The sequence below is a fragment of the Mesoplodon densirostris genome, unplaced genomic scaffold (genome assembly GCF_025265405.1).
Source record: "Mesoplodon densirostris isolate mMesDen1 unplaced genomic scaffold, mMesDen1 primary haplotype scaffold_46, whole genome shotgun sequence".
Classification (NCBI taxonomy): Eukaryota; Metazoa; Chordata; class Mammalia; order Artiodactyla; family Ziphiidae; genus Mesoplodon; species Mesoplodon densirostris.
The window spans coordinates 473,677-545,765 of record NW_026778200.1 but is presented as its reverse complement, the minus strand read 5'-3'; positions in this window follow the sequence as shown (position 1 = coordinate 545,765).

Below are 72,089 nucleotides of genomic sequence, written 5' to 3'. Positions count from 1 at the left end.
CATCTGTGAGTAAACGTGAGCTGAGCCCCAGGCCAGCTGCTGCTGAACTGTTCCCACCCTTCTCAGGTAAAACACCTGAATATGTACAAGGGCTTGAAAGCCTAGAGGAAGGGCCGTGGAGCCACACCAGCGACAGCACGCAGGCCAACTTGGTGCCTGCAGGCCAGCCAGGATGGTCCTGGCCCCGGGCGCTCTTCTGGAAGCTTTCTATCGCCCTGCCTGAGATACCCCTCCTGTCCCGACCCCCACTGCTTTTTTCCTTCCTCACCTCTGTCCGGAGAGAAATTCCATCGGAAGGTATGGGTGACACATCCTCTTCTTTACAGGTGGCAGCCTGGCAACTCCTGCAGAAAGGCCAGCAGAGCCCCACTCACACCGGGCCACCAACAAAGCCTTGGCCCCTCACTCCCTCCCACCAGCACAGCCCCGAGACTGCTGACGGGGCAGAGAATATGGAGTCAGGCACAACTTCAGGGGCTATTGCTGCCTGGAGCGCTGTTTATATTGACCTCAACCAGGCACACCTGGGGAGGGCCGGCCGGCAGGGTAAGGCTGCCCAGGTTAGCTAATCCACAACCCTCAGGGAATCACATTGTTGAAAATGGACCTCGATAAGGCAGAATAGAAGCCAAGGAAAAAAAGGACACAATGCCATTTGCAGCCCCGTAGATGAGTCTAGAGGTAATCACGTGGCTTGGAGTAAGTCAGAAAGTGAAAGACACATATCGTATCATATCACTTATAGGTGTTACCTAAAAATGGATACCAGGGCAGATATTTCCACGGAGAAGGGCAATCACAGATTCATTAAACAAACTTATGGTTCACCAATGGAAAGGTGTGAGGATTGGTTTCATTATGATATCGGGGTTAACAGACATAATCAAACACAGGTGACATATATAATCACCAAAAACCTACGGAATACCAAGAGAAGACTACTCAACATTCTGTCCTAACGTACACCTGAAAAGGATCCCAGGAAGAACAGACATCTGTATATGTGTAAAAGAACCACATCTTCCACACCTACAACAAGCCAAACATTGTAATCAAACTTGCTGTAGTAGAAAATAAAATAAAAAAATTAAAAACACGAACAAGAAGTAGTGAGACAAACTTGAGGTGCTTTCTCCTGGCACATTCCATTCTAAATTCCAATCTAGAACACGACTTCCATTGAGGCTCTGTTGCTCTAGTAACCAGATTTGGCAAGGAAGGACTGCTGCCACCTTGTGGCCGTTTCACGCAACAGCAGCTTTAATCCCAGCGCTAATGGTCAGTTGATATTCAAAATCATTGCAGGCCTGTAAATGACACCTGCCCTGAAAACAAATCCTGGGGTCACATATCGACCAAAAAATTCAAAGGACGTCCATATTTCAAAACGACCATTTCAAAAGGCATATTTTACGCACATTAGTGTTCTGCTTCTTTTTCTTTCTTTCCTTTTTTGTTAAAAAACCGGGAATGGAAAAAGGCATCCCTCAGAATGGGCGAAAATCGTTGCAAACAAATCAATGGACAAAGGTTTAATCTCCAATATATATAAACAGCACATGCAGCTTAATATTAAAAAAACAAACAACCCAATACAAAAATGGGCAGATGATCTAAAGAGACGTTTCTTCACAGAAGACACAGAGATGGCCAAAACGCACATGAAAAGCTGCTCAACAGCACTAATTATTAGAGAAATGCAAATCAAAACTACAATGAGGTATCACCTCACACCTGTTAGAATCGGCATCATCAGAAAATCTACAAACAACAAATTCTGGGGAGGGTGTGGACAAAAGGAGCCCTCTTCCACTATTGGTGGGGATGTAAATTGATACAGTCACTATGGAGAAGAGTATGGCGTTTCCTTAAAAAAACTAGAAATAGAATTACCATCTGATCCAGCAATCCCACTTCTGGGCATATACCCAGAGCAAACCATAAATCAAAAAGGCACATTCACCACAATGTTCATTGCAGCACTATTTACAATAGCCAGGTAATGCAAGCAACCTAAATGCCCACAGACAGATGAATGGATAAAGATGTGGTACATATATAAAATGGAATATTACTCAGCCATAAAAAGGAATGAAACTGGGTCATTTGTAGAGACATCGATGGATCTAGAGACTATCATACAGAATGAAGTAAGTCAGAAAGAGGAAAACAAATATTGTATATTAATGCATATATGTGGAACCTAAAAAATGGTACAGATGAACTGGTTTTCAGGGAAGAAATAGAGACACAGAGGTAGAGAACAAACGTATGGACACCAAGTGTGGGAAGCCATGGGGTGGTGGTGGTGGGATGATTTGGGAGATTGGGATTGACCTGTATACATATATATGCATAAAATACATAACTAATAATAACCTGCTGTATAAAAAAATAAATAAAATTAAATTTCAAAATTTTAAAAAATAAAATTTTAAAATAAAACAGAAAAACGTTCTTCCCTTCACACAGATGTATTTATAGGAATGAATTATTTCCATGCTTATATCTATAAATACATAAAAGAGGAATCAAATCTAACTTGAACCATAAAAGAAAAAAAAACTGAACCCACCAGTTATACAGAGGGAAACCCTATCAGGGCACTTGCTCCAGCGGTAAACAATTCTGAAATTGGTCAGAGGTGGGGAATCACCTCCCATACAGCCAGCAACCCACGCCCCATGCAAGGAGCGTCCTCATTGCAAAGCTGGTGGACCGTGCTGAGGCATCTGTGAGTAAACGTGAGCTGAGCCCCAGGCCAGCTGCTGCTGAACTGTTCCCACCCTTCCCAGGTAAAACACCTGAATATGTACAAGGGCTTGAAAGCCTAGAGGAAGGGCCGTGGAGCCACACCAGCGACAGCACGCAGGCCAACTTGGTGCCTGCAGGCCAGCCAGGATGGTCCTGGCCCCGGGCGCTCTTCTGGAAGCTTTCTATCGCCCTGCCTGAGATACCCCTCCTGTCCCGGCCCCCACTGCTTTTTTCCTTCCTCACCTCTGTCCGGAGAGAAATTCCATCGGAAGGTATGGGTGACACATCCTCTTCTTTACAGGTGGCAGCCTGGCAACTCCTGCAGAAAGGCCAGCAGAGCCCCACTCACACCGGGCCACCAACAAAGCCTTGGCCCCTCACTCCCTCCCACCAGCACAGCCCCGAGACTGCTGACGCGGCAGAGAATATGGAGTCAGGCACAACTTCAGGGGCTATTGCTGCCTGGAGCGCTGTTTATATTGACCTCAACCAGGCACACCTGGGGAGGGCCGGCCGGCAGGGTAAGGCTGCCCAGGTTAGCTAATCCACAACCCTCAGGGAATCACATTGTTGAAAATGGACCTCGCTAAGGCAGAATAGAAGCCAAGGAAAAAAAGGACACAATGCCATTTGCAGCCCCGTAGATGAGTCTAGAGGTAATCACGTGGCTTGGAGTAAGTCAGAAAGTGAAAGACACATATCGTATCATATCACTTATAGGTGTTACCTAAAAATGGATACCAGGGCAGATATTTCCACGGAGAAGGGCAATCACAGATTCATTAAACAAACTTATGGTTCACCAATGGAAAGGTGTGAGGATTGGTTTCATTACGATATCGGGGTTAACAGACATAATCAAACACAGGTGACATATATAATCACCAAAAACCTACGGAATACCAAGAGAAGACTACTCAACATTCTGTCCTAACGTACACGGGAAAAGGATCCCAGGAAGAAAAGACATCTGTATATGTGTAAAAGAACCACATCTTCCACACCTACAACAAGCCAAACATTGTAATCAAACTTGCTGTAGTAGAAAATAAAATAAAAAAATTAAAAACACGAACAAGAAGTAGTGAGACAAACTTGAGGTGCTTTCTCCTGGCACATTCCATTCTAAATTCCAATCTAGAACACGACTTCCATTGAGGCTCTGTTGCTCTAGTAACCAGATTTGGTAAGGAAGGACTGCTGCCACCTTGTGGCCGTTTCACGCAACAGCAGCTTTAATCCCAGCGCTAATGGTCAGTTGATATTCAAAATCATTGCAGGCCTGTAAATGACACCTGCCCTGAAAACAAATCCTGGGGTCACATATCGACCAAAAAATTCAAAGGACGTCCATATTTCAAAACGACCATTTCCAAAGGCATATTTTACGCACATTAGTGTTCTGCTTCTTTTTCTTTCTTTCCTTTTTTGTTAAAAAACCAGGAATGGAAAAAGGCATCCCTCAGAATGGGCGAAAATCGTTGCAAACAAATCAATGGACAAAGGTTTAATCTCCAATATATATAAACAGCACATGCAGCTTAATATTAAAAAAACAAACAACCCAATACAAAAATGGGCAGATGATCTAAAGAGACGTTTCTTCAAAGAAGACACAGAGATGGCCAAGACGCACATGAAAAGCTGCTCAACAGCACTAATTATTAGAGAAATGCAAATCAAAACTACAATGAGGTATCACCTCACACCTGTTAGAATCGGCATCCTCAGAAAATCTACAAACAACAAATTCTGGGGAGGGTGTGGACAAAAGGAGCCCTCTTCCACTATTGGTGGGGATGTAAATTGATACAGTCACTATGGAGAAGAGTATGGCGTTTCCTTAAAAAAACTAGAAATAGAATTACCATCTGATCCAGCAATCCCACTTCTGGGCATATACCCAGAGCAAACCATAAATCAAAAAGGCACATTCACCACAATGTTCATTGCAACATTATTTACAATAGCCAGGTAATGCAAGCAACATAAATGCCCACAGACAGATGAATGGATAAAGATGTGGTACATATATAAAATGGAATAGTACTCAGCCATAAAAAGGAATGAAACTGGGTCATTTGTAGAGACATCGATGGATCTAGAGACTGTCATACAGAATGAAGTAAGTCAGAAAGAGGAAAACAAATATTGTATATTAATGCATATATGTGAAACCTAAAAAATGGTACAGATGAACTGGTTTGCAGGGAAGAAATAGAGACACAGAGGTAGAGAACAAACGTATGGACACCAAGTGTGGGAACCCATGGGGTGGTGGTGGTGGGATGAGTTGGGAGATTGGGATTGACCTGTATACATGTATATGCATAAAATACATAACTAATAATAACCTGCTGTATAAAATAATAAATAAAATTAAATTTCAAAATTTTAAAAACTAAAATTTTAAAATAAAACAGAAAAACGTTCTTCCCTTCACACAGATGTATTTATAGGAATGAATTATTTCCATGCTTATATCTATAAATACATAAAAGAGGAATCAAATCTAACTTGAACCATAAAAGAAAAAAAAAATGAACCCACCAGTTATACAGAGGGAAACCCTATCAGGGCACTTGCTCCAGCGGTAAATAATTCTGAAATTGGTCAGAGGTGGGGAATCACCTCCCATACAGCCAGCAACCCACCCCCCATGCAAGGAGCGTCCTCATTGCAAAGCTGGGGGACCGTGCTGAGGCATCTGTGAGTAAAGGTGAGCTGAGCCCCAGGCCAGCTGCTGCTGAACTGTTCCCACCCTTCCCAGGTAAAACACCTGAATATGTACAAGGGCTTGAAAGCCTAGAGGAAGGGCCGTGGAGCCACACCAGCGACAGCACGCAGGCCAACTTGGTGCCTGCAGGCCAGCCAGGATGGTCCTGGCCCCGGGCACTCTTCTGGAAGCTTTCTATCGCCCTGCCTGAGATACCCCTCCTGTCCCGGCCCCCACTGCTGTTTTCCTTCCTCACCTCTGTCCGGAGAGAAATTCCATCGGAAGGTATGGGTGACACATCCTCTTCTTTACAGGTGGCAGCCTGGCAACTCCTGCAGAAAGGCCAGCAGAGCCCCACTCACACCGGGCAACCAACAAAGCCTTGGCCCCTCACTCCCTCCCACCAGCACAGCCCCGAGACTGCTGACGCGGCAGAGAATATGGAGTCAGGCACAACTTCAGGGGCTATTGCTGCCTGGAGCGCTGTTTATATTGACCTCAACCAGGCACACCTGGGGAGGGCCGGCTGGTAGGGTAAGGCTGCCCAGATCAGCTAATCCACAACCCTCAGGGAATCACATTGTTCAAAATGGAGCTCACTAAGGCAGAATAGAAGCCAAGGAAAAAAAGGACAGAATTCCATTTGCAGCCCCGTAGATGAGTCTAGAGGTAATCACGTGACTTGGAGTAAGTCAGAAATTGAAAGACACATATCGTATCATATCACTTATAGGTGTTACCTAAAAATGGATACCAGGGCAGATATTTCCACGGAGAAGGGCAATCACAGATTCATTAAACAAACTTATGGTTCACCAATGGAAAGGTGTGAGGATTGGTTTCATTACGATATCGGGGTTAACAGACATAATCAAACACAGGTGACATATATAATCACCAAAGACCTACGGAATACCAAGAGAAGACGACTCAACATTCTGTCCTAACGTACATGGGAAAAGGATCCCAGGAAGAACAGACATCTGTATATGTGTAAAAGAACCACATCTTCCACACCTACAACAACCCAAACATTGTAATCAAACTTGCTGTACTAGAAAATAAAAAAAAAATTAAAAACACGAACAAGAAGTAGTGAGTCAAACTTGAGGTGCTTTCTCCTGGCAAATTCCATTCTAAATTCCAATCTAGAACACGACTTCCATTGAGGCTCTGTTGTTCTACTAACCAGATTTGGTAAGGGAGAACTGCTGCCACCTTGTGGCCGTTTCACGCAACAGCAGCTTTAATCCCAGCGCTAATGGTCTGTTGATATTCAAAATCATTGCAGGCCTGTAAATGACACCTGCCCTGAAAACAAATCCTGGGGTCACATATCGAACAAAAAATTCAAAGGACGTCCATATTTCAAAAGGACCATTTCAAAAGGCATATTTTACGCACATTAGTGTTCTGCTTCTTTTTCTTTCTTTCCTTTTTTGTTAAAAAAACGGGAATGGAAAAAGGCATCCCTCAGAATGGGCGAAAATCGTTGCAAATGAATCAATGGACAAAGGTTTAATCTCCAATATATAAATAAACAGCTCATGCAGCTTAATATTAAAAAAACAAACAACCCAATACAAAAATGGGCAGAAGATCTAAAGAGACGTTTCTTCACAGAAGACACAGAGATGGCCAAGACGCACATGAAAAGCTGCTCAACAGCACTAATTATTAGAGAAATGCAAATCAAAACTACAATGAGGTATCACCTCACACCTGTTAGAATCGGCATCATCAGAAACTCTACAAACAACAAATTCTGGGGAGGGTGTGGACAAAAGGAGCCCTCTTCCACTATTGGTGGGGATGTAAATTGATACAGTCACTATGGAGAACAGTATGGAGTTTCCTTAAAAAAAACTAGAAATAGAATTACCATCTGATCCAGCAATCCCACTTCTGGGCATATACCCAGAGCAAACCATAAATCAAAAAGGCACATTCACCACAATGTTCATTGCAGCACTATTTACAATAGCCAGGTAATGCAAGCAACCTAAATGCCCACAGACAGATGAATGGATAAAGATGTGGTACATATATAAAATGGAATATTACTCAGCCATAAAAAGGAATGAAACTGGTTCATTTGTAGAGACATCGATGGATCTAGAGACTATCATACAGAATGAAGTAAGTCAGAAAGAGGAAAACAAATATTGTATATTAATGCATATATGTGGAACCTAAAAAATGGTACAGATGAACTGGTTTGCAGGGAAGAAATAGAGACACAGAGGTAGAGAACAAATGTATGGACACGAAGTGTGGGAAGTCATGGGGGGGTGGTGGTGGGATGAGTAGGGAGATTGGGATTGACCTGTATACATATATATGCATAAAATACATAACTAATAATAACCTGCTGTATAAAAAAATAAATAAAATTAAAATTCAAAATTTTAAAAAATAAAATTTAAAAATAAAACAGAAAAAAGTTCTTCCCTTCACACAGATGTATTTATAGGAATGAATTATTTCCATGCTTATATCTATAAATACATAAAAGAGGAATCAAATCTAACTTGAACCATAAAAGAAAAAAAAAACTGAACCCACCAGTTATACAGAGGGAAACCCTATCAGGGCACTTGCTCCAGCGGTAAACAATTCTGAAATTGGTCAGAGGTGGGGAATCACCTCCCATACAGCCAGCAACCCACGCCCCATGCAAGGAGCGTCCTCATTGCAAAGCTCGGGGACCGTGCTGAGGCATCTGTGAGTAAATGTGAGCTGAGCCCCAGGCCAGCTGCTGCTGAACTGTTCCCACCCTTCCCAGGTAAAACACCTGAATATGTACAAGGGCTTGAAAGCCTAGAGGAAGGGCCGTGGTGCCACACCAGCGACAGCACGCAGGCCAACTTGGTGCCTGCAGGCCAGCCAGGATGGTCCTGGCCCCGGGCGCTCTTCTGGAAGCTTTCTATCGCCCTGCCTGAGATACCCCTCCTGTCCCGGCCCCCACTGCTTTTTTCCTTCCTCACCTCTGTCCGGAGAGAAATTCCATCGGAAGGTATGGGTGACACATCCTCTTCTTTACAGGTGGCAGCCTGGCAACTCCTGCAGAAAGGCCAGAAGAGCCCCACTCACACCGGGCCACCAACAAAGCCTTGGCCCCTCACTCCCTCCCACCAGCACAGCCCCGAGACTGCTGACGCGGCAGAGAATATGGAGTCAGGCACAACTTCAGGGGCTATTGCTGCCTGGAGCGCTGTTTATATTGACCTCAACCAGGCACACCTGGGGAGGGCCGGCCGGCAGGGTAAGGCTGCCCAGATCAGCTAATCCACAACCCTCAGGGAATCACATTGTTGAAAATGGACCTCGCTAAGGCAGAATAGAAGCCAAGGAAAAAAAGGACACAATGCCATTTGCAGCCCCGTAGATGAGTCTAGAGGTAATCACGTGGCTTGGAGTAAGTCAGAAAGTGAAAGACACATATCGTATCATATCACTTATAGGTGTTACCTAAAAATGGATACCAGGGCAGATATTTCCACGGAGAAGGGCAATCACAGATTCATTAAACAAACTTATGGTTCACCAATGGAAAGGTGTGAGGATTGGTTTCATTACGATATCGGGGTTAACAGACATAATCAAACACAGGTGACATATATAATCACCAAAAACCTACGGAATACCAAGAGAAGACTACTCAACATTCTGTCCTAACGTACACGGGAAAAGGATCCCAGGAAGAAAAGACATCTGTATATGTGTAAAAGAACCACATCTTCCACACCTACAACAAGCCAAACATTGTAATCAAACTTGCTGTAGTAGAAAATAAAATAAAAAAATTAAAAACACGAACAAGAAGTAGTGAGACAAACTTGAGGAGCTTTCTCCTGGCACATTCCATTCTAAATTCCAATCTAGAACACGACTTCCATTGAGGCTCTGTTGCTCTAGTAACCAGATTTGGTAAGGAAGGACTGCTGCCACCTTGTGGCCGTTTCACGCAACAGCAGCTTTAATCCCAGCGCTAATGGTCAGTTGATATTCAAAATCATTGCAGGCCTGTAAATGACACCTGCCCTGAAAACAAATCCTGGGGTCACATATCGACCAAAAAATTCAAAGGACGTCCATATTTCAAAACGACCATTTCCAAAGGCATATTTTACGCACATTAGTGTTCTGCTTCTTTTTCTTTCTTTCCTTTTTTGTTAAAAAACCGGGAATGGAAAAAGGCATCCCTCAGAATGGGCGAAAATCGTTGCAAACAAATCAATGGACAAAGGTTTAATCTCCAATATATATAAACAGCACATGCAGCTTAATATTAAAAAAACAAACAACCCAATACAAAAATGGGCAGATGATCTAAAGAGACGTTTCTTCAAAGAAGACACAGAGATGGCCAAGACGCACATGAAAAGCTGCTCAACAGCACTAATTATTAGAGAAATGCAAATCAAAACTACAATGAGGTATCACCTCACACCTGTTAGAATCGGCTTCCTCAGAAAATCTACAAACAACAAATTCTGGGGAGGGTGTGGACAAAAGGAGCCCTCTTCCACTATTGGTGGGGATGTAAATTGATACAGTCACTATGGAGAAGAGTATGGCGTTTCCTTAAAAAAACTAGAAATAGAATTACCATCTGATCCAGCAATCCCACTTCTGGGCATATACCCAGAGCAAACCATAAATCAAAAAGGCACATTCACCACAATGTTCATTGCAACACTATTTACAATAGCCAGGTAATGCAAGCAACCTAAATGCCCACAGACAGATGAATGGATAAAGATGTGGTACATATATAAAATGGAATATTACTCAGCCATAAAAAGGAATGAAACTGGGTCATTTGTAGAGACATCGATGGATCTAGAGACTGTCATACAGAATGAAGTAAGTCAGAAAGAGGAAAACAAATATTGTATATTAATGCATATATGTGGAACCTAAAAAATGGTACAGATGAACTGGTTTGCAGGGAAGAAATAGAGACACAGAGGTAGAGAACAAACGTATGGACACCAAGTGTGGGAACCCATGGGGTGGTGGTGGTGGGATGAGTTGGGAGATTGGGATTGACCTGTATACATGTATATGCATAAAATACATAACTAATAATAACCTGCTGTATAAAATAATAAATAAAATTAAATTTCAAAATTTTAAAAACTAAAATTTTAAAATAAAACAGAAAAACGTTCTTCCCTTCACACAGATGTATTTATAGGAATGAATTATTTCCATGCTTATATCTATAAATACATAAAAGAGGAATCAAATCTAACTTGAACCATAAAAGAAAAAAAAAATGAACCCACCAGTTATACAGAGGGAAACCCTATCAGGGCACTTGCTCCAACGGTAAATAATTCTGAACTTGGTCAGAGGTGGGGAATCACCTCCCATACAGCCAGCAACCCACCCCCCATGCAAGGAGCGTCCTCATTGCAAAGCTGGGGGACCGTGCTGAGGCATCTGTGAGTAAAGGTGAGCTGAGCCCCAGGCCAGCTGCTGCTGAACTGTTCCCACCCTTCCCAGGTAAAACACCTGAATATGTACAAGGGCTTGAAAGCCTAGAGGAAGGGCCGTGGAGCCACACCAGCGACAGCACGCAGGCCAACTTGGTGCCTGCAGGCCAGCCAGGATGGTCCTGGCCCCGGGCACTCTTCTGGAAGCTTTCTATCGCCCTGCCTGAGATACCCCTCCTGTCCCGGCCCCCACTGCTTTTTTCCTTCCTCACCTCTGTCCGGAGAGAAATTCCATCGGAAGGTATGGGTGACACATCCTCTTCTTTACAGGTGGCAGCCTGGCAACTCCTGCAGAAAGGCCAGCAGAGCCCCACTCACACCGGGCAACCAACAAAGCCTTGGCCCCTCACTCCCTCCCACCAGCACAGCCCCGAGACTGCTGACGGGGCAGAGAATATGGAGTCATGCACAACTTCAGGGGCTATTGCTGCCTGGAGCGCTGTTTATATTGACCTCAACCAGGCACACCTGGGGAGGGCCGGCCGGCAGGGTAAGGCTGCCCAGGTTAGCTAATCCACAACCCTCAGGGAATCACATTGTTGAAAATGGACCTCGCTAAGGCAGAATAGAAGCCAAGGAAAAAAAGGACACAATGCCATTTGCAGCCCCGTAGATGAGTCTAGAGGTAATCACGTGGCTTGGAGTAAGTCAGAAAGTGAAAGACACATATCGTATCATATCACTTATAGGTGTTACCTAAAAATGGATACCAGGGCAGATATTTCCACGGAGAAGGGCAATCACAGATTCATTAAACAAACTTATGGTTCACCAATGGAAAGGTGTGAGGATTGGTTTCATTACGATATCGGGGTTAAGAGACATAATCAAACACAGGTGACATATATAATCACCAAAAACCTACGGAATACCAAGAGAAGACTACTCAACATTCTGTCCTAACGTACACGGGAAAAGGATCCCAGGAAGAACAGACATCTGTATATGTGTAAAAGAACCACATCTTCCACACCTACAACAAGCCAAACATTGTAATCAAACTTGCTGTAGTAGAAAATAAAATAAAAAAATTAAAAACACGAACAAGAAGCAGTGAGACAAACTTGAGGTGCTTTCTCCTGGCACATTCCATTCTAAATTCCAATCTAGAACACGACTTCCATTGAGGCTCTGTTGCTCTACTAACCAGATTTGGTAAGGAAGGACTGCTGCCACCTTGTGGCCGTTTCACGCAACAGCAGCTTTAATCCCAGCGCTAATGGTCAGTTGATATTCAAAATCATTGCAGGCCTGTAAATGACACCTGCCCTGCAAACAAATCCTGGGGTCACATATCGACCAAAAAATTCAAAGGACGTCCATATTTCAAAAGGACCATTTCAAAAGGCATATTTTACGCACATTAGTGTTCTGCTTCTTTTTCTTTCTTTCCTTTTTTGTTAAAAAAATGGGAATGGAAAAAGGCATCCCTCAGAATGGGCGAAAATCGTTGCAAATGAATCAATGGACAAAGGTTTAATCTCCAATATATATATAAACAGCTCATGCAGCTTAATATTAAAAATACAAACAACCCAATACAAAAATGGGCAGAAGATCTACAGAGACGTTTCTTCAAAGAAGACACAGAGATGGCCAAGACGCACATGAAAAGCTGCTCAACAGCACTAATTATTAGAGAAATGCAAATCAAAACTACAATGAGGTATCACCTCACACCTCTTAGAATAGGCATCATCAGAAACTCTACAAACAACAAATTCTGGGGAGAGTGTGGACAAAAGGAGCCCTCTTCCACTATTGGTGGGGATGTAAATTGATACAGTCACTATGGAGAACAGTATGGAGTTTCCTTAAAAAAACTAGAAATAGAATTACCATCTGATCCAGCAATCCCACTTCTGGGCATATACCCAGAGAAAACCATAAATCAAAAAGGCACATTCACCACAATGTTCATTGCAGCACTATTTACAATAGCCAGGTAATGCAAGCAACCTAAATGCCCACAGACAGATGAATGGATAAAGATGTGGTACATATATAAAATGGAATTTTACTCAGCCATAAAAAGGAATGAAACTGGGTCATTTGTAGAGACATCGATGGATCTAGAGACTGTCATACAGAATGAAGTAAGTCAGAAAGAGGAAAACAAATATTGTATATTAATGCATATATGTGGAACCTAAAAAATGGTACAGATGAACTGGTTTGCAGGGAAGAAATAGAGACACAGAGGTAGAGAACAAACGTATGGACACCAAGTGTGGGAAGCCATGGGGTGGTGGTGGTGGGATGAGTTGGGAGATTGGGATTGACCTGTATACATGTACATGCATAAAATACATAACTAATAATAACCTGCTGTATAAAAAAAATAAATAAAATTAAATTTCAAAATTTTAAAAAATAAAATTTTAAAATAAAACAGAAAAACGTTCTTCCCTTCACACCGATGTATTTATAGGAATGAATTATTTCCATGCTTATATCTATAAATACATAAAAGAGGAATCAAATCTAACTTGAACCATAAAAGAAAAAAAAACCTGAACCCACCAGTTATACAGAGGGAAACCCTATCAGGGCACTTGCTCCAGCGGTAAACAATTCTGAAATTGGTCAGAGGTGGGGAATCACCTCCCATACAGCCAGCAACCCACCCCCCATGCAAGGAGCGTCCTCATTGCAAAGCTGGGGGACCGTGCTGAGGCATCTGTGAGTAAACGTGAGCTGAGCCCCAGGCCAGCTGCTGCTGAACTGTTGCCACCCTTCCCAGGTAAAACACCTGAATATGTACAAGGGCTTGAAAGCCTAGAGGAAGGGCCGTGGAGCCACACCAGCGACAGCACGCAGGCCAACTTGGTGCCTGCAGGCCAGCCAGGATGGTCCTGGCCCCGGGCGCTCTTCTGGAAGCTTTCTATCGCCCTGCCTGAGATACCCCTCCTGTCCCGGCCCCCACTGCTTTTTTCCTTCCTCACCTCTGTCCGGAGAGAAATTCCATCGGAAGGTATGGGTGACACATCCTCTTCTTTACAGGTGGCAGCCTGGCAACTCCTGCAGAAAGGCCAGCATAGCCCCACCCACACCGGGCAACCAACAAAGCCTTGGCCCCTCACTCCCTCCCACCAGCACAGCCCCGAGACTGCTGACGGGGCAGAGAATATGGAGTCAGGCACAACTTCAGGGGCTATTGCTGCCTGGAGCGCTGTTTATATTGACCTCAACCAGGCACACCTGGGGAGGGCCTGCCGGCAGGGTAAGGCTGCCCAGGTCAGCTAATCCACAACCCTCAGGGAATCACATTGTTGAAAATGGACCTCGCTAAGGCAGAATAGAAGCCAAGGAAAAAAAGGACACAATGCCATTTGCAGCCCCGTAGATGAGTCTAGAGGTAATCACGTGACTTGGAGTAAGTCAGAAAGTGAAAGACACATATCGTATCATATCACTTATAGGTGTTACCTAAAAATGGATACCAGGGCAGATATTTCCACGGAGAAGGGCAATCACAGATTCATTAAACAAACTTATGGTTCACCAATGGAAAGGTGTGAGGATTGGTTTCATTACGATATCGGGGTTAACAGACATAATCAAACACAGGTGACATATATAATCACCAAAGACCTACGGAATACCAAGAGAAGACTACTCAACATTCTGTCCTAACGTACATGGGAAAAGGATCCCAGGAAGAACAGACATCTGTATATGTGTAAAAGAACCACATCTTCCACACCTACAACAAGCCAAACATTGTAATCAAACTTGCTGTAATGGAAAATAAAAAAAAAAAATTAAAAGCACGAACAAGAAGTAGTGAGACAAACTTGAGGGGCTTTCTCCTGGCACATTCCATTCTAAATTCCAATCTAGAACAGGACTTCCATTGAGGCTCTGTTGCTCTACTAACCAGATTTGGTAAGGGAGAACTGCTGCCACCTTGTGGCCGTTTCACGCAACAGCAGCTTTAATCCCAGCGCTAATGGTCAGTTGATATTCAAAATCATTGCAGGCCTGTAAATGACACCTGCCCTGAAAACAAATCCTGGGGTCACATATCGACCAAAAAATTCAACGGACGTCCATATTTCAAAAGGACCATTTCAAAAGGCATATTTTACGCACATTAGTGTTCTGCTTCTTTTTCTTTCTTTCCTTTTTTGTTAAAAAAATGGGAATGGAAAAAGGCATCCCTCAGAATGGGCGAAAATCGTTGCAAATGAATCAATGGACAAAGGTTTAATCTCCAATATATATATAAACAGCTCATGCAGCTTAATATTAAAAAAACAAACAACCCAATACAAAAATGGGCAGAAGATCTAAAGAGACGTTTCTTCAAAGAAGACACAGAGATGGCCAAGACGCACATGAAAAGCTGCTCAACAGCACTAATATTAGAGAAATGCAAATCAAAACTACAATGAGGTATCACCTCACACCTGTTAGAATCGGCATCATCAGAAACTCTACAAACAACAAATTCTGTGGAGGGTGTGGACAAAAGGAGCCCTCTTCCACTATAGGTGGGGATGTAAATTGATACAGTCACTATGGAGAACAGTATGGAGTTTCCTTAAAAAAACGAGAAATAGAATTACCATCTGATCCAGCAATCCCACTTCTGGGCATATACCCAGAGAAAACCATAAATCAAAAAGGCACATTCACCACAATGTTCATTGCAGCACTATTTACAATAGCCAGGTAATGCAAGCAACCTAAATGCCCACAGACAGATGAATGGATAAAGATGTGGTACATATATAAAATGGAATTTTACTCAGCCATAAAAAGGAATGAAACTGGGTCATTTGTAGAGACATCGATGGATCTAGAGACTGTCATACAGAATGAAGTAAGTCAGAAAGAGGAAAAAAAATATTGTATATTAATGCATATATGTGGAACCTAAAAAATGGTACAGATGAACTGGTTTGCAGGGAAGAAATAGAGACACAGAGGTAGAGAACAAACGTATGGACACCAAGTGTGGGAAGCCATGGGGTGGTGGTGGTGGGATGAGTTGGGAGATTGGGATTGACCTGTATACATGTACATGCATAAAATACATAACTAATAATAACCTGCTGTATAAAAAAAATAAATAAAATTAAATTTCAAAATTTTAAAAAATAAAATTTTAAAATAAAACAGAAAAACGTTCTTCCCTTCACACAGATGTATTTATAGGAATGAATTATTTCCATGCTTATATCTATAAATACATAAAAGAGGAATCAAATCTAACTTGAACCATAAAAGAAAAAAAACCTGAACCCACCAGTTATACAGAGGGAAACCCTATCAGGGCACTTGCTCCAGCGGTAAACAATTCTGAAATTGGTCAGAGGTGGGGAATCACCTCCCATACAGCCAGCAACCCACCCCCCATGCAAGGAGCGTCCTCATTGCAAAGCTGGGGGACCGTGCTGAGGCATCTGTGAGTAAACGTGAGCTGAGCCCCAGGCCAGCTGCTGCTGAACTGTTGCCACCCTTCCCAGGTAAAACACCTGAATATGTACAAGGGCTTGAAAGCCTAGAGGAAGGGCCGTGGAGCCACACCAGCGACAGCACGCAGGCCAACTTGGTGCCTGCAGGCCAGCCAGGATGGCCCTGGCCCCGGGCGCTCTTCTGGAAGCTTTCTATCACCCTGCCTGAGATACCCCTCCTGTCCCGGCCCCCACTGCTTTTTTCCTTCCTCACCTCTGTCCGGAGAGAAATTCCATCGGAAGGTATGGGTGACACATCCTCTTCTTTACAGGTGGCAGCCTGGCAACTCCTGCAGAAAGGCCAGCAGAGCCCCACTCACACCGGGCAACCAACAAAGCCTTGGCCCCTCACTCCCTCCCACAAGCACAGCCCCGAGACTGCTGACGGGGCAGAGAATATGGAGTCAGGCACAACTTCAGGGGCTATTGCTGCCTGGAGCGCTGTTTATATTGACCTCAACCAGGCACACCTGGGGAGGGCCGGCCGGCAGGGTAAGGCTGCCCAGGTCAGCTAATCCACAACCCTCAGGGAATCACATTGTTGAAAATGGACCTCGCTAAGGCAGAATAGAAGCCAAGGAAAAAAAGGACACAATGCCATTTGCAGCCCCGTAGATGAGTCTAGAGGTAATCACGTGACTTGGAGTAAGTCAGAAAGTGAAAGACACATATCGTATCATATCACTTATAGGTGTTACCTAAAAATGGATACCAGGGCAGATATTTCCACGGAGAAGGGCAATCACAGATTCATTAAACAAACTTATGGTTCACCAATGGAAAGGTGTGAGGATTGGTTTCATTACGATATCGGGGTTAACAGACATAATCAAACACAGGTGACATATATAATCACCAAAGACCTACGGAATACCAAGAGAAGACGACTCAACATTCTGTCCTAACGTACATGGGAAAAGGATCCCAGGAAGAACAGACATCTGTATATGTGTAAAAGAACCACATCTTCCACACCTACAACAAGCCAAACATTGTAATCAAACTTGCTGTAATGGAAAATAAAAAAAAAAATTAAAAGCACGAACAAGAAGTAGTGAGACAAACTTGAGGGGCTTTCTCCTGGCACATTCCATTCTAAATTCCAATCTAGAACAGGACTTCCATTGAGGCTCTGTTGCTCTACTAACCAGATTTGGTAAGGGAGAACTGCTGCCACCTTGTGGCCGTTTCACGCAACAGCAGCTTTAATCCCAGCGCCAATGGTCAGTTGATATTCAAAATCATTGCAGGCCTGTAAATGACACCTGCCCTGAAAACAAATCCTGGGGTCACATATCGACCAAAAAATTCAACGGACGTCCATATTTCAAAAGGACCATTTCAAAAGGCATATTTTACGCACATTAGTGTTCTGCTTCTTTTTCTTTCTTTCCTTTTTTGTTAAAAAAATGGGAATGGAAAAAGGCATCCCTCAGAATGCGCGAAAATCGTTGCAAATGAATCAATGGACAAAGGTTTAATCTCCAATATATATATAAACAGCTCATGCAGCTTAATATTAAAAAAACAAACAACCCAATACAAAAATGGGCAGAAGATCTAAAAAGACGTTTCTTCAAAGAAGACACAGAGATGGCCAAGACGCACATGAAAAGCTGCTCAACAGCACTAATATTAGAGAAATGCAAATCAAAACTACAATGAGGTATCACCTCACACCTGTTAGAATCGGCATCATCAGAAACTCTACAAACAACAAATTCTGTGGAGGTTGTGGACAAAGGAGCCCTCTTCCACTATAGGTGGGGATGTAAATTGATACAGTCACTATGGAGAACAGTATGGAGTTTCCTTAAAAAAACGAGAAATAGAATTACCATCTGATCCAGCAATCCCACTTCTGGGCATATACCCAGAGAAAACCATAAATCAAAAAGGCACATTCACCACAATGTTCATTGCAGCACTATTTACAATAGCCAGGTAATGCAAGCAACCTAAATGCCCACAGACAGATGAATGGATAAAGATGTGGTACATATATAAAATGAAATTTTACTCAGCCATAAAAAGGAATGAAACTGGGTCATTTGTAGAGACATCGATGGATCTAGAGACTGTCATACAGAATGAAGTAAGTCAGAAAGAGGAAAACAAATATTGTATATTAATGCATATATGTGGAACCTAAAAAATGGTACAGATGAACTGGTTTGCAGGGAAGAAATAGAGACACAGAGGTAGAGAACAAACGTATGGACACCAAGTGTGGGAAGCCATGGGGTGGTGGTGGTGGGATGAGTTGGGAGATTGGGATTGACCTGTATACATGTACATGCATAAAATACATAACTAATAATAATCTGCTGTATAAAAAAAATAAATAAAATTAAATTTCAAAATTTTTAAATAAAACAGAAAAACGTTCTTCCCTTCACACAGATGTATTTATAGGAATGAATTATTTCCATGCTTATATCTATAAATACATAAAAGAGGAATCAAATCTAACTTGAACCATAAAAGAAAAAAAACCTGAACCCACCAGTTATACAGAGGGAAACCCTATCAGGGCACTTGCTCCAGCGGTAAACAATTCTGAAATTGGTCAGAGGTGGGGAATCACCTCCCATACAGCCAGCAACCCACCCCCCATGCAAGGAGCGTCCTCATTGCAAAGCTGGGGGACCGTGCTGAGGCATCTGTGAGTAAACGTGAGCTGAGCCCCAGGCCAGCTGCTGCTGAACTGTTGCCACCCTTCCCAGGTAAAACACCTGAATATGTACAAGGGCTTGAAAGCCTAGAGGAAGGGCCGTGGAGCCACACCAGCGACAGCACGCAGGCCAACTTGGTGCCTGCAGGCCAGCCAGGATGGTCCTGGCCCCGGGCGCTCTTCTGGAAGCTTTCTATCACCCTGCCTGAGATACCCCTCCTGTCCCGGCCCCCACTGCTTTTTTCCTTCCTCACCTCTGTCCGGAGAGAAATTCCATCGGAAGGTATGGGTGACACATCCTCTTCTTTACAGGTGGCAGCCTGGCAACTCCTGCAGAAAGGCCAGCAGAGCCCCACTCACACCGGGCAACCAACAAAGCCTTGGCCCCTCACTCCCTCCCACCAGCACAGCCCCGAGACTGCTGACGGGGCAGAGAATATGGAGTCAGGCACAACTTCAGGGGCTATTGCTGCCTGGAGCGCTGTTTATATTGACCTCAACCAGGCACACCTGGGGAGGGCCGGCCGGCAGGGTAAGGCTGCCCATATCGGCTAATCCACAACCCTCAGGGTATCACATTGTTGAAAATGGACCTTGCTAAGGCAGAATAGAAGCCAAGGGAAAAAAGGACACAATGCCATTTGCAGCCCCGCAGATGAGTCTAGAGGTAATCACGTGACTTGGAGTAAGTCAGAAAGTGAAAGACACATATCGTATCATATCACTTATAGGTGTTACCTAAAAATGGATACCAGGGCAGATATTTCCACGGAGAAGGGCAATCACAGATTCATTAAACAAACTTATGGTTCACCAATGGAAAGGTGTGAGGATTGGTTTCATTACGATATCGAGGTTAACAGACATAATCAAACACAGGTGACATATATAATCACCAAAGACCTACGGAATACCAAGAGAAGACGACTCAACATTCTGTCCTAACGTACATGGGAAAAGGATCCCAGGAAGAACAGACATCTGTATATGTGTAAAAGAACCACATCTTCCACACCTACAACAAGCCAAACATTGTAATCAAACTTGCTGTAATGGAAAATAAAAAAAAAATTAAAAACACGAACAAGAAGTCGTGAGACAAACTTGAGGGGCTTTCTCCTGGCACATTCCATTCTAAATTCCAATCTAGAACACGACTTCCATTGAGGCTCTGTTGCTCTACTAACCAGATTTGGTAAGGGAGAACTGCTGCCACCTTGTGGCCATTTCACGCAACAGCAGCTTTAATCCCAGCGCTAATGGTCAGTTGATATTCAAAATCATTGCAGGCCTGTAAATGACACCTGCCCTGAAAACAAATCCTGGGGTCACATATCGACCAAAAAATTCAAAGGACGTCCATATTTCAAAAGGACCATTTCAAAAGGCATATTTTACGCACATTAGTGTTCTGCTTCTTTTTCTTTCTTTCCTTTTTTGTTAAAAAAATGGGAATGGAAAAAGGCATCCCTCAGAATGGGCGAAAATCGTTGCAAATGAATCAATGGACAAAGGTTTAATCTCCAATATATATATAAACAGCTCATGCAGCTTAATATTAAGAAAACAAACAACCCAATACAAAAATGGGCAGAAGATCTAAAGAGACGTTTCTTCAAAGAAGACACAGAGATGGCCAAGACGCACATGAAAAGCTGCTCAACAGCACTAATTATTAGAGAAATGCAAATCAAAACTACAATGAGGTATCACCTCACACCTCTTAGAATAGGCATCATCAGAAACTCTACGAACAACAAATTCTGGGGAGGGTGTGGACAAAAGGAGCCCTCTTCCACTATTGGTGGGGATGTAAATTGATACAGTCACTATGGAGAAGAGTATGGAGTTTCCTTAAAAAAACTAGAAATAGAATTACCATCTGATCCAGCAATCCCACTTCTGGGCATATACCCAGAGCAAACCATAAATCAAAAAGGCACATTCACCACAATGTTCATTGCAGCACTATTTACAATAGCCAGGTAATGCAAGCAACCTAAATGCCCACAGACAGATGAATGGATAAAGATGTGGTACATATATAAAATGGAATATTACTCAGCCATAAAAAGGAATGAAACTGGGTCATTTGTAGAGACATCGATGGATCTAGAGACTGTCATACAGAATGAAGTAAGTCAGAAAGAGGAAAACAAATATTGTATATTAATGCATATATGTGGAACCTAAAAAATGGTACAGATGAACTGGTTTGCAGGGAAGAAATAGAGACACAGAGGTAGAGAACAAACGTATGGACACCAAGTGTGGGAAGCCATGGGGTGGTGGTGGTGGGATGAGTTGGGAGATTGGGATTGACCTGTATACATGTATATGCATAAAATACATAACTAATAATAACCTGCTGTATAAAAAAAAATAAATAAAATTAAATTTCAAAATTTTAAAAAATAAAATTTTAAAATAAAACAGAAAAACGTTCTTCCCTTGACACAGATGTATTTATAGGAATGAATTATTTCCATGCTTATATCTATAAATACATAAAAGAGGAATCAAATCTAACTTGAACCATAAAAGAAAAAAAAACCTGAACCCACCAGTTATACAGAGGGAAACCCTATCAGGGCACTTGCTCCAGCGGTAAACAATTCTGAAATTGGTCAGAGGTGGGGAATCCCCTCCCATACAGCCAGCAACCCACCCCCCATGCAAGGAGCGTCCTCATTGCAAAGCTGGGGGACCGTGCTGAGGCATCTGTGAGTAAACGTGAGCTGAGCCCCAGGCCAGCTGCTGCTGAACTGTTCCCACCCTTCCCAGGTAAAACACCTGAATATGTACAAGGGCTTGAAAGCCTAGAGGAAGGGCCGTGGAGCCACACCAGCGACACCATGCAGGCCAACTTGGTGCCTGCAGGCCAGCCAGGATGGTCCTGGCCCCGGGCGCTCTTCTGGAAGCTTTCTATCGCCCTGCCTGAGATACCCCTCCTGTCCCGGCCCCCACTGCTTTTTTCCTTCCTCACCTCTGTCCGGAGAGAAATTCCATCGGAAGGTATGGGTGACACATCCTCTTCTTTACAGGTGGCAGCCTGGCAACTCCTGCAGAAAGGCCAGCAGAGCCCCACTCACACCGGGCCACCAAGAAAGCCTTGGCCCCTCACTCCCTCCCACCAGCACAGCCCCGAGACTGCTGACGGGGCAGAGAATATGGAGTCAGGCACAACTTCAGGGGCTATTGCTGCCTGGAGCGCTGTTTATATTGACCTCAACCAGGCACACCTGGGGAGGGCCGGCCGGCAGGGTAAGGCTGCCCAGATCAGCTAATCCACAACCCTCAGAAAATCACATTGTTGAAAATGGACCTCGCTAAGGCAGAATACAAGCCAAGGAAAAAAAGGACACAATGCCAGTTGCAGCCCCGTAGATGAGTCTAGAGGTAATCACGTGACTTGGAGTAAGTCAGAAAGTGAAAGACACATATCGTATCATATCACTTATAGGTGTTACCTAAAAATGGATACCAGGGCAGATATTTCCATGGAGAAGGGCAATCACAGATTCATTAAACAAACTTATGGTTCACCAATGGAAAGGTGTGAGGATTGGTTTCATTACGATATCGGGGTTAACAGACATAATCAAACACAGGTGACATACATAATCACCAAAGACCTACGGAATACCAAGAGAAGACTACTCAACATTCTGTCCTAACGTACATGGGAAAAGGATCCCAGGAAGAACAGACATCTGTATATGTGTAAAAGAACCACATCTTCCACACCTACAACAAGCCAAACATTGTAATCAAACTTGCTGTAATGGAAAATAAAAAAAAAAATTAAAAACACGAACAAGAAGTAGAGAGACAAACTTGAGGGGCTTTCTCCTGGCACATTCCATTCTAAATTCCAATCTAGAACAGGACTTCCATTGAGGCTCTGTTGCTCTACTAACCAGATTTGGTAAGGGAGAACTGCTGCCACCTTGTGGCCGTTTCACGCAACAGCAGCTTTAATCCCAGCGCTAATGGTCAGTTGATATTCAAAATCATTGCAGGCCTGTAAATGACACCTGCCCTGAAAACAAATCCTGGGGTCACATATCGACCAAAAAATTCAACGGACGTCCATATTTCAAAAGGACCATTAAAAAAGGCATATTTTACGCACATTAGTGTTCTGCTTCTTTTTCTTTCTTTCCTTTTTTGTTAAAAAAATGGGAATGGAAAAAGGCATCCCTCAGAATGGGCGAAAATCGTTGCAAATGAATCAATGGACAAAGGTTTAATCTCCAATATATATATAAACAGCTCATGCAGCTTAATATTAAAAAAACAAACAATCCAATAGAAAAATGGGCAGAAGATCTAAAGAGACGTTTCTTCAAAGAAGACACAGAGATGGCCAAGACGCACATGAAAAGCTGCTCAACAGCACTAATTATTAGAGAAATGCAAATCAAAACTACAATGAGGTATCACCTCACACCTGTTAGAATCGGCATCATCAGAAACTCTACAAACAACAAATTCTGGGGAGGGTGTGGACAAAAGGAGCCCTCTTCCACTATTGGTGGGGATTTAAATTGATACAGTCACTATGGGGAACAGTATGGAGTTTCCTTAAAAAAACTAGAAATAGAATTACCATCTGATCCAGCAATCCCACTTCTGGGCATATACCCAGAGCAAACCATAAATCAAAAAGGCACATTCACCACAATTTTCATTGCAGCACTATTTACAATAGCCAGGTAATGCAAGCAACCTAAATGCCCACAGACAGATGAATGGATAAAGATGTGGTACATATATAAAATGGAATTTTACTCAGCCATAAAAAGGAATGAAACTGGGTCATTTGTAGAGACATCGATGGATCTAGAGACTGTCATACAGAATGAAGTAAGTCAGAAAGAGGAAAACAAATATTGTCTATTAATGCATATATGTGGAACCTAAAAAATGGTACAGATGAACTGGTTTGCAGGGAAGAAATAGAGACACAGAGGTAGAGAACAAACGTATGGACACCAAGTGTGGGAAGCCATGGGGTGCTGGTGGTGGGATGAGTTGGGAGATTGGGATTGACCTGTATACATGTATATGCATAAAATGCATAACTAATAATAACCTGCTGTATAAAAAAAATAAATAAAATTAAATTTCAAAATTTTAAAAAATAAAATTTTAAAATAAAACAGAAAAACGTTCTTCCCTTCACACAGATGTATTTATAGGAATGAATTATTTCCATGCTTATATCTATAAATACATAAAAGAGGAATCAAATCTAACTTGAACCCTAAAAGAAAAAAAAACCTGAACCCACCAGTTATACAGAGGGAAACCCTATCAGGGCACTTGCTCCAGCGGTAAACAATTCTGAAATTGGTCAGATGTGGGGAATCACCTCCCATACAGCCAGCAACCCACCCCCCATGCAAGGAGCGTCCTCATTGCAAAGCTGGGGGACCGTGCTGAGGCATCTGTGAGTAAACGTGAGCTGAGCCCCAGGCCAGCTGCTGCTGAACTGTTGCCACCCTTCCCAGGTAAAACACCTGAATATGTACAAGGGCTTGAAAGCCTAGAGGAAGGGCCGTGGAGCCACACCAGCGACAGCACGCAGGCCAACTTGGTGCCTGCAGGCCAGCCAGGATGGTCCTGGCCCCGGGCGCTCTTCTGGAAGCTTTCTATCGCCCTGCCTGAGATACCCCTCCTGTCCCGGCCCCCACTGCTTTTTTCCTTCCTCACCTCTGTCCGGAGAGAAATTCCATCGGAAGGTATGGGTGACACATCCTCTTCTTTACAGGTGGCAGCCTGGCAACTCCTGCAGAAAGGCCAGCAGAGCCCCACTCACACCGGGCAACCAACAAAGCCTTGGCCCCTCACTCCCTCCCACCAGCACAGCCCCGAGACTGCTGACGGGGCAGAGAATATGGAGTCAGGCACAACTTCAGGGGCTATTGCTGCCTGGAGCGCTGTTTATATTGACCTCAACCAGGCACACCTGGGGAGGGCCGGCCGGCAGGGTAAGGCTGCCCAGATCAGCTAATCCACAACCCTCAGGGAATCACATTGTTGAAAATGGACCTTGCTAAGGCAGAATAGAAGCCAAGGAAAAAAAGGACACAATGCCATTTGCAGCCCCGTAGATGAGTCTAGAGGTAATCACGTGACTTGGAGTAAGTCAGAAAGTGAAAGACACATATCGTATCATATCACTTATAGGTGTTACCTAAAAATGGATACCAGGGCAGATATTTCCACGGAGAAGGGCAATCACAGATTCATTAAACAAACTTATGGTTCACCAATGGAAAGGTGTGAGGATTGGTTTCATTACGATATCGGGGTTAACAGACATAATCAAACACAGGTGACATATATAATCACCAAAGACCTACGGAATACCAAGAGAAGACGACTCAACATTCTGTCCTAACGTACATGGGAAAAGGATCCCAGGAAGAACAGACATCTGTATATGTGTAAAAGAACCACATCTTCCACACCTACAACAAGCCAAACATTGTAATCAAACTTGCTGTAATGGAAAATAAAAAAAAAAATTAAAAGCACGAACAAGAAGTAGTGAGACAAACTTGAGGGGCTTTCTCCTGGCACATTCCATTCTAAATTCCAATCTAGAACACGACTTCCATTGAGGCTCTGTTGCTCTACTAACCAGATTTGGTAAGGGAGAACTGCTGCCACCTTGTGGCCGTTTCACGCAACAGCAGCTTTAATCCCAGCGCTAATGGTCAGTTGATATTCAAAATCATTGCAGGCCTGTAAATGACACCTGCCCTGAAAACAAATCCTGGGGTCACATATCGACCAAAAAATTCAACGGACGTCCATATTTCAAAAGGACCATTTCAAAAGGCATATTTTACGCACATTAGTGTTCTGCTTCTTTTTCTTTCTTTCCTTTTTTGTTAAAAAAATGGGAATGGAAAAAGGCATCCCTCAGAATGGGCGAAAATCGTTGCAAATGAATCAATGGACAAAGGTTTAATCTCCAATATATATATAAACAGCTCATGCAGCTTAATATTAAAAAAACAAACAACCCAATACAAAAATGGGCAGAAGATCTAAAGAGACGTTTCTTCAAAGAAGACACAGAGATGGCCAAGACGCACATGAAAAGCTGCTCAACAGCACTAATTATTAGAGAAATGCAAATCAAAACTACAATGAGGTATCACCTCACACCTCTTAGAATAGGCATCATCAGAAACTCTACAAACAACAAATTCTGGGGAGGGTGTGGACAAAAGGAGCCCTCTTCCACTATTGGTGGGGATGTAAATTGATACAGTCACTATGGAGAAGAGTATGGAGTTTCCTTAAAAAAACTAGAAATAGAATTACCATCTGATCCAGCAATCCCACTTCTGGGCATATACCCAGAGCAAACCATAAATCAAAAAGGCACATTCACCACAATGTTCATTGCAGCACTATTTACAATAGCCAGGTAATGCAAGCAACCTAAATGCCCACAGACAGATGAATGGATAAAGATGTGGTACATATATAAAATGGAATATTACTCAGCCATAAAAAGGAATGAAACTGGGTCATTTGTAGAGACATCGATGGATCTAGAGACTGTCATACAGAATGAAGTAAGTCAGAAAGAGGAAAACAAATATTGTATATTAATGCATATATGTGGAACCTAAAAAATGGTACAGATGAACTGGTTTGCAGGGAAGAAATAGAGACACAGAGGTAGAGAACAAACGTATGGACACCAAGTGTGGGAAGCCATGGGGTGCTGGTGGTGGGATGAGTTGGGAGATTGGGATTGACCTGTATACATGTATATGCATAAAATACATAACTAATAATAACCTGCTGTATAAAAAAAATAAATAAAATTAAATTTCAAAATTTTAAAAAATAAAATTTTAAAATAAAACAGAAAAACGTTCTTCCCTTCACACAGATGTATTTATAGGAATGAATTATTTCCATGCTTATATCTATAAATACATAAAAGAGGAATCAAATCTAACTTGAACCATAAAAGAAAAAAAAAACCTGAACCCACCAGTTATACAGAGGGAAACCCTATCAGGGCACTTGCTCCAGCGGTAAACAATTCTGAAATTGGTCAGAGGTGGGGAATCACCTCCCATACAGCCAGCAACCCACCCCCCATGCAAGGAGCGTCCTCATTGCAAAGCTGGGGGACCGTGCTGAGGCATCTGTGAGTAAACGTGAGCTGAGCCCCAGGCCAGCTGCTGCTGAACTGTTGCCACCCTTCCCAGGTAAAACACCTGAATATGTACAAGGGCTTGAAAGCCTAGAGGAAGGGCCGTGGAGCCACACCAGTGACAGCACGCAGGCCAACTTGGTGCCTGCAAGCCAGCCAGGATGGTCCTGGCCCCGGGCGCTCTTCTGGAAGCTTTCTATCGCCCTGCCTGAGATACCCCTCCTGTCCCGGCCCCCACTGCTTTTTTCCTTCCTCACCTCTGTCCGGAGAGAAATTCCATCGGAAGGTATGGGTGACACATCCTCTTCTTTACAGGTGGCAGCCTGGCAACTCCTGCAGAAAGGCCAGCAGAGCCCCACTCACACCGGGCCACCAACAAAGCCTTGGCCCCTCACTCCCTCCCACCAGCACAGCCCCGAGACTGCTGACGGGGCAGAGAATATGGAGTCAAGCACAACTTCACGTGCTATTGCTGCCTGGAGCGCTGTTTATATTGACCTCAACCAGGCACACCTGGGGAGGGCCGGCCGGCAGGGTAAGGCTGCCCAGATCAGCTAATCCACAACCCTCAGGGAATCACATTGTTGAAAATGGACCTTGCTAAGGCAGAAGAGAAGCCAAGGAAAAAAAGGACACAATGCCATTTGCAGCCCCGTAGATGAGTCTAGAGGTAATCACGTGAATTGGAGTAAGTCAGAAAGTGAAAGACACATATCGTATCATATCACTTATAGGTGTTACCTAAAAATGGATACCAGGGCAGATATTTCCACGGAGAAGGGCAATCACAGATTCATTAAACAAACTTATGGTTCACCAATGGAAAGGTGTGAGGATTGGTTTCTTTATGATATCGGGGTTAACAGACATAATCAAACACAGGTGACATATATAATCACCAAAGACCTACGGAATACCAAGAGAAGACTACTCAACATTCTGTCCTAACGTACATGGGAAAAGGATCCCAGGAAGAACAGACATCTGTATATGTGTAAAAGAACCACATCTTCCACACCTACAACAAGCCAAACATTGTAATCAAACTTGCTGTAATGGAAAATAAAAAAAAATAAGTAAAAACACGAACAAGAAGTAGTGAGACAAACTTGAGGGGCTTTCTCCTGGCACATTCCATTCTAAATTCAAATCTAAAACACGACTTCCATTGAGGCTCTGTTGCTTTACTAACCAGATTTGGTAAGGGAGAAATGCTGCCACCTTGTGGCCGTTTCACGCAACAGCAGCTTTAATCCCAGCACTAATGGTCAGTTGATATTCAAAATCATTGCAGGCCTGTAAATGACACCTGCCCTGAAAACAAATCCTGGGGTCACATATCGACCAAAAAATTCAAAGGACGTCCATATTTCAAAAGGACCATTTCAAAAGGCATATTTTACGCACATTAGTGTTCTGCTTCTTTTTCTTTCTTGCCTTTTTTGTTAAAAAAATGGGAATGGAAAAAGGCATCCCTCAGAATGGGCGAAAATCGTTGCAAATGAATCAATGGACAAAGGTTTAATCTCCAATATATATATAAACAGCTCATGCAGCTTAATATTAAAAAAACAAACAATCCAATACAAAAATGGGCAGAAGATCTAAAGAGACGTTTCTTCAAAGAAGACACAGAGATGGCCAAGACGCACATGAAAAGCTGCTCAACAGCACTAATTATTAGAGAAATGCAAATCAAAACTACAATGAGGTATCACCTCACACCTGTTAGAATCGGCATCATCAGAAACTCTACAAACAACAAATTCTGGGGAGGGTGTGGACAAAAGGAGCCCTCTTCCACTATTGGTGGGGATGTAAATTGATACAGTCACTATGGAGAAGAGTATGGAGTTTCCTTAAAAAAACTAGAAATAGAATTACCATCTGATCCAGCAATCCCACTTCTGGGCATATACCCAGAGCAAACCATAAATCAAAAAGGCACATTCACCACAATGTTCATTGCAGCACTATTTACAATAGCCAGGTAATGCAAGCAACCTAAATGCCCACAGACAGATGAATGGATAAAGATGTGGTACATATATAAAATGGAATATTACTCAGCCATAAAAAGGAATGAAACTGGGTCATTTGTAGAGACATCGATGGATCTAGAGACTGTCATACAGAATGAAGTAAGTCAGAAAGAGGAAAACAAATATTGTATATTAATGCATATATGTGGAACCTAAAAAATGGTACAGATGAACTGGTTTGCAGGGAAGAAATAGAGACACAGAGGTAGAGAACAAACGTATGGACACCAAGTGTGGGAAGCCATGGGGTGGTGGTGGTGGGATGAGTTGGGAGATTGGGATTGACCTGTATACATGTATATGCATAAAATACATAACTAATAATAACCTGCTGTATAAAAAAAAATAAATAAAATTAAATTTCAAAATTTTAAAAAATAAAATTTTAAAATAAAACAGAAAAACGTTCTTCCCTTCACACAGATGTATTTATAGGAATGAATTATTTCCATGCTTATATCTATAAATACATAAAAGAGGAATCAAATCTAACTTGAACCATAAAAGAAAAAAAAACCTGAACCCACCAGTTATACAGAGGGAAACCCTATCAGGGCACTTGCTCCAGCGGTAAACAATTCTGAAATTGGTCAGAGGTGGGGAATCCCCTCCCATACAGCCAGCAACCCACCCCCCATGCAAGGAGCGTCCTCATTGCAAAGCTGGGGGACCGTGCTGAGGCATCTGTGAGTAAACGTGAGCTGAGCCCCAGGCCAGCTGCTGCTGAACTGTTGCCACCCTTCCCAGGTAAAACACCTGAATATGTACAAGGGCTTGAAAGCCTAGAGGAAGGGCCGTGGAGCCACACCAGCGACACCATGCAGGCCAACTTGGTGCCTGCAGGCCAGCCAGGATGGTCCTGGCCCCGGGCGCTCTTCTGGAAGCTTTCTATCGCCCTGCCTGAGATACCCCTCCTGTCCCGGCCCCCACTGCTTTTTTCCTTCCTCACCTCTGTCCGGAGAGAAATTCCATCGGAAGGTATGGGTGACACATCCTCTTCTTTACAGGTGGCAGCCTGGCAACTCCTGCAGAAAGGCCAGCAGAGCCCCACTCACACCGGGCCACCAAGAAAGCCTTGGCCCCTCACTCCCTCCCACCAGCTCAGCCCCGAGACTGCTGACAGGGCAGAGAATATGGAGTCAGGCACAACTTCAGGGGCTATTGCTGCCTGGAGCGCTGTTTATATTGACCTCAACCAGGCACACCTGGGGAGGGCCGGCCGGCAGGGTAAGGCTGCCCAGATCAGCTAATCCACAACCCTCAGAAAATCACATTGTTGAAAATGGACCTCGCTAAGGCAGAATACAAGCCAAGGAAAAAAAGGACACAATGCCAGTTGCAGCCCCGTAGATGAGTCTAGAGGTAATCACGTGACTTGGAGTAAGTCAGAAAGTGAAAGACACATATCGTATCATATCACTTATAGGTGTTACCTAAAAATGGATACCAGGGCAGATATTTCCATGGAGAAGGGCAATCACAGATTCATTAAACAAACTTATGGTTCACCAATGGAAAGGTGTGAGGATTGGTTTCATTACGATATCGGGGTTAACAGACATAATCAAACACAGGTGACATACATAATCACCAAAGACCTACGGAATACCAAGAGAAGACTACTCAACATTCTGTCCTAACGTACATGGGAAAAGGATCCCAGGAAGAACAGACATCTGTATATGTGTAAAAGAACCACATCTTCCACACCTACAACAAGCCAAACATTGTAATCAAACTTGCTGTAATGGAAAATTAAAAAAAAAATTAAAAACACGAACAAGAAGTAGAGAGACAAACTTGAGGGGCTTTCTCCTGGCACATTCCATTCTAAATTCCAATCTAGAACAGGACTTCCATTGAGGCTCTGTTGCTCTACTAACCAGATTTGGTAAGGGAGAACTGCTGCCACCTTGTGGCCGTTTCACGCAACAGCAGCTTTAATCCCAGCGCTAATGGTCAGTTGATATTCAAAATCATTGCAGGCCTGTAAATGACACCTGCCCTGAAAACAAATCCTGGGGTCACATATCGACCAAAAAATTCAACGGACGTCCATATTTCAAAAGGACCATTAAAAAAGGCATATTTTACGCACATTAGTGTTCTGCTTCTTTTTCTTTCTTTCCTTTTTTGTTAAAAAAATGGGAATGGAAAAAGGCATCCCTCAGAATGGGCGAAAATCGTTGCAAATGAATCAATGGACAAAGGTTTAATCTCCAATATATATATAAACAGCTCATGCAGCTTAATATTAAAAAAACAAACAACCCAATACAAAAATGGGCAGAAGATCTAAAGAGACGTTTCTTCAAAGAAGACACAGAGATGGCCAAGACGCACATGAAAAGCTGCTCAACAGCACTAATTATTAGAGAAATGCAAATCAAAACTACAATGAGGTATCACCTCACACCTGTTAGAATCGGCATCATCAGAAACTCTACAAACAACAAATTCTGGGGAGGGTGTGGACAAAAGGAGCCCTCTTCCACTATTGGTGGGGATGTAAATTGATACAGTCACTATGGGGAACAGTATGGAGTTTCCTTAAAAAAACTAGAAATAGAATTACCATCTGATCCAGCAATCCCACTTCTGGGCATATACCCAGAGCAAACCATAAATCAAAAAGGCACATTCACCACAATTTTCATTGCAGCACTATTTACAATAGCCAGGTAATGCAAGCAACCTAAATGCCCACAGACAGATGAATGGATAAAGATGTGGTACATATATAAAATGGAATTTTACTCAGCCATAAAAAGGAATGAAACTGGGTCATTTGTAGAGACATCGATGGATCTAGAGACTGTCATACAGAATGAAGTAAGTCAGAAAGAGGAAAACAAATATTGTCTATTAATGCATATATGTGGAACCTAAAAAATGGTACAGATGAACTGGTTTGCAGGGAAGAAATAGAGACACAGAGGTAGAGAACAAACGTATGGACACCAAGTGTGGGAAGCCATGGGGTGGTGGTGGTGGGATGAGTTGGGAGATTGGGATTGACCTGTATACATGTATATGCATAAAATGCATAACTAATAATAACCTGCTGTATAAAAAAAATAAATAAAATTAAATTTCAAAATTTTAAAAAATAAAATTTTAAAATAAAACAGAAAAACGTTCTTCCCTTCACACAGATGTATTTATAGGAATGAATTATTTCCATGCTTATATCTATAAATACATAAAAGAGGAATCAAATCTAACTTGAACCATAAAAGAAAAAAAAACCTGAACCCACCAGTTATACAGAGGGAAACCCTATCAGGGCACTTGCTCCAGCGGTAAACAATTCTGAAATTGGTCAGAGGTGAGGAATCACCTCCCATACAGCCAGCAACCCACCCCCCATGCAAGGAGCGTCCTCATTGCAAAGCTGGGGGACCGTGCTGAGGCATCTGTGAGTAAACGTGAGCTGAGCCCCAGGCCAGCTGCTGCTGAACTGTTCCCACCCTTCCCAGGTAAAACACCTGAATATGTACAAGGGCTTGAAAGCCTAGAGGAAGGGCCGTGGAGCCACACCAGCGTCACCATGCAGGCCAACTTGGTGCCTGCAGGCCAGCCAGGATGGTCCTGGCCCCGGGCGCTCTTCTGGAAGCTTTCTATCGCCCTGCCTGAGATACCCCTCCTGTCCCGGCCCCCACTGCTTTTTTCCTTCCTCACCTCTGTCCGGAGAGAAATTCCATCGGAAGGTATGGGTGACACATCCTCTTCTTTACAGGTGGCAGCCTGGCAACTCCTGCAGAAAGGCCAGCAGAGCCCCACTCACACCGGGCCACCAACAAAGCCTTGGCCCCTCACTCCCTCCCACCAGCACAGCCCCGAGACTGCTGACGGGGCAGAGAATATGGAGTCAGGCACAACTTCAGGGGCTATTGCTGCCTGGAGCGCTGTTTATATTGACCTCAACCAGGCACACCTGGGGAGGGCCGGCCGGCAGGGTAAGGCTGCCCAGATCAGCTAATCCACAACCCTCAGGGAATCACATTGTTGAAAATGGACCTCGCTAAGGCAGAATACAAGCCAAGGAAAAAAAGGACACAATGCCAGTTGCAGCCCCGTAGATGAGTCTAGAGGTAATCACGTGACTTGGAGTAAGTCAGAAAGTGAAAGACACATATCGTATCATATCACTTATAGGTGTTACCTAAAAATGGATACCAGGGCAGATATTTCCATGGAGAAGGGCAATCACAGATTCATTAAACAAACTTATGGTTCACCAATGGAAAGGTGTGAGGATTGGTTTCATTACGATATCGGGGTTAAGACATAATCAAACACAGGTGACATATATAATCACCAAAGACCTACGGAATACCAAGAGAAGACTACTCAACATTCTGTCCTAACGTACATGGGAAAAGGATCCCAGGAAGAACAGACATCTGTATATGTGTAAAAGAACCACATCTTCCACACCTACAACAAGCCAAACATTGTAATCAAACTTGCTGTAATGGAAAATAAAAAAAAAATTAAAAACACGAACAAGAAGTAGAGAGACAAACTTGAGGGGCTTTCTCCTGGCACATTCCATTCTAAATTCCAATCTAGAACAGGACTTCCATTGAGGCTCTGTTGCTCTACTAACCAGATTTGGTAAGGGAGAACTGCTGCCACCTTGTGGCCATTTCACGCAACAGCAGCTTTAATCCCAGTGCTAATGGTCAGTTGATATTCAAAATCATTGCAGGCCTGTAAATGACACCTGCCCTGAAAACATATCCTGGGGTCACATATCGACCAAAAAATTCAAAGGACGTCCATATTTCAAAAGGATCATTTCAAAAGGCATATTTTACGCACATTAGTGTTCTGCTTCTTTTTCTTTCTTTCCTTTTTTGTTAAAAAAACGGGAATGGAAAAAGGCATCCCTCAGAATGGGCGAAAATCGTTGCAAATGAATCAATGGACAAAGGTTTAATCTCCAATATATATATAAACAGCTCATGCAGCTTAATATTAAAAAGACAAACAACCCAATACAAAAATGGGCAGAAGATCTAAAGAGACGTTTCTTCAAAGAAGACACAGAGATGGCCAAGACGCACATGAAAAGCTGCTCAACAGCACTAATTATTAGAGAAATGCAAATCAAAACTACAATGAGGTATCACCTCACACCTGTTAGAATCGGCATCATCAGAAACTCTACAAACAACAAATTCTGGGGAGGGTGTGGACAAAAGGAGCCCTCTTCCACTATTGGTGGGGATGTAAATTGATATAGTCACTATGGAGAACAGTATGGAGTTTCCTTAAAAAAACTAGAAATAGAATTACCATCTGATCCAGCAATCCTACTTCTGGGCATATACCCAGAGAAAACCATAAATCAAAAAGGCACATTCACCACAATGTTCATTGCAGCACTATTTACAATAGCCAGGTAATGCAAGCAACCTAAATGCCCACAGACAGATGAATGGATAAAGATGTGGTACATATATAAAATGGAATTTTACTCAGCCATAAAAAGGAATGAAACTGGGTCATTTGTAGAGACATCGATGGATCTAGAGACTGTCATACAGAATGAAGTAAGTCAGAAAGAGGAAAACAAATATTGTCTATTAATGCATATATGTGGAACCTAAAAAATGGTACAGATGAACTGGTTTGCAGGGAATAAATAGAGACACAGAGGTAGAGAACAAACGTATGGACACCAAGTGTGGGAAGCCATGGGGTGGTGGTGGTGGGATGAGTTGGGAGATTGGGATTGACCTGTATACATGTATATGCATAAAATACATAACTAATAATAACCTACTATATAAATAAATAAATAAAATTAAATTTCAAAATTTTAAAAAATAAAATTTTAAAATAAAACAGAAAAACGTTCTTCCCTTCACACAGATGTATTTATAGGAATGAATTATTTCCATGCTTATATCTATAAATACATAAAAGAGGAATCAAATCTAACTTGAACCATAAAAGAAAAAAAAAACCTGAACCCACCAGTTATACAGAGGGAAAACCTATCAGGGCACTTGCTCCAGCGGTAAACAATTCTGAAATTGGACAGAGGTGGGGAATCCCCTCCCATACAGCCAGCAACCCACCCCCCATGCAAGGAGCGTCCTCATTGCAAAGCTGGGGGACCGTGCTGAGGCATCTGTGAGTAAATGTGAGCTGAGCCCCAGGCCAGCTGCTGCTGAACTGTTGCCACCCTTCCCAGGTAAAACACCTGAATATGTACAAGGGCATGAAAGCCTAGAGGAAGGGCCGTGGAGCCACACCAGCGACAGCACGCAGGCCAACTTGGTGCCTGCAGGCCAGCCAGGATGGTCCTGGCCCCAGGTGCTCTTCTGGAAGCTTTCTATCACCCTGCCTGAGATACACCTCCTGTCCCGGCCCCCACTGCTTTTTTCCTTCCTCACCTCTGTCCGGAGAGAAATTCCATCAGAAGGTATGGGTGACACATCCTCTTCTTTACAGGTGGCAGCCTGGCAACTCCTGCAGAAAGGCCAGCAGAGCCCCACTCACACCGGGCAACCAACAAAGCCTTGGCCCCTCACTCCCTCCCACCAGCACAGCCCCGAGACTGCTGACGGGGCAGAGAATATGGAGTCAGGCACAACTTCAGGGGCTATTGCTGCCTGGAGCGCTGTTTATATTGACCTCAACCACGCACACCTGGGGAGGGCCGGCCGGCAGGGTAAGGCTGCCCAGATCAGCTAATCCACAACCCTCAGGGAATCACATTGTTGAAAATGGACCTCGCTAAGGCAGAATAGAAGCCAAGGAAAAAAAGGACACAATGCCATTTGCAGCCCCGCAGATGAGTCTAGAGGTAATCACGTGACTTGGAGTAAGTCAGAAAGTGAAAGACACATATCGTATCATATCACTTATAGGTGTTACCTAAAAATGGATACCAGGGCAGATATTTCCACGGAGAAGGGCAATCACAGATTCATTAAACAAACTTATGGTTCACCAATGGAAAGGTGTGAGGATTGGTTTCATTACGATATCGGGGTTAACAGACATAATCAAACACAGGTGACATATATAATCACCAAAGACCTATGGAATACCAAGAGAAGACTACTCAACATTCTGTCCTAACGTACACGGGAAAAGGATCCCAGGAAGAACAGACATCTGTATATGTGTAAAAGAACCACATCTTCCACACCTACAACAAGCCAAACATTGTAATCAAACTTGCTGTAATGGAAAATAAAAAAAAAAAATTAAAAACACGAACAAGAAGTAGTGAGACAAACTTGAGGGCCCTTCTCCTGGCACATTCCATTCTAAATTCCAATCTAGAACACGACTTCCATTGAGGCTCTTTTGCTCTACTAACCAGATTTGGTAAGGGAGAACTGCTGCCACCTTGTGGCCGTTTCATGCAACAGCAGCTTTAATCCCAGCGCTAATGGTCAGTTGATATTCAAAATCATTGCAGGCCTGTAAATGACACCTGCCCTGAAAACAAATCCTGGGGTCACATATCGACCAAAAAATTCAAAGGACGTCCATATTTCAAAAGGATCATTTCAAAAGGCATATTTTACGCACATTGTTCTGCTTCTTTTTCTTTCTTTCCTTTTCTGTTAAAAAAACGGGAATGGAAAAAGGCATCCCTCAGAATGGGCGAAAATCGTTGCAAATGAATCAATGGACAAAGGTTTAATCTCCAATATATATATAAACAGCTCATGCAGCTTAATATTTAAAAAAACAAACAACCCAATACAAAAATGGGCAGAAGATCTAAACAGACGTTTCTTCAAAGAAGACACAGAGATGGCCAAGACGCACATGAAAAGCTGCTCAACAGCACTAATTATTAGAGAAATGCAAATCAAAACTACAATGAGGTATCACCTCACACCTGTTAGAATCGGCATCATCAGAAACTCTACAAACAACAAATTCTGGGGAGGGTGTGAACAAAAGGAGCCCTCTTCCACTATTGGTGGGGATGTAAATTGATACAGTCACTATGGAGAAGAGTATGGAGTTTCCTTAAAAAAACGAGAAATAGAATTACCATCTGATCCAGCAATCCCACTTCTGGGCATATACCCAGAGCAAACCATAAATCAAAAAGGCACATTCACCACAATGTTCATTGCAGCACTATTTACAATAGCCAGGTAATGCAAGCAACCTAAATGCCCACAGACAGATGAATGGATAAAGATGTGGTACATATATAAAATGGAATATTACTCAGCCATAAAAAGGAATGAAACTGGGTCATTTGTAGAGACATCGATGGATCTAGAGACTGTCATACAGAATGAAGTAAGTCAGAAAGAGGAAAACAAATATTGTATATTAATGCATATATGTGGAACCTAAAAAATGGTACAGATGAACTGGTTTGCAGGGAAGAAATAGAGACACAGAGGTAGAGAACAAACGTATGGACACCAAGTGTGGGAAGCCATGGGGTGGTGGTGGTGGGATGAGTTGGCAGATTGGGATTGACCTGTATATATGTATATGCATAAAATACATAACTAATAATAACCTGCTGTATAAAAAAATAAATAAAATTAAATTTCAAAATTTTAAAAAATAAAATTTTAAAATAAAACAGAAAAACGTTCTTCCCTTCACACAGATGTATTTATAGGAATGAATTATTTCCATGCTTATATCTATAAATACATAAAAGAGGAATCAAATCTAACTTGAACCATAAAAGAAAAAAAAACCTGAACCCACCAGTTATACAGAGGGAAACCCTATCAGGGCACTTGCTCCAGCGGTAAACAATTCTGAAATTGGTCAGAGGTGAGGAATCACCTCCCATACAGCCAGCAACCCACCCCCCATGCAAGGAGCGTCCTCATTGCAAAGCTGGGGGACCGTGCTGAGGCATCTGTGAGTAAATGTGAGCTGAGCCCCAGGCCAGCTGCTGCTGAACTGTTGCCACCCTTCCCAGGTAAAACACCTAAATATGTACAAGGGCTTGAAAGCCTAGAGGAAGGGCCGAGGAGCCACACCAGCGACAGCACGCAGGCCAACTTGGTGCCTGCAGGCCAGCCAGGATGGTCCTGGCCCCGGGCGCTCTTCTGGAAGCTTTCTATCGCCCTGCCTGAGATACCCCTCCTGTCCCGGCACCCACTGCTTTTTTCCTTCCTCACCTCTGTCCAGAGAGAAATTCCATCGGAAGGTATGGGTGACACATCCTCTTCTTTACAGGTGGAAGCCTGGCAACTCCTGCAGAAAGGCCAGCAGAGCCCCACTCACACCGGGCAACCAACAAAGCCTTGGCCCCTCACTCCCTCCCACCAGCACAGCCCCGAGACTGCTGACGGGGCAGAGAATATGGAGTCAGGCACAACTTCAGGGGCTATTGCTGCCTGGAGCGCTGTTTATATTGACCTCAACCAGGCACACATGGGGAGGGCCGGCCGGCAGTGTAAGGATGCCCAGATCAGCTAATCCACAACCCTCAGGGAATCACATTGTTGAAAATGGACCTCGCTAAGGCAGAATAGAAGCCAAGGAAAAAAAGGACACAATGCCATTTGCAGCCCCGTAGATGAGTCTAGAGGTAATCACGTGAATTGGAGTAAGTCAGAAAGTGAAAGACACATATCGTATCATATCACTTATAGGTGTTACCTAAAAATGGATACCAGGGCAGATATTTCCACGGAGAAGGGCAATCACAGATTCATTAAACAAACTTATGGTTCACCAATGGAAAGGTGTGAGGATTGGTTTCATTACGATATCGGGGTTAACAGACATAATCAAACACAGGTGACATATATAATCACCAAAGACCTACGGAATACCAAGAGAAGACGACTCAACATTCTGTCCTAACGTACATGGGAAAAGGATCCCAGGAAGAACAGACATCTGTATATGTGTAAAAGAACCACATCTTCCACACCTACAACAAGCCAAACATTGTAATCAAACTTGCTGTAATGGAAAATAAAAAAAAAATTAAAAACATGAACAAGAAGTAGTGAGACAAACTTGAGGGCCCTTCTCCTGGCACATTCCATTCTAAATTCCAATCTAGAACACGTCTTCCATTGAGGCTCTGTTGCTCTACTAACCAGATTTGGTAAGGGAGAACTGCTGCCACCTTGTGGCCGTTTCACGCAACAGCAGCTTTAATCCCAGCGCTAATGGTCAGTTGATATTCAAAATCATTGCAGGCCTGTAAATGACACCTGCCCTGAAAACAAATCCTGGGGTCACATATCGACCAAAAAATTCAACGGACGTCCATATTTCAAAAGGACCATTTCAAAAGGCATATTTTACGCACATTAGTGTTCTGCTTCTTTTTCTTTCTTTCCTTTTTTGTTAAAAAAACGGGAATGGAAAAAGGCATCCCTCAGAATGGGCGAAAATCGTTGCAAATGAATCAATGGACAAAGGTTTAATCTCCAATATATATATAAACAGCTCATGCAGCTTAATATTAAAAAAACAAACAACCCAATACAAAAATGGGCAGAAGATCTAAAGAGACGTTTCTTCAAAGAAGACACAGAGATGGCCAAGACGCACATGAAAAGCTGCTCAACAGCACTAATATTAGAGAAATGCAAATCAAAACTACAATGAGGTATCACCTCACACCTGTTAGAATCGGCATCATCAGAAACTCTACAAACAACAAATTCTGTGGAGGGTGTGGACAAAAGGAGCCCTCTTCCACTATAGGTGGGGATGTATATTGATACAGTCACTATGGAGAACAGTATGGAGTTTCCTTAAAAAAACTAGAAATAGAATTACCATCTGATCCAGCAATCCCACTTCTGGGCATATACCCAGAGAAAACCATAAATCAAAAAGGCACATTCACCACAATGTTCATTGCAGCACTATTTACAATAGCCAGGTAATGCAAGCAACCTAAATGCCCACAGACAGATGAATGGATAAAGATGTGGTACATATATAAAATGGAATTTTACTCAGCCATAAAAAGGAATGAAACTGGGTCATTTGTAGAGACATCGATGGATCTAGAGACTGTCATACAGAATGAAGTAAGTCAGAAAGAGGAAAACAAATATTGTCTATTAATGCATATATGTGGAACCTAAAAAATGGTACAGATGAACTGGTTTGCAGGGAAGAAATAGAGACACAGAGGTAGAGAACAAACGTATGGACACCAAGTGTGGGAAGCCATGTGGTGGTGGTGGTGGGATGAGTTGGGAGATTGGGATTGACCTGTATACATGTATATGCATAAAATACATAACTAATAATAACCTGCTGTATAAAATAAATAAATAAAATTAAATTTCAAAATTTTAAAAACTAAAATTTTAAAATAAAACAGAAAAACGTTCTTCCCTTCACACAGATGTATTTATAGGAATGAATTATTTCCATGCTTATATCTATAAATACATAAAAGAGGAATCAAATCTAACTTGAACCATAAAAGAAAAAAAAACCCTGAACCCACCAGTTATACAGAGGGAAACCCTATCAGGGCACTTGCTCCAGCGGTAAACAATTCTGAAATTGGTCAGAGGTGGGGAATCACCTCCCATACAGCCAGCAACCCACCCCCCATGCAAGGAGCGTCCTCATTGCAAAGCTGGGGGACCGTGCTGAGGCATCTGTGAGTAAACGTGAGCTGAGCCCCAGGCCAGCTGCTGCTGAACTGTTCCCACCCTTCCCAGGTAAAACACCTGAATATGTACAAGGGCTTGAAAGCCTAGAGGAAGGGCCGTGGAGCCACACCAGCGACAGCACGCAGGCCAACTTGGTGCCTGCAGGCCAGCCAGGATGGTCCTGGCCCCGGGCGCTCTTCTGGAAGCTTTCTATCGCCCTGCCTGAGATACCCCTCCTGTCCCGGCCCCCACTGCTTTTTTCCTTCCTCACCTCTGTCCGGAGAGAAATTCCATCGGAAGGTATGGGTGACACATCCTCTTCTTTACAGGTGGCAGCCTGGCAACTCCTGCAGAAAGGCCAGCAGAGCCCCACTCACACCGGGCAACCAACAAAGCCTTGGCCCCTCACTCCCTCCCACCAGCACAGCCCCGAGACTGCTGACCGGGCAGAGAATATGGTGTCAGGCACAACTTCAGGGGCTATTGCTGCCTGGAGCGCTGTTTATATTGACCTCAACCAGGCACACCTGGGGAGGGCCGGCCGGCAGTGTAAGGCTGCCCAGATCAGCTAATCCACAACCCTCAGGGAATCACATTGTTGAAAATGGACCTCGCTAAGGCAGAATAGAAGCCAAGGAAAAAAAGGACACAATGCCAGTTGCAGCCCCGTAGATGAGTCTAGAGGTAATCACGTGACTTGGAGTAAGTCAGAAAGTGAAAGACACATATCGTATCATATCACTTATAGGTGTTACCTAAAAATGGATACCAGGGCAGATATTTCCACGGAGAAGGGCAATCACAGATTCATTAAACAAACTTATGGTTCACCAATGGAAAGGTGTGAGGATTGGTTTCATTACGATATCGGGGTTAACAGACATAATCAAACACAGGTGACATATATAATCACCAAAGACCTACGGAATACCAAGAGAAGACGACTCAACATTCTGTCCTAACGTACATGGGAAAAGGATCCCAGGAAGTACAGACATCTGTATATGTGTAAAAGAACCACATCTTCCACACCTACAAAAAGCCAAACATTGTAATCAAACTTGCTGTAATGGAAAATAAAAAAAAAAAATTAAAAACACGAACAAGAAGTAGTGAGACAAACTTGAGGGCCCTTCTCCTGGCACATTCCATTCTAAATTCCAATCTAGAACACGACTTCCATTGAGGCTCTGTTGCTCTACTAACCAGATTTGGTAAGGGAGAACTGCTGCCACCTTGTGGCCGTTTCATGCAACAGCAGCTTTAATCCCAGCACTAATGGTCAGTTGATATTCAAAATCATTGCAGGCCTGTAAATGACACCTGCCCTGAAAACAAATCCTGGGGTCACATATCGACCAAAAAATTCAAAGGACGTCCATATTTCAAAAGGATCATTTCAAAAGGCATATTTTACGCACATTGTTCTGCTTCTTTTTCTTTCTTTCCTTTTTTGTTAAAAAAACGGGAATGGAAAAAGGCATCCCTCAGAATGGGCGAAAATCGTTGCAAATGAATCAATGGACAAAGGTTTAATCTCCAATATATATATAAACAGCTCATGCAGCTTAATATTTAAAAAAACAAACAACCCAATACAAAAATGGGCAAAAGATCTAAAGAGACGTTTCTTCAAAGAAGACACAGAGATGGCCAAGACGCACATGAAAAGCTGCTCAACAGCACTAATTATTAGAGAAATGCAAATCAAAACTACAATGAGGTATCACCTCACACCTGTTAGAATCGGCATCATCAGAAACTCTACAAACAACAAATTCTGGGGAGGGTGTGAACAAAAGGAGCCCTCTTCCACTATTGGTGGGGATGTAAATTGATACAGTCACTATGGAGAAGAGTATGGAGTTTCCTTAAAAAAACGAGAAATAGAATTACCATCTGATCCAGCAATCCCACTTCTGGGCATATACCCAGAGCAAACCATAAATCAAAAAGGCACATTCACCACAATGTTCATTGCAGCACTATTTACAATAGCCAGGTAATGCAAGCAACCTAAATGCCCACAGACAGATGAATGGATAAAGATGTGGTACATATATAAAATGGAATATTACTCAGCCATAAAAAGGAATGAAACTGGGTCATTTGTAGAGACATCGATGGATCTAGAGACTGTCATACAGAATGAAGTAAGTCAGAAAGAGGAAAACAAATATTGTATATTAATGCATATATGTGGAACCTAAAAAATGGTACAGATGAACTGGTTTGCAGGGAAGAAATAGAGACACAGAGGTAGAGAACAAACGTATGGACACCAAGTGTGGGAAGCCATGGGGTGGTGGTGGTGGGATGAGTTGGCAGATTGGGATTGACCTGTATATATGTATATGCATAAAATACATAACTAATAATAACCTGCTGTATAAAAAAATAAATAAAATTAAATTTCAAAATTTTAAAAAATAAAATTTTAAAATAAAACAGAAAAACGTTCTTCCCTTCACACAGATGTATTTATAGGAATGAATTATTTCCATGCTTATATCTATAAATACATAAAAGAGGAATCAAATCTAACTTGAACCATAAAAGAAAAAAAAACCTGAACCCACCAGTTATACAGAGGGAAACCCTATCAGGGCACTTGCTCCAGCGGTAAACAATTCTGAAATTGGTCAGAGGTGAGGAATCACCTCCCATACAGCCAGCAACCCACCCCCCATGCAAGGAGCATCCTCATTGCAAAGCTGGGGGACCGTGCTGAGGCATCTGTGAGTAAATGTGAGCTGAGCCCCAGGCCAGCTGCTGCTGAACTGTTGCCACCCTTCCCAGGTAAAACACCTGAATATGTACAAGGGCTTGAAAGCCTAGAGGAAGGGCCGTGGAGCCACACCAGCGACAGCACGCAGGCCAACTTGGTGCCTGCAGGCCAGCCAGGATGGTCCTGGCCCCGGGCGCTCTTCTGGAAGCTTTCTATCGCCCTGCCTGAGATACCCCTCCTGTCCCGGCACCCACTGCTTTTTTCCTTCCTCACCTCTGTCCAGAGAGAAATTCCATCGGAAGGTATGGGTGACACATCCTCTTCTTTACAGGTGGCAGCCTGGCAACTCCTGCAGAAAGGCCAGCAGAGCCCCACTCACACCGGGCAACCAACAAAGCCTTGGCCCCTCACTCCCTCCCACCAGCACAGCCCCGAGACTGCTGACGGGGCAGAGAATATGGAGTCAGGCACAACTTCAGGGGCTATTGCTGCCTGGAGCGCTGTTTATATTGACCTCAACCAGGCACACATGGGGAGGGCCGGCCGGCAGTGTAAGGATGCCCAGATCAGCTAATCCACAACCCTCAGGGAATCACATTGTTGAAAATGGACCTCGCTAAGGCAGAATAGAAGCCAAGGAAAAAAAGGACACAATGCCATTTGCAGCCCCGTAGATGAGTCTAGAGGTAATCACGTGAATTGGAGTAAGTCAGAAAGTGAAAGACACATATCGTATCATATCACTTATAGGTGTTACCTAAAAATGGATACCAGGGCAGATATTTCCACGGAGAAGGGCAATCACAGATTCATTAAACAAACTTATGGTTCACCAATGGAAAGGTGTGAGGATTGGTTTCATTACGATATCGGGGTTAACAGACATAATCAAACACAGGTGACATATATAATCACCAAAGACCTACGGAATACCAAGAGAAGACGACTCAACATTCTGTCCTAACGTACATGGGAAAAGGATCCCAGGAAGAACAGACATCTGTATATGTGTAAAAGAACCACATCTTCCACACCTACAACAAGCCAAACATTGTAATCAAACTTGCTGTAATGGAAAATAAAAAAAAAAATTAAAAACACGAACAAGAAGTAGTGAGACAAACTTGAGGGCCCTTCTCCTGGCACATTCCATTCTAAATTCCAATCTAGAACACGTCTTCCATTGAGGCTCTGTTGCTCTACTAACCAGATTTGGTAAGAGAGAACTGCTGCCACCTTGTGGCCGTTTCACGCAACAGCAGCTTTAATCCCAGCGCTAATGGTCAGTTGATATTCAAAATCATTGCAGGCCTGTAAATGACACCTGCCCTGAAAACAAATCCTGGGGTCACATATCGACCAAAAAATTCAACGGACGTCCATATTTCAAAAGGACCATTTCAAAAGGCATATTTTACGCACATTAGTGTTCTGCTTCTTTTTCTTTCTTTCCTTTTTTGTTAAAAAAACGGGAATGGAAAAAGGCATCCCTCAGAATGGGCGAAAATCGTTGCAAATGAATCAATGGACAAAGGTTTAATCTCCAATATATATATAAACAGCTCATGCAGCTTAATATTAAAAAAACAAACAACCCAATACAAAAATGGGCAGAAGATCTAAAGAGACGTTTCTTCAAAGAAGACACAGAGATGGCCAAGACGCACATGAAAAGCTGCTCAACAGCACTAATATTAGAGAAATGCAAATCAAAACTACAATGAGGTATCACCTCACACCTGTTAGAATCGGCATCATCAGAAACTCTACAAACAACAAATTCTGTGGAGGGTGTGGACAAAAGGAGCCCTCTTCCACTATAGGTGGGGATGTATATTGATACAGTCACTATGGAGAACAGTATGGAGTTTCCTTAAAAAAACTAGAAATAGAATTACCATCTGATCCAGCAATCCCACTTCTGGGCATATACCCAGAGAAAACCATAAATCAAAAAGGCACATTCACCACAATGTTCATTGCAGCACTATTTACAATAGCCAGGTAATGCAAGCAACCTAAATGCCCACAGACAGATGAATGGATAAAGATGTGGTACATATATAAAATGGAATTTTACTCAGCCATAAAAAGGAATGAAACTGGGTCATTTGTAGAGACATCGATGGATCTAGAGACTGTCATACAGAATGAAGTAAGTCAGAAAGAGGAAAACAAATATTGTATATTAATGCATATATGTGGAACCTAAAAAATGGTACAGATGAACTGGTTTGCAGGGAAGAAATAGAGACACAGAGGTAGAGAACAAACGTATGGACACCAAGTGTGGGAAGCCATGTGGTGGTGGTGGTGGGATGAGTTGGGAGATTGGGATTGACCTGTATACATGTATATGCATAAAATACATAACTAATAATAACCTGCTGTATAAAATAAATAAATAAAATTAAATTTCAAAATTTTAAAAACTAAAATTTTAAAATAAAACAGAAAAACGTTCTTCCCTTCACACAGATGTATTTATAGGAATGAATTATTTCCATGCTTATATCTATAAATACATAAAAGAGGAATCAAATCTAACTTGAACCATAAAAGAAAAAAAAACCCTGAACCCACCAGTTATACAGAGGGAAACCCTATCAGGGCACTTGCTCCAGCGGTAAACAATTCTGAAATTGGTCAGAGGTGGGGAATCACCTCCCATACAGCCAGCAACCCACCCCCCATGCAAGGAGCGTCCTCATTGCAAAGCTGGGGGACCGTGCTGAGGCATCTGTGAGTAAACGTGAGCTGAGCCCCAGGCCAGCTGCTGCTGAACTGTTCCCACCCTTCCCAGGTAAAACACCTGAATATGTACAAGGGCTTGAAAGCCTAGAGGAAGGGCCGTGGAGCCACACCAGCGACAGCACGCAGGCCAACTTGGTGCCTGCAGGCCAGCCAGGATGGTCCTGGCCCCGGGCGCTCTTCTGGAAGCTTTCTATCGCCCTGCCTGAGATACCCCTCCTGTCCCGGCCCCCACTGCTTTTTTCCTTCCTCACCTCTGTCCGGAGAGAAATTCCATCGGAAGGTATGGGTGACACATCCTCTTCTTTACAGGTGGCAGCCTGGCAACTCCTGCAGAAAGGCCAGCAGAGCCCCACTCACACCGGGCAACCAACAAAGCCTTGGCCCCTCACTCCCTCCCACCAGCACAGCCCCGAGACTGCTGACCGGGCAGAGAATATGGTGTCAGGCACAACTTCAGGGGCTATTGCTGCCTGGAGCGCTGTTTATATTGACCTCAACCAGGCACACCTGGGGAGGGCTGGCCGGCAGGGTAAGGCTGCCCAGATCAGCTAATCCACAACCCTCAGGGAATCACATTGTTGAAAATGGACCTCGCTAAGGCAGAATAGAAGCCAAGGAAAAAAAGGACACAATGCCAGTTGCAGCCCCGTAGATGAGTCTAGAGGTAATCACGTGACTTGGAGTAAGTCAGAAAGTGAAAGACACATATCGTATCATATCACTTATAGGTGTTACCTAAAAATGGATACCAGGGCAGATATTTCCACGGAGAAGGGCAATCACAGATTCATTAAACAAACTTATGGTTCACCAATGGAAAGGTGTGAGGATTGGTTTCATTACGATATCGGGGTTAACAGACATAATCAAACACAGGTGACATATATAATCACCAAAGACCTACGGAATACCAAGAGAAGACGACTCAACATTCTGTCCTAACGTACATGGGAAAAGGATCCCAGGAAGTACAGACATCTGTATATGTGTAAAAGAACCACATCTTCCACACCTACAAAAAGCCAAACATTGTAATCAAACTTGCTGTAATGGAAAATAAAAAAAAAAAATTAAAAACACGAACAAGAAGTAGTGAGACAAACTTGAGGGCCCTTCTCCTGGCACATTCCATTCTAAATTCCAATCTAGAACACGACTTCCATTGAGGCTCTGTTGCTCTACTAACCAGATTTGGTAAGGGAGAACTGCTGCCACCTTGTGGCCGTTTCATGCAACAGCAGCTTTAATCCCAGCACTAATGGTCAGTTGATATTCAAAATCATTGCAGGCCTGTAAATGACACCTGCCCTGAAAACAAATCCTGGGGTCACATATCGACCAAAAAATTCAAAGGACGTCCATATTTCAAAAGGATCATTTCAAAAGGCATATTTTACGCACATTGTTCTGCTTCTTTTTCTTTCTTTCCTTTTTTGTTAAAAAAACGGGAATGGAAAAAGGCATCCCTCAGAATGGGCGAAAATCGTTGCAAATGAATCAATGGACAAAGGTTTAATCTCCAATATATATATAAACAGCTCATGCAGCTTAATATTTAAAAAAACAAACAACCCAATACAAAAATGGGCAAAAGATCTAAAGAGACGTTTCTTCAAAGAAGACACAGAGATGGCCAAGACGCACATGAAAAGCTGCTCAACAGCACTAATTATTAGAGAAATGCAAATCAAAACTACAATGAGGTATCACCTCACACCTGTTAGAATCGGCATCATCAGAAACTCTACAAACAACAAATTCTGGGGAGGGTGTGAACAAAAGGAGCCCTCTTCCACTATTGGTGGGGATGTAAATTGATACAGTCACTATGGAGAAGAGTATGGAGTTTCCTTAAAAAAACGAGAAATAGAATTACCATCTGATCCAGCAATCCCACTTCTGGGCATATACCCAGAGCAAACCATAAATCAAAAAGGCACATTCACCACAATGTTCATTGCAGCACTATTTACAATAGCCAGGTAATGCAAGCAACCTAAATGCCCACAGACAGATGAATGGATAAAGATGTGGTACATATATAAAATGGAATATTACTCAGCCATAAAAAGGAATGAAACTGGGTCATTTGTAGAGACATCGATGGATCTAGAGACTGTCATACAGAATGAAGTAAGTCAGAAAGAGGAAAACAAATATTGTATATTAATGCATATATGTGGAACCTAAAAAATGGTACAGATGAACTGGTTTGCAGGGAAGAAATAGAGACACAGAGGTAGAGAACAAACGTATGGACACCAAGTGTGGGAAGCCATGGGGTGGTGGTGGTGGGATGAGTTGGCAGATTGGGATTGACCTGTATATATGTATATGCATAAAATACATAACTAATAATAACCTGCTGTATAAAAAAATAAATAAAATTAAATTTCAAAATTTTAAAAAATAAAATTTTAAAATAAAACAGAAAAACGTTCTTCCCTTCACACAGATGTATTTATAGGAATGAATTATTTCCATGCTTATATCTATAAATACATAAAAGAGGAATCAAATCTAACTTGAACCATAAAAGAAAAAAAAACCTGAACCCACCAGTTATACAGAGGGAAACCCTATCAGGGCACTTGCTCCAGCGGTAAACAATTCTGAAATTGGTCAGAGGTGAGGAATCACCTCCCATACAGCCAGCAACCCACCCCCCATGCAAGGAGCATCCTCATTGCAAAGCTGGGGACCGTGCTGAGGCATCTGTGAGTAAATGTGAGCTGAGCCCCAGGCCAGCTGCTGCTGAACTGTTGCCACCCTTCCCAGGTAAAACACCTGAATATGTACAAGGGCTTGAAAGCCTAGAGGAAGGGCCGTGGAGCCACACCAGCGACAGCACGCAGGCCAACTTGGTGCCTGCAGGCCAGCCAGGATGGTCCTGGCCCCGGGCGCTCTTCTGGAAGCTTTCTATCGCCCTGCCTGAGATACCCCTCCTGTCCCGGCACCCACTGCTTTTTTCCTTCCTCACCTCTGTCCGGAGAGAAATTCCATCGGAAGGTATGGGTGACACATCCTCTTCTTTACAGGTGGAAGCCTGGCAACTCCTGCAGAAAGGCCAGCAGAGCCCCACTCACACCGGGCAACCAACAAAGCCTTGGCCCATCACTCCCTCCCACCAGCACAGCCCCGAGACTGCTGACGGGGCAGAGAATATGGAGTCAGGCACAACTTCAGGGGCTATTGCTTCCTGGAGCGCTGTTTATATTGACCTCAACCAGGCACACCTGGGGAGGGCCGGCCGGCAGGGTAAGGCTGCCCAGATCAGCTAATCCACAACCCTCAGGGAATCACATTGTTGAAAATGGACCTCGCTAAGGCAGAATAGAAGCCAAGGAAAAAAAGGACACAATGCCAGTTGCAGCCCCGTAGATGAGTCTAGAGGTAATCACGTGACTTGGAGTAAGTCAGAAAGTGAAAGACACATATCGTATCATATCACTTATAGGTGTTACCTAAAAATGGATACCAGGGCAGATATTTCCACGGAGAAGGGCAATCACAGATTCATTAAACAAACTTATGGTTCACCAATGGAAAGGTGTGAGGATTGGTTTCATTACGATATCGGGGTTAACAGACATAATCAAACACAGGTGACATATATAATCACCAAAGACCTACGGAATACCAAGAGAAGACGACTCAACATTCTGTCCTAACGTACATGGGAAAAGGATCCCAGGAAGTACAGACATCTGTATATGTGTAAAAGAACCACATCTTCCACACCTACAAAAAGCCAAACATTGTAATCAAACTTGCTGTAATGGAAAATAAAAAAAAAAAATTAAAAACACGAACAAGAAGTAGTGAGACAAACTTGAGGGCCCTTCTCCTGGCACATTCCATTCTAAATTCCAATCTAGAACACGACTTCCATTGAGGCTCTGTTGCTCTACTAACCAGATTTGGTAAGGGAGAACTGCTGCCACCTTGTGGCCGTTTCATGCAACAGCAGCTTTAATCCCAGCACTAATGGTCAGTTGATATTCAAAATCATTGCAGGCCTGTAAATGACACCTGCCCTGAAAACAAATCCTGGGGTCACATATCGACCAAAAAATTCAACGGACGTCCATATTTCAAAAGGACCATTTCAAAAGGCATATTTTACGCACATTAGTGTTCTGCTTCTTTTTCTTTCTTTCCTTTTTTGTTAAAAAAACGGGAATGGAAAAAGGCATCCCTCAGAATGGGCGAAAATCGTTGCAAATGAATCAATGGACAAAGGTTTAATCTCCAATATATATATAAACAGCTCATGCAGCTTAATATTAAAAAAACAAACAACCCAATACAAAAATGGGCAGAAGATCTAAAGAGACGTTTCTTCAAAGAAGACACAGAGATGGCCAAGACGCACATGAAAAGCTGCTCAACAGCACTAATATTAGAGAAATGCAAATCAAAACTACAATGAGGTATCACCTCACACCTGTTAGAATCGGCATCATCAGAAACTCTACAAACAACAAATTCTGTGGAGGGTGTGGACAAAAGGAGCCCTCTTCCACTATAGGTGGGGATGTAAATTGATACAGTCACTATGGAGAACAGTATGGAGTTTCCTTAAAAAAACTAGAAATAGAATTACCATCTGATCCAGCAATCCCACTTCTGCTCATATACCCAGAGAAAACCATAAATCAAAAAGGCACATTCACCACAATGTTCATTGCAGCACTATTTACAATAGCCAGGTAATGCAAGCAACCTAAATGCCCACAGACAGATGAATGGATAAAGATGTGGTACATATATAAAATGGAATTTTACTCAGCCATAAAAAGGAATGAAACTGGGTCATTTGTAGAGACATCGATGGATCTAGAGACTGTCATACAGAATGAAGTAAGTCAGAAAGAGGAAAACAAATATTGTATATTAATGCATATATGTGGAACCTAAAAAATGGTACAGATGAACTGGTTTGCAGGGAAGAAATAGAGACACAGAGGTAGAGAACAAACGTATGGACACCAAGTGTGGGAAGCCATGTGGTGGTGGTGGTGGGATGAGTTGGGAGATTGGGATTGACCTGTATACATGTATATGCATAAAATACATAACTAATAATAACCTGCTGTATAAAATAAATAAATAAAATTAAATTTCAAAATTTTAAAAACTAAAATTTTAAAATAAAACAGAAAAACGTTCTTCCCTTCACACAGATGTATTTATAGGAATGAATTATTTCCATGCTTATATCTATAAATACATAAAAGAGGAATCAAATCTAACTTGAACCATAAAAGAAAAAAAAACCCTGAACCCACCAGTTATACAGAGGGAAACCCTATCAGGGCACTTGCTCCAGCGGTAAACAATTCTGAAATTGGTCAGAGGTGGGGAATCACCTCCCATACAGCCAGCAACCCACCCCCCATGCAAGGAGCGTCCTCATTGCAAAGCTGGGGGACCGTGCTGAGGCATCTGTGAGTAAACGTGAGCTGAGCCCCAGGCCAGCTGCTGCTGAACTGTTCCCACCCTTCCCAGGTAAAACACCTGAATATGTACAAGGGCTTGAAAGCCTAGAGGAAGGGCCGTGGAGCCACACCAGCGACAGCACGCAGGCCAACTTGGTGCCTGCAGGCCAGCCAGGATGGTCCTGGCCCCGGGCGCTCTTCTGGAAGCTTTCTATCGCCCTGCCTGAGATACCCCTCCTGTCCCGGCCCCCACTGCTTTTTTCCTTCCTCACCTCTGTCCGGAGAGAAATTCCATCGGAAGGTATGGGTGACACATCCTCTTCTTTACAGGTGGCAGCCTGGCAACTCCTGCAGAAAGGCCAGCAGAGCCCCACTCACACCGGGCAACCAACAAAGCCTTGGCCCCTCACTCCCTCCCACCAGCACAGCCCCGAGACTGCTGACCGGGCAGAGAATATGGTGTCAGGCACAACTTCAGGGGCTATTGCTGCCTGGAACGCTGTTTATATTGACCTCAACCAGGCACACCTGGGGAGGGCCGGCCGGCAGGGTAAGGCTGCCCAGATCAGCTAATCCACAACCCTCAGGGAATCACATTGTTGAAAATGGACCTCGCTAAGGCAGAATAGAAGCCAAGGAAAAAAAGGACACAATGCCAGTTGCAGCCCCGTAGATGAGTCTAGAGGTAATCACGTGACTTGGAGTAAGTCAGAAAGTGAAAGACACATATCGTATCATATCACTTATAGGTGTTACCTAAAAATGGATACCAGGGCAGATATTTCCACGGAGAAGGGCAATCACAGATTCATTAAACAAACTTATGGTTCACCAATGGAAACGTGTGAGGATTGGTTTCATTACGATATCGGGGTTAACAGACATAATCAAACACAGGTGACATATATAATCACCAAAGACCTACGGAATACCAAGAGAAGACTACTCAACATTCTGTCCTAACGTACATGGGAAAAGGATCCCAGGAAGAACAGACATCTGTATATGTGTAAAAGAACCACATCTTCCACACCTACAACAAGCCAAACATTGTAATCAAACTTGCTGTAATGGAAAATAAAAAAAAAATTAAAAACACGAACAAGAAGTAGTGAGACAAACTTGAGGGGCTTTCTCCTGGCACATTCCATTCTAAATTCCAATCTAGAACACGACTTCCATTGAGGCTCTGTTGCTCTACTAACCAGATTTGGTAAGGGAGAACTGCTGCCACCTTGTGGCCGTTTCACGCAACAGCATCTTTAATCCCAGCGCTAATGGTCAGTTGATATTCAAAATCATTGCAGGCCTGTAAATGACACCTGCCCTGAAAACAAATCCTGGGGTCACATATCGACCAAAAAATTCAAAGGACGTCCATATTTCAAAACGACCATTTCAAAAGGCATATTTTACGCACATTAGTGTTCTGCTTCTTTTTCTTTCTTTCCTTTTTTGTTAAAAAAACGGGAATGGAAAAAGGCATCCCTCAGAATGGACGAAAATCGTTGCAAATGAATCAATGGACAAAGGTTTAATCTCCAATATATATATAAACAGCTCATGCAGCTTAATATTAAAAAGACAAACAACCCAATACAAAAATGGGCAGAAGATCTAAAGAGACGTTTCTTCAAAGAAGACACAGAGATGGCCAAGACGCACATGAAAAGCTGCTCAACAGCACTAATTATTAGAGAAATGCAAATCAAAACTACAATGAGGTATCACCTCACACCTGTTAGAATCGGCATCATCAGAAACTCTACAAACAACAAATTCTGGGGAGGGTGTGGACAAAAGGAGCCCTCTTCCACTATTGGTGGGGATGTAAACTGATATAGTCACTATGGAGAACAGTATGGAGTTTCCTTAAAAAAACTAGAAATAGAATTACCATCTGATCCAGCAATCCCACTTCTGGGCATATACCCAGAGAAAACCATAAATCAAAAAGGCACATTCACCACAATGTTCATTGCAGCACTATTTACAATAGCCAGGAAATGCAAGCAACCTAAATGCCCACAGACAGATGAATGGATAAAGATGTGGTACATATATAAAATGGAATTTTACTCAGCCATAAAAAGGAATGAAACTGGGTCATTTGTAGAGACATCGATGGATCTAGAGACTGTCATACAGAATGAAGTAAGTCAGAAAGAGGAAAACAAATATTGTCTATTAATGCATATATGTGGAACCTAAAAAATGGTACAGATGAACTGGTTTGCAGGGAATAAATAGAGACACAGAGGTAGAGAACAAACGTATGGACACCAAGTGTGGGAAGCCATGGGGTGGTGGTGGTGGGATGAGTTGGGAGATTGGGATTGACCTGTATACATGTATATGCATAAAATACATAACTAATAATAACCTACTATATAAAAAAATAAATAAAATTAAATTTCAAAATTTTAAAAAATAAAATTTTAAAATAAAACAGAAAAACGTTCTTCCCTTCACACAGATGTATTTATAGGAATGAATTATTTCCATGCTTATATCTATAAATACATAAAAGAGGAATCAAATCTAACTTGAACCATAAAAGAAAAAAAAACCTGAACCCACCAGTTATACAGAGGGAAACCCTATCAGGGCACTTGCTCCAGCGGTAAACAATTCTGAAATTGGTCAGAGGTGGGGAATCCCCTCCCATACAGCCAGCAACCCACCCACCATGCAAGGAGCGTCCTCATTGCAAAGCTGGGGGACCGTGCTGAGGCATCTGTGAGTAAACGTGAGCTGAGCCCCAGGCCAGCTGCTGCTGAACTGTTGCCACCCTTCCCAGGTAAAACACCTGAATATGTACAAGGGCTTGAAAGCCTAGAGGAAGGGCCGTGGAGCCACACCAGCGACAGCACGCAGGCCAACTTGGTGCCTGCAGGCCAGCCAGGATGGTCCTGGCCCCAGGCGCTCTTCTGGAAGCTTTCTATCGCCCTGCCTGAGATACCCCTCCTGTCCCGGCCCCCACTGCTTTTTTCCTTCCTCACCTCTGTCCGGAGAGAAATTCCATCAGAAGGTATGGGTGACACATCCTCTTCTTTACAGGTGGCAGCCTGGCAACTCCTGCAGAAAAGCCAGCAGAGCCCCACTCACACCGGGCAACCAACAAAGCCTTGGCCCCTCACTCCCTCCCACCAGCACAGCCCCGAGACTGCTGACGGGGCAGAGAATATGGAGTCAGACACAACTTCAGGGGCTATTGCTGCCTGGAGCGCTGTTTATATTGACCTCAACCACGCACACCTGGGGAGGGCCGGCCGGCAGGGTAAGGCTGCCCAGATCAGCTAATCCACAACCCTCAGGGAATCACATTGTTGAAAATGGACCTCGCTAAGGCAGAATAGAAGCCAAGGAAAAAAAGGACACAATGCCATTTGCAGCCCCGCAGATGAGTCTAGAGGTAATCACGTGACTTGGAGTAAGTCAGAAAGTGAAAGACACATATCGTATCATATCACTTATAGGTGTTACCTAAAAATGGATACCAGGGCAGATATTTCCACGGAGAAGGGCAATCACAGATTCATTAAACAAACTTATGGTTCACCAATGGAAAGGTGTGAGGATTGATTTCATTACGATATCGGGGTTAACAGACATAATCAAACACAGGTGACATATATAATCACCAAAGACCTATGGAATACCAAGAGAAGACTACTCAACATTCTGTCCTAACGTACACGGGAAAAGGATCCCAGGAAGAACAGACATCTGTATATGTGTAAAAGAACCACATCTTCCACACCTACAACAAGCCAAACATTGTAATCAAACTTGCTGTAATGGAAAATAAAAAAAAAAAATTAAAAACACGAACAAGAAGTAGTGAGACAAACTTGAGGGCCCTTCTCCTGGCACATTCCATTCTAAATTCCAATCTAGAACACGACTTCCATTGAGGCTCTTTTGCTCTACTAACCAGATTTGGTAAGGGAGAACTGCTGCCACCTTGTGGCCGTTTCATGCAACAGCAGCTTTAATCCCAGCGCTAATGGTCAGTTGATATTCAAAATCATTGCAGGCCTGTAAATGACACCTGCCCTGAAAACAAATCCTGGGGTCACATATTGACCAAAAAATTCAAAGGACGTCCATATTTCAAAAGGATCATTTCAAAAGGCATATTTTACGCACATTGTTCTGCTTCTTTTTCTTTCTTTCCTTTTCTGTTAAAAAAACGGGAATGGAAAAAGGCATCCCTCAGAATGGGCGAAAATCGTTGCAAATGAATCAATGGACAAAGGTTTAATCTCCAATATATATATAAACAGCTCATGCAGCTTAATATTTAAAAAAACAAACAACCCAATACAAAAATGGGCAGAAGATCTAAACAGACGTTTCTTCAAAGAAGACACAGAGATGGCCAAGACGCACATGAAAAGCTGCTCAACAGCACTAATTATTAGAGAAATGCAAATCAAAACTACAATGAGGTATCACCTCACACCTGTTAGAATCGGCATCATCAGAAACTCTACATACAACAAATTCTGGGGAGGGTGTGAACAAAAGGAGCCCTCTTCCACTATTGGTGGGGATGTAAATTGATACAGTCACTATGGAGAAGAGTATGGAGTTTCCTTAAAAAAACGAGAAATAGAATTACCATCTGATCCAGCAATCCCACTTCTGGGCATATACCCAGAGCAAACCATAAATCAAAAAGGCACATTCACCACAATGTTCATTGCAGCACTATTTACAATAGCCAGGTAATGCAAGCAACCTAAATGCCCACAGACAGATGAATGGATAAAGATGTGGTACATATATAAAATGGAATATTACTCAGCCATAAAAAGGAATGAAACTGGGTCATTTGTAGAGACATCGATGGATCTAGAGACTGTCATACAGAATGAAGTAAGTCAGAAAGAGGAAAACAAATATTGTATATTAATGCATATATGTGGAACCTAAAAAATGGTACAGATGAACTGGTTTGCAGGGAAGAAATAGAGACACAGAGGTAGAGAACAAACGTATGGACACCAAGTGTGGGAAGCCATGGGGTGGTGGTGGTGGGATGAGTTGGGAGATTGGGATTGACCTGTATATATGTATATGCATAAAATACATAACTAATAATAACCTGCTGTATAAAAAAATAAATAAAATTAAATTTCAAAATTTTAAAAAATAAAATTTTAAAATAAAACAGAAAAACGTTCTTCCCTTCACACAGATGTATTTATAGGAATGAATTATTTCCATGCTTATATCTATAAATACATAAAAGAGGAATCAAATCTAACTTGAACCATAAAAGAAAAAAAAACCCTGAACCCACCAGTTATACAGAGGGAAACCCTATCAGGGCACTTGCTCCAGCGGTAAACAATTCTGAAATTGGTCAGAGGTGAGGAATCACCTCCCATACAGCCAGCAACCCACCCCCCATGCAAGGAGCGTCCTCATTGCAAAGCTGGGGGACCGTGCTGAGGCATCTGTGAGTAAATGTGAGCTGAGCCCCAGGCCAGCTGCTGCTGAACTGTTGCCACCCTTCCCAGGTAAAACACCTGAATATGTACAAGGGCTTGAAAGCCTAGAGGAAGGGCCGTGGAGCCACACCAGCGACAGCACGCAGGCCAACTTGGTGCCTGCAGGCCAGCCAGGATGGTCCTGGCCCCGGGCGCTCTTCTGGAAGCTTTCTATCGCCCTGCCTGAGATACCCCTCCTGTCCCGGCACCCACTGCTTTTTTCCTTCCTCACCTCTGTCCGGAGAGAAATTCCATTGGAAGGTATGGGTGACACATCCTCTTCTTTACAGGTGGCAGCCTGGCAACTCCTGCAGAAAGGCCAGCAGAGCCCCACTCACACCGGGCAACCAACAAAGCCTTGGCCCCTCACTCCCTCCCACCAGCACAGCCCCGAGACTGCTGACGGGGCAGAGAATATGGAGTCAGGCACAACTTCAGGGGCTATTGCTGCCTGGAGCGCTGTTTATATTGACCTCAACCAGGCACTCCTGGGGAGGGCCGGCCGGCAGGGTAAGGCTGCCCAGATCAGCTAATCCACAACCCTCAGGGAATCACATTGTTGAAAATGGACCTCGCTAAGGCAGAATAGAAGCCAAGGAAAAAAAGGACACAATGCCATTTGCAGCCCCGCAGATGAGTCTAGAGGTAATCACGTGAATTGGAGTAAGTCAGAAAGTGAAAGACACATATCGTATCATATCACTTATAGGTGTTACCTAAAAATGGATACCAGGGCAGATATTTCCACGGAGAAGGGCAATCACAGATTCATTAAACAAACTTATGGTTCACCAATGGAAAGGTGTGAGGATTGGTTTCATTACGATATCGGGGTTAACAGACATAATCAAACACAGGTGACATATATAATCACCAAAGACCTACGGAATACCAAGAGAAGACGACTCAACATTCTGTCCTAACGTACATGGGAAAAGGATCCCAGGAAGAACAGACATCTGTATATGTGTAAAAGAACCACATCTTCCACACCTACAACAAGCCAAACATTGTAATCAAACTTGCTGTAATGGAAAATAAAAAAAAAAATTAAAAACACGAACAAGAAGTAGTGAGACAAACTTGAGGGCCCTTCTCCTGGCACATTCCATTCTAAATTCCAATCTAGAACACGTCTTCCATTGAGGCTCTGTTGCTCTACTAACCAGATTTGGTAAGGGAGAACTGCTGCCACCTTGTGGCCGTTTCACGCAACAGCAGCTTTAATCCCAGCGCTAATGGTCAGTTGATATTCAAAATCATTGCAGGCCTGTAAATGACACCTGCCCTGAAAACAAATCCTGGGGTCACATATCGACCAAAAAATTCAACGGACGTCCATATTTCAAAAGGACCATTTCAAAAGGCATATTTTACGCACATTAGTGTTCTGCTTCTTTTTCTTTCTTTCCTTTTTTGTTAAAAAAACGGGAATGGAAAAAGGCATCCCTCAGAATGGGCGAAAATCGTTGCAAATGAATCAATGGACAAAGGTTTAATCTCCAATATATATATAAACAGCTCATGCAGCTTAATATTAAAAAAACAAACAACCCAATACAAAAATGGGCAGAAGATCTAAAGAGACGTTTCTTCAAAGAAGACACAGAGATGGCCAAGACGCACATGAAAAGCTGCTCAACAGCACTAATATTAGAGAAATGCAAATCAAAACTACAATGAGGTATCACCTCACACCTGTTAGAATCGGCATCATCAGAAACTCTACAAACAACAAATTCTGGGGAGGGTGTGGACAAAAGGAGCCCTCTTCCACTATAGGTGGGGATGTAAATTGATACAGTCACTATGGAGAACAGTATGGAGTTTCCTTAAAAAAACTAGAAATAGAATTACCATCTGATCCAGCAATCCCACTTCTGGGCATATACCCAGAGAAAACCATAAATCAAAAAGGCACATTCACCACAATTTTCATTGCAGCACTATTTACAATAGCCAGGTAATGCAAGCAACCTAAATGCCCACAGACAGATGAATGGATAAAGATGTGGTACATATATAAAATGGAATTTTACTCAGCCATAAAAAGGAATGAAACTGGGTCATTTGTAGAGACATCGATGGATCTAGAGACTGTCATACAGAATGAAGTAAGTCAGAAAGAGGAAAACAAATATTGTATATTAATGCATATATGTGGAACCTAAAAAATGGTACAGATGAACTGGTTTGCAGGGAAGAAATAGAGACACAGAGGTAGAGAACAAACGTATGGACACCAAGTGTGGGAAGCCATGTGGTGGTGGTGGTGGGATGAGTTGGGAGATTGGGATTGACCTGTATACATGTATATGCATAAAATACATAACTAATAATAACCTGCTGTATAAAATAAATAAATAAAATTAAATTTCAAAATTTTAAAAACTAAAATTTTAAAATAAAACAGAAAAACGTTCTTCCCTTCACACAGATGTATTTATAGGAATGAATTATTTCCATGCTTATATCTATAAATACATAAAAGAGGAATCAAATCTAACTTGAACCATAAAAGAAAAAAAAACCCTGAACCCACCAGTTATACAGAGGGAAACCCTATCAGGGCACTTGCTCCAGCGGTAAACAATTCTGAAATTGGTCAGAGGTGGGGAATCACCTCCCATACAGCCAGCAACCCACCCCCCATGCAAGGAGCGTCCTCATTGCAAAGCTGGGGGACCGTGCTGAGGCATCTGTGAGTAAACGTGAGCTGAGCCCCAGGCCAGCTGCTGCTGAACTGTTCCCACCCTTCCCAGGTAAAACACCTGAATATGTACAAGGGCTTGAAAGCCTAGAGGAAGGGCCGTGGAGCCACACCAGCGACAGCACGCAGGCCAACTTGGTGCCTGCAGGCCAGCCAGGATGGTCCTGGCCCCGGGCGCTCTTCTGGAAGCTTTCTATCGCCCTGCCTGAGATACCCCTCCTGTCCCGGCCCCCACTGCTTTTTTCCTTCCTCACCTCTGTCCGGAGAGAAATTCCATCGGAAGGTATGGGTGACACATCCTCTTCTTTACAGGTGGCAGCCTGGCAACTCCTGCAGAAAGGCCAGCAGAGCCCCACTCACACCGGGCAACCAACAAAGCCTTGGCCCCTCACTCCCTCCCACCAGCACAGCCCCGAGACTGCTGACCGGGCAGAGAATATGGTGTCAGGCACAACTTCAGGGGCTATTGCTGCCTGGAGCGCTGTTTATATTGACCTCAACCAGGCACACCTGGGGAGGGCCGGCCGGCAGTGTAAGGCTGCCCAGATCAGCTAATCCACAACCCTCAGGGAATCACATTGTTGAAAATGGACCTCGCTAAGGCAGAATAGAAGCCAAGGAAAAAAAGGACACAATGCCAGTTGCAGCCCCGTAGATGAGTCTAGAGGTAATCACGTGACTTGGAGTAAGTCAGAAAGTGAAAGACACATATCGTATCATATCACTTATAGGTGTTACCTAAAAATGGATACCAGGGCAGATATTTCCACGGAGAAGGGCAATCACAGATTCATTAAACAAACTTATGGTTCACCAATGGAAAGGTGTGAGGATTGGTTTCATTACGATATCGGGGTTAACAGACATAATCAAACACAGGTGACATATATAATCACCAAAGACCTACGGAATACCAAGAGAAGACTACTCAACATTCTGTCCTAACGTACATGGGAAAAGGATCCCAGGAAGAACAGACATCTGTATATGTGTAAAAGAACCACATCTTCCACACCTACAACAAGCCAAACATTGTAATCAAACTTGCTGTAATGGAAAATAAAAAAAAAAATTAAAAACACGAACAAGAAGTAGTGAGACAAACTTGAGGGGCTTTCTCCTGGCACATTCCATTCTAAATTCCAATCTAGAACACGACTTCCATTGAGGCTCTGTTGCTCTACTAACCAGATTTGGTAAGGGAGAACTGCTGCCACCTTGTGGCCGTTTCACGCAACAGCAGCTTTAATCCCAGCGCTAATGGTCAGTTGATATTCAAAATCATTGCAGGCCTGTAAATGACACCTGCCCTGAAAACAAATCCTGGGGTCACATATCGACCAAAAAATTCAAAGGACGTCCATATTTCAAAACGACCATTTCAAAAGGCATATTTTACGCACATTAGTGTTCTGCTTCTTTTTCTTTCTTTCCTTTTTTGTTAAAAAAACGGGAATGCAAAAAGGCATCCCTCAGAATGGGCGAAAATCGTTGCAAATGAATCAATGGACAAAGGTTTAATCTCCAATATATATATAAACAGCTCATGCAGCTTAATATTAAAAAAACAAACAACCCAATACAAAAATGGGCAGAAGATCTAAAGAGACGTTTCTTCAAAGAAGACACAGAGATGGCCAAGATGCACATGAAAAGCTGCTCAACAGCACTAATATTAGAGAAATGCAAATCAAAACTACAATGAGGTATCACCTCACACCTGTTAGAATCGGCATCATCAGAAACTCTACAAACAACAAATTCTGGGGAGGGTGTGGACAAAAGGAGCCCTCTTCCACTATAGGTGGGGATGTAAATTGATACAGTCACTATGGAGAACAGTATGGAGTTTCCTTAAAAAAACTAGAAATAGAATTACCATCTGATCCAGCAATCCCACTTCTGGGCATATACCCAGAGAAAACCATAAATCAAAAAGGCACATTCACCACAATGTTCATTGCAGCACTATTTACAATAGCCAGGTAATGCAAGCAACCTAAATGCCCACAGACAGATGAATGGATAAAGATGTGGTACATATATAAAATGGAATATTACTCAGCCATAAAAAGGAATGAAACTGGGTCATTTGTAGAGACATCGATGGATCTAGAGACTGTCATACAGAATGAAGTAAGTCAGAAAGAGGAAAACAAATATTGTATATTAATGCATATATGTGGAACCTAAAAAATGGTACAGATGAACTGGTTTGCAGGGAAGAAATAGAGACACAGAGGTAGAGAACAAAAGTATGGACACCAAGTGTGGGAAGCCATGGGGTGGTGGTGGTGGGATGAGTTGGGAGATTGGGATTGACCTGTATATATGTATATGCATAAAATACATAACTAATAATAACCTGCTGTATAAAAAAATAAATAAAATTAAATTTCAAAATTTTAAAAAATAAAATTTTAAAATAAAACAGAAAAACGTTCTTCCCTTCACACAGATGTGTTTATAGGAATGAATTATTTCCATGCTTATATCTATAAATACATAAAAGAGGAATCAAATCTAACTTGAACCATAAAAGAAAAAAAAACCTGAACCCACCAGTTATACAGAGGGAAACCCTATCAGGGCACTTGCTCCAGCGGTAAACAATTCTGAAATTGGTCAGAGGTGAGGAATCACCTCCCATACAGCCAGCAACCCACCCCCCATGCAAGGAGCGTCCTCATTGCAAAGCTGGGGGACCATGCTGAGGCATCTGTGAGTAAATGTGAGCTGAGCCCCAGGCCAGCTGCTGCTGAACTGTTGCCACCCTTCCCAGGTAAAACACCTGAATATGTACAAGGGCTTGAAAGCCTAGAGGAAGGGCCGTGGAGCCACACCAGCGACAGCACGCAGGCCAACTTGGTGCCTGCAGGCCAGCCAGGATGGTCCTGGCCCCGGGCGCTCTTCTGGAAGCTTTCTATCGCCCTGCCTGAGATACCCCTCCTGTCCCGGCACCCACTGCTTTTTTCCTTCCTCACCTCTGTCCGGAGAGAAATTCCATTGGAAGGTATGGGTGACACATCCTCTTCTTTACAGGTGGCAGCCTGGCAACTCCTGCAGAAAGGCCAGCAGAGCCCCACTCACACCGGGCAACCAACAAAGCCTTGGCCCCTCACTCCCTCCCACCAGCACAGCCCCGAGACTGCTGACGGGGCAGAGAATATGGAGTCAGGCACAACTTCAGGGGCTATTGCTGCCTGGAGCGCTGTTTATATTGACCTCAACCAGGCACTCCTGGGGAGGGCCGGCCGGCAGGGTAAGGCTGCCCAGATCAGCTAATCCACAACCCTCAGGGAATCACATTGTTGAAAATGGACCTCGCTAAGGCAGAATAGAAGCCAAGGAAAAAAAGGACACAATGCCATTTGCAGCCCCGCAGATGAGTCTAGAGGTAATCACGTGAATTGGAGTAAGTCAGAAAGTGAAAGACACATATCGTATCATATCACTTATAGGTGTTACCTAAAAATGGATACCAGGGCAGATATTTCCACGGAGAAGGGCAATCACAGATTCATTAAACAAACTTATGGTTCACCAATGGAAAGGTGTGAGGATTGGTTTCATTACGATATCGGGGTTAACAGACATAATCAAACACAGGTGACATATATAATCACCAAAGACCTACGGAATACCAAGAGAAGACGACTCAACATTCTGTCCTAACGTACATGGGAAAAGGATCCCAGGAAGAACAGACATCTGTATATGTGTAAAAGAACCACATCTTCCACACCTACAACAAGCCAAACATTGTAATCAAACTTGCTGTAATGGAAAATAAAAAAAAAATTAAAAACACGAACAAGAAGTAGTGAGACAAACTTGAGGGCCCTTCTCCTGGCACATTCCATTCTAAATTCCAATCTAGAACACGTCTTCCATTGAGGCTCTGTTGCTCTACTAACCAGATTTGGTAAGGGAGAACTGCTGCCACCTTGTGGCCGTTTCACGCAACAGCAGCTTTAATCCCAGCGCTAATGGTCAGTTGATATTCAAAATCATTGCAGGCCTGTAAATGACACCTGCCCTGAAAACAAATCCTGGGGTCACATATCGACCAAAAAATTCAACGGACGTCCATATTTCAAAAGGACCATTTCAAAAGGCATATTTTACGCACATTAGTGTTCTGCTTCTTTTTCTTTCTTTCCTTTTTTGTTAAAAAAACGGGAATGGAAAAAGGCATCCCTCAGAATGGGCGAAAATCGTTGCAAATGAATCAATGGACAAAGGTTTAATCTCCAATATATATATAAACAGCTCATGCAGCTTAATATTAAAAAAACAAACAACCCAATACAAAAATGGGCAGAAGATCTAAACAGACGTTTCTTCAAAGAAGACACAGAGATGGGCAAGACGCACATGAAAAGCTGCTCAACAGCACTAATATTAGAGAAATGCAAATCAAAACTACAATGAGGTATCACCTCACACCTGTTAGAATCGGCATCATCAGAAACTCTACAAACAACAAATTCTGGGGAGGGTGTGGACAAAAGGAGCCCTCTTCCACTATAGGTGGGGATGTAAATTGATACAGTCACTATGGAGAACAGTATGGAGTTTCCTTAAAAAAACTAGAAATAGAATTACCATCTGATCCAGCAATCCCACTTCTGGGCATATACCCAGAGAAAACCATAAATCAAAAAGGCACATTCACCACAATGTTCATTGCAGCACTATTTACAATAGCCAGGTAATGCAAGCAACCTAAATGCCCACAGACAGATGAATGGATAAAGATGTGGTACATATATAAAATGGAATTTTACTCAGCCATAAAAAGGAATGAAACTGGGTCATTTGTAGAGACATCGATGGATCTAGAGACTGTCATACAGAATGAAGTAAGTCAGAAAGAGGAAAACAAATATTGTATATTAATGCATATATGTGGAACCTAAAAAATGGTACAGATGAACTGGTTTGCAGGGAAGAAATAGAGACACAGAGGTAGAGAACAAACGTATGGACACCAAGTGTGGGAAGCCATGTGGTGGTGGTGGTGGGATGAGTTGGGAGATTGGGATTGACCTGTATACATGTATATGCATAAAATACATAACTAATAATAACCTGCTGTATAAAATAAATAAATAAAATTAAATTTCAAAATTTTAAAAACTAAAATTTTAAAATAAAACAGAAAAACGTTCTTCCCTTCACACAGATGTATTTATAGGAATGAATTATTTCCATGCTTATATCTATAAATACATAAAAGAGGAATCAAATCTAACTTGAACCATAAAAGAAAAAAAAACCCTGAACCCACCAGTTATACAGAGGGAAACCCTATCAGGGCACTTGCTCCAGCGGTAAACAATTCTGAAATTGGTCAGAGGTGGGGAATCACCTCCCATACAGCCAGCAACCCACCCCCCATGCAAGGAGCGTCCTCATTGCAAAGCTGGGGGACCGTGCTGAGGCATCTGTGAGTAAACGTGAGCTGAGCCCCAGGCCAGCTGCTGCTGAACTGTTCCCACCCTTCCCAGGTAAAACACCTGAATATGTACAAGGGCTTGAAAGCCTAGAGGAAGGGCCGTGGAGCCACACCAGCGACAGCACGCAGGCCAACTTGGTGCCTGCAGGCCAGCCAGGATGGTCCTGGCCCCGGGCGCTCTTCTGGAAGCTTTCTATCGCCCTGCCTGAGATACCCCTCCTGTCCCGGCCCCCACTGCTTTTTTCCTTCCTCACCTCTGTCCGGAGAGAAATTCCATCGGAAGGTATGGGTGACACATCCTCTTCTTTACAGGTGGCAGCCTGGCAACTCCTGCAGAAAGGCCAGCAGAGCCCCACTCACACCGGGCAACCAACAAAGCCTTGGCCCCTCACTCCCTCCCACCAGCACAGCCCCGAGACTGCTGACCGGGCAGAGAATATGGTGTCAGGCACAACTTCAGGGGCTATTGCTGCCTGGAGCGCTGTTTATATTGACCTCAACCAGGCACACCTGGGGAGGGCCGGCCGGCAGGGTAAGGCTGCCCAGATCAGCTAATCCACAACCCTCAGGGAATCACATTGTTGAAAATGGACCTCGCTAAGGCAGAATAGAAGCCAAGGAAAAAAAGGACACAATGCCAGTTGCAGCCCCGTAGATGAGTCTAGAGGTAATCACGTGACTTGGAGTAAGTCAGAAAGTGAAAGACACATATCGTATCATATCACTTATAGGTGTTACCTAAAAATGGATACCAGGGCAGATATTTCCACGGAGAAGGGCAATCACAGATTCATTAAACAAACTTATGGTTCACCAATGGAAAGGTGTGAGGATTGGTTTCATTACGATATCGGGGTTAACAGACATAATCAAACACAGGTGACATATATAATCACCAAAGACCTACGGAATACCAAGAGAAGACTACTCAACATTCTGTCCTAACGTACATGGGAAAAGGATCCCAGGAAGAACAGACATCTGTATATGTGTAAAAGAACCACATCTTCCACACCTACAACAAGCCAAACATTGTAATCAAACTTGCTGTAATGGAAAATAAAAAAAAAATTAAAAACACGAACAAGAAGTAGTGAGACAAACTTGAGGGGCTTTCTCCTGGCACATTCCATTCTAAATTCCAATCTAGAACACGACTTCCATTGAGGCTCTGTTGCTCTACTAACCAGATTTGGTAAGGGAGAACTGCTGCCACCTTGTGGCCATTTCACGCAACAGCAGCTTTAATCTCAGCGCTAATGGTCAGTTGATATTCAAAATCATTGCAGGCCTGTAAATGACACCTGCCCTGAAAACAAATCCTGGGGTCACATATCGACCAAAAAATTCAAAGGACGTCCATATTTCAAAACGACCATTTCAAAAGGCATATTTTACGCACATTAGTGTTCTGCTTCTTTTTCTTTCTTTCCTTTTTTGTTAAAAAAACGGGAATGGAAAAAGGCATCCCTCAGAATGCGCGAAAATCGTTGCAAATGAATCACTGGACAAAGGTTTAATCTCCAATATATATATAAACAGCTCATGCAGCTTAATATTAAAAAGACAAACAACCCAATACAAAAATGGGCAGAAGATCTAAAGAGACGTTTCTTCAAAGAAGACACAGAGATGGCCAAGACGCACATGAAAAGCTGCTCAACAGCACTAATTATTAGAGAAATGCAAATCAAAACTACAATGTGATATCACCTCACACCTGTTAGAATCGGCATCATCAGAAACTCTACAAACAACAAATTCTGGGGAGGGTGTGGACAAAAGGAGCCCTCTTCCACTATAGGTGGGGATGTAAATTGATACAGTCACTATGGAGAACAGTATGGAGTTTCCTTAAAAAAACTAGAAATAGAATTACCATCTGATCCAGCAATCCCACTTCTGGGCATATACCCAGAGAAAACCATAAATCAAAAAGGCACATTCACCACAATGTTCATTGCAGCACTATTTACAATAGCCAGGTAATGCAAGCAACCTAAATGCCCACAGACAGATGAATGGATAAAGATGTGGTACATATATAAAATGGAATATTACTCAGCCATAAAAAGGAATGAAACTGGGTCATTTGTAGAGACATCGATGGATCTAGAGACTGTCATACAGAATGAAGTAAGTCAGAAAGAGGAAAACAAATATTGTATATTAATGCATATATGTGGAACCTAAAAAATGGTACAGATGAACTGGTTTGCAGGGAAGAAATAGAGACACAGAGGTAGAGAACAAACGTATGGACACCAAGTGTGGGAAGCCATGGGGTGGTGGTGGTGGGATGAGTTGGGAGATTGGGATTGACCTGTATATATGTATATGCATAAAATACATAACTAATAATAACCTGCTGTATAAAAAAATAAATAAAATTAAATTTCAAAATTTTAAAAAATAAAATTTTAAAATAAAACAGAAAAACGTTCTTCCCTTCACACAGATGTATTTATAGGAATGAATTATTTCCATGCTTATATCTATAAATACATAAAAGAGGAATCAAATCTAACTTGAACCATAAAAGAAAAAAAAACCTGAACCCACCAGTTATACAGAGGGAAACCCTATCAGGGCACTTGCTCCAGCGGTAAACAATTCTGAAATTGGTCAGAGGTGAGGAATCACCTCCCATACAGCCAGCAACCCACCCCCCATGCAAGGAGCGTCCTCATTGCAAAGCTGGGGGACCGTGCTGAGGCATCTGTGAGTAAATGTGAGCTGAGCCCCAGGCCAGCTGCTGCTGAACTGTTGCCACCCTTCCCAGGTAAAACACCTGAATATGTACAAGGGCTTGAAAGCCTAGAGGAAGGGCCGTGGAGCCACACCAGCGACAGCACGCAGGCCAACTTGGTGCCTGCAGGCCAGCCAGGATGGTCCTGGCCCCGGGCGCTCTTCTGGAAGCTTTCTATCGCCCTGCCTGAGATACCCCTCCTGTCCCGGCACCCACTGCTTTTTTCCTTCCTCACCTCTGTCCGGAGAGAAATTCCATTGGAAGGTATGGGTGACACATCCTCTTCTTTACAGGTGGCAGCCTGGCAACTCCTGCAGAAAGGCCAGCAGAGCCCCACTCACACCGGGCAACCAACGAAGCCTTGGCCCCTCACTCCCTCCCACCAGCACAGCCCCGAGACTGCTGACGGGGCAGAGAATATGGAGTCAGGCACAACTTCAGGGGCTATTGCTGCCTGGAGCGCTGTTTATATTGACCTCAACCAGGCACTCCTGGGGAGGGCCGGCCGGCAGGGTAAGGCTGCCCAGATCAGCTAATCCACAACCCTCAGGGAATCACATTGTTGAAAATGGACCTCGCTAAGGCAGAATAGAAGCCAAGGAAAAAAAGGACACAATGCCATTTGCAGCCCCGCAGATGAGTCTAGAGGTAATCACGTGAATTGGAGTAAGTCAGAAAGTGAAAGACACATATCGTATCATATCACTTATAGGTGTTACCTAAAAATGGATACCAGGGCAGATATTTCCACGGAGAAGGGCAATCACAGATTCATTAAACAAACTTATGGTTCACCAATGGAAAGGTGTGAGGATTGGTTTCATTACGATATCGGGGTTAACAGACATAATCAAACACAGGTGACATATATAATCACCAAAGACCTACGGAATACCAAGAGAAGACGACTCAACATTCTGTCCTAACGTACATGGGAAAAGGATCCCAGGAAGAACAGACATCTGTATATGTGTAAAAGAACCACATCTTCCACACCTACAACAAGCCAAACATTGTAATCAAACTTGCTGTAATGGAAAATAAAAAAAAAAATTAAAAACACGAACAAGAAGTAGTGAGACAAACTTGAGGGGCTTTCTCCTGGCACATTCCATTCTAAATTCCAATCTAGAACACGACTTCCATTGAGGCTCTGTTGCTCTACTAACCAGATTTGGTAAGGGAGAACTGCTGCCACCTTGTGGCCGTTTCACGCAACAGCAGCTTTAATCCCAGCGCTAATGGTCAGTTGATATTCAAAATCATTGCAGGCCTGTAAATGACACCTGCCCTGAAAACAAATCCTGGGGTCACATATCGACCAAAAAATTCAAAGGACGTCCATATTTCAAAACGACCATTTCAAAAGGCATATTTTACGCACATTAGTGTTCTGCTTCTTTTTCTTTCTTTCCTTTTTTGTTAAAAAAACGGGAATGGAAAAAGGCATCCCTCAGAATGGGCGAAAATCGTTGCAAATGAATCAATGGACAAAGGTTTAATCTCCAATATATATATAAACAGCTCATGCAGCTTAATATTAAAAAAACAAACAACCCAATACAAAAATGGGCAGAAGATCTAAAGAGACGTTTCTTCAAAGAAGACACAGAGATGGCCAAGATGCACATGAAAAGCTGCTCAACAGCACTAATATTAGAGAAATGCAAATCAAAACTACAATGAGGTATCACCTCACACCTGTTAGAATCGGCATCATCAGAAACTCTACAAACAACAAATTCTGGGGAGGGTGTGGACAAAAGGAGCCCTCTTCCACTATAGGTGGGGATGTAAATTGATACAGTCACTATGGAGAACAGTATGGAGTTTCCTTAAAAAAACTAGAAATAGAATTACCATCTGATCCAGCAATCCCACTTCTGGGCATATACCCAGAGAAAACCATAAATCAAAAAGGCACATTCACCACAATGTTCATTGCAGCACTATTTACAATAGCCAGGTAATGCAAGCAACCTAAATGCCCACAGACAGATGAATGGATAAAGATGTGGTACATATATAAAATGGAATTTTACTCAGCCATAAAAAGGAATGAAACTGGGTCATTTGTAGAGACATCGATGGATCTAGAGACTGTCATACAGAATGAAGTAAGTCAGAAAGAGGAAAACAAATATTGTATATTAATGCATATATGTGGAACCTAAAAAATGGTACAGATGAACTGGTTTGCAGGGAAGAAATAGAGACACAGAGGTAGAGAACAAACGTATGGACACCAAGTGTGGGAAGCCATGGGGTGGTGGTGGTGGGATGAGTTGGGAGATTGGGATTGACCTGTATATATGTATATGCATAAAATACATAACTAATAATAACCTGCTGTATAAAAAAATAAATAAAATTAAATTTCAAAATTTTAAAAAATAAAATTTTAAAATAAAACAGAAAAACGTTCTTCCCTTCACACAGATGTGTTTATAGGAATGAATTATTTCCATGCTTATATCTATAAATACATAAAAGAGGAATCAAATCTAACTTGAACCATAAAAGAAAAAAAAACCTGAACCCACCAGTTATACAGAGGGAAACCCTATCAGGGCACTTGCTCCAGCGGTAAACAATTCTGAAATTGGTCAGAGGTGAGGAATCACCTCCCATACAGCCAGCAACCCACCCCCCATGCAAGGAGCGTCCTCATTGCAAAGCTGGGGGACCGTGCTGAGGCATCTGTGAGTAAATGTGAGCTGAGCCCCAGGCCAGCTGCTGCTGAACTGTTGCCACCCTTCCCAGGTAAAACACCTGAATATGTACAAGGGCTTGAAAGCCTAGAGGAAGGGCCGTGGAGCCACACCAGCGACAGCACGCAGGCCAACTTGGTGCCTGCAGGCCAGCCAGGATGGTCCTGGCCCCGGGCGCTCTTCTGGAAGCTTTCTATCGCCCTGCCTGAGATACCCCTCCTGTCCCGGCACCCACTGCTTTTTTCCTTCCTCACCTCTGTCCGGAGAGAAATTCCATTGGAAGGTATGGGTGACACATCCTCTTCTTTACAGGTGGCAGCCTGGCAACTCCTGCAGAAAGGCCAGCAGAGCCCCACTCACACCGGGCAACCAACAAAGCCTTGGCCCCTCACTCCCTCCCACCAGCACAGCCCCCAGACTGCTGACGGGGCAGAGAATATGGAGTCAGGCACAACTTCAGGGGCTATTGCTGCCTGGAGCGCTGTTTATATTGACCTCAACCAGGCACTCCTGGGGAGGGCCGGCCGGCAGGGTAAGGCTGCCCAGATCAGCTAATCCACAACCCTCAGGGAATCACATTGTTGAAAATGGACCTCGCTAAGGCAGAATAGAAGCCAAGGAAAAAAAGGACACAATGCCATTTGCAGCCCCGCAGATGAGTCTAGAGGTAATCACGTGAATTGGAGTAAGTCAGAAAGTGAAAGACACATATCGTATCATATCACTTATAGGTGTTACCTAAAAATGGATACCAGGGCAGATATTTCCACGGAGAAGGGCAATCACAGATTCATTAAACAAACTTATGGTTCACCAATGGAAAGGTGTGAGGATTGGTTTCATTACGATATCGGGGTTAACAGACATAATCAAACACAGGTGACATATATAATCACCAAAGACCTACGGAATACCAAGAGAAGACGACTCAACATTCTGTCCTAACGTACATGGGAAAAGGATCCCAGGAAGAACAGACATCTGTATATGTGTAAAAGAACCACATCTTCCACACCTACAACAAGCCAAACATTGTAATCAAACTTGCTGTAATGGAAAATAAAAAAAAAAATTAAAAACACGAACAA